This window comes from Sorex fumeus, unplaced genomic scaffold (assembly GCF_029834395.1).
Source record: "Sorex fumeus unplaced genomic scaffold, SorFum_2.1 ptg000047l, whole genome shotgun sequence".
NCBI lineage: Eukaryota > Metazoa > Chordata > Mammalia > Eulipotyphla > Soricidae > Sorex > Sorex fumeus.
In genome coordinates, this window is record NW_026606104.1 from 41,862,326 (window position 1) to 41,922,602 (window position 60,277).

The 60,277-nt window shown below is 51.8% G+C and overlaps 1 protein-coding gene across 1 annotated transcript; it reads left to right on the plus strand.

Annotated features, from left to right (window-relative positions):
• The first annotated feature begins 4,043 nt into the window (after nt 1-4,043).
• LDLRAP1 (low density lipoprotein receptor adaptor protein 1) lies at nt 4,044-29,311 on the plus strand. Its single transcript, XM_056123281.1, has 9 exons — nt 4,044-4,210; nt 13,677-13,819; nt 14,155-14,267; nt 16,501-16,615; nt 22,156-22,228; nt 22,572-22,658; nt 23,461-23,591; nt 25,088-25,122; nt 27,275-29,311. Exons 1-9 carry the CDS (start codon nt 4,123-4,125, stop codon nt 27,417-27,419), a joined length of 930 nt encoding a protein of 309 aa, XP_055979256.1. The 5' UTR covers nt 4,044-4,122; the 3' UTR covers nt 27,420-29,311.
• Nucleotides 29,312-60,277: the final 30,966 nt, after the last annotated feature.

Below are 60,277 nucleotides of genomic sequence, written 5' to 3' on the forward strand. Positions count from 1 at the left end.
CCAGCTGGACCCCACCAGCTGCCTGTCACTAGTCAGGCTGGGTGACAGCTCTCCTTCAGGCTCCAGAATATTCTCCTTACTGCCTCAGGCCCAACTGATTCAAGGTGTTAAGTGCTGGAGACTCTGTACTGAGATTTCACCTACTTATCACCACAGAGCTTTGCAAGGGGAACAGCCTAATACAGCGAAAAGCTGGAGGGAGAGAAGAGAGGAAGAAAAGTTAACAGAGGCCACATCCAACTTCATCTAAATCCCTTGCTCTGCATTCAGTATTGAAAATAAACCAGAAAAACTTACTGCCCTTGAAGGCAACACAAGTTCAATGGGATGGTTTAGAGCAGACACAAGCAGAGTAATACTACCATACTGAAAGCGTGGGCTTGTTGGATCCTGGAAGAAAAGGCTAACTGGTGGGTTGGAGTCAGTGATTGTTTCCTGGAGGAGAAAACTTTCTTTTAATTAAAAGCACTTGTTTTTTGAGGGGGCCAACCCGGCAGTGCTTTAGGCTTACTCTTGACTCTGCATTCAGGAATCACTACTGGCAGTGCTTGGGGGACCATCTGGGAAGCTGGGGATCAAACCCGGGTCAACTGCATGCAGGGAAAATGCTCTGCCTGCTGTACTATCCCTAAAGTTGCCTCCTCTGGCCCTTCCACCTCATGATACTTAATCCTTGTTGTCTCTGTGGAATAGGTATTTTGGTTGCATTTTAGATACATCACAACAATCACAACCATCCTGTTATTTGTCGATTGCCTCGAGCAGGCCCCAGTAACGTCTCCTTCATCCTAGCCCTGAGATTTTAAAAAGTGCCATATTCAAGGCTCTTTCAGAGTTAGGAGAATGAGACCCTTCATTGTTACTGGTATTTGGCATATTGGGTACACCACGGGGAGTTTGCCAGACTCTGCCGTGTGGGCAGGTTACATTCGGTAGCTTGCCAGGTTGTCCAAAGTAGGAATGAGATGATAAGATGTCACGCGGCTGCGAATGCCGCACTTCCGGGAGCTGGGTTTTATAGTCTCTGAGTCTTGGCCGTTGATGGGATTACATGGCACCAGGAGGCCAGTTGGTGGGTGTGACCCCTGCCTACTGGAATTTGGAGGATCTGGATGGAAGATGCTCAGCCCCGATCTGAGTAGGCTTGGAGATCTCGGCCCCGGGACCCGCGTGGCTTTGGTCCTCTTCCGGTACCTTCATGTGTGTGGAGAGTGGTCTCAGCATGGTGGTGGCTAGTTCTGGAGGTCTTCGGCTGCAGGAGCCCTGTTCAGGGCGGGGAGGAAAACTCAACCTGCTCCCCTCCAAGGGGCCCCGGCGAGGACAGCCAGGCGCGGGGGCAGGAGACTCTGTAGATACATGAGGCATAGAAAGGTGACTGGCATTCTAGACGGGGGAGATATCTCATGGGGCTAGTATGCCTGCTTCTTGTACCAGGGGCCCAACTTTGATCCTGGCACTGTATGGTTCCCCAAAAACTACCAGGAGTGACCCCTTAGTGAACATCCATCAGGGATCAACCCCTCCCCTGAGCATGACGAAGTGTGGTCATAAAACCCAAACTCAGCAGAAACAAAACCCCCCAAATCTGACCTTCTGCTCTGGTCTCTGGGCTGGGTTTTGAAGACTTCCAAAAACCCTCAGTAATGTTTTTTTCTGGGACTCTTCCCTGTTCAACAGATTTGCTGACTGCCATGGTATCAGGTGCAGGAGCAAAGAACAGATGGAAAAAAGGCAGCTTAAAGCTGGAGAGATGGTATAGCAGTAGGGTGTTTGTCTTGCATGTTGTGTTGCCTTGCACAGTCAAGCCTTGACACCCCATGTGGTCTTCCACAAAATGCCAGGAGTCACTTCTGAGTGAAGAGCCAGGAGTAAGCCCTGAGCACAGTCAGGTGTGATCAAACAAAACATAACAAAATAAAAATAAAGCTAAGAGAGGAGGGAGCGAGAGAATGTGTGTGTGTGTGGGGGGGGGGGTTAGAGGGGGGACTCCCTTTCTAGCCGGGAGTCACACAGCTCCATATTTCTCTGAGTCAGGGACAGGACTACTGGCTTCAGAGCCTGGAACAGTCACACCAGCTGCAGTGCCCCACTGAGCTGAGGCTGGCTGTGACTGGCTGTGACTGGCTGTGGTTGGCTGTTTCTGGCCGTGGCTGGCTGTGTGTCTTCCAGGTTATCCAGCAAAGCCATTCAGTGGATACAGCTGCTGGATTTAGAACATGTGTGCTTGCTACATTGTTATTCATTGCTGTACTTAGTCTAATAGCTAAAATATGGAATCAACCAGTAACAGGATAAATGGATTATGAAGATGTGGTATATAATGGAATACTATGCAGCTGCAAGGAATGATGATATCATGCAATTTACTGCAACCCTGTTGGAGCTTGAAGATACCATTTTGAACAAAGTAAGTCAGAAGAAGAAAGACAAACAGCATGATCTCACTTATCTGGGGTATATAGAATAATTGGATGAGGACATGTAATGCAGTAAAAGAGGGATGCCTAAATCACCCTTGACCCCAGAGTTTAGGGAGGGCAGAGGAGGAAAGAAACCAAGGGGGAAAAGGGAAGTAATAGGGGGATAAGAGTCGGGGTTTCGGTTATACTGGTAATGTGGAAGAGTAGCTATATAACCAAAGCACAGACTCAGCAACACTAAAAACATGAGATCTAAACTTCAACCACTAAACTTTGTAATGTGCTTGTCAAGGTGGCAGGCTGGGATAGGGGGATTGGGGGGAGAGGGCGAGGGTTTGGAGTATGGGAACACTGGTGGGGGGGAAGTTGGCCTTGGTGGTGGGATTGGTGTTGAAATATTGTATGCCTAAAACTCAACTATCAATAACTTTGTAAATCATGGTTCTTGAAAAATAAATAAATAAAATGAACATGCATGCTTGAGAAATTCTAGAATCCACCTCCTCACAAAGGGCCTCTAGCAAGAAGAGAGAGGTCTGGGTCAAGGCCAGGCAGTACTCCAGCAGGCTGGAAGGATCACTAGAGGTAGGATCCTATCTTGTTTTACCCATAAAGATTAAGAGGTGTAAGTGTGGGTAGTCAGATAGATCAAAGACATTGCATGGCTTTCCAAGCATGGCCTGGAGCAGTCCCTGAGCACTGAGCCAAGAGTAGCTCCTGAGCACAGCTGGGTGTGGCTCCCATTGGCCTCCCCCAAAAATTGGGGTTGGAGAGATAGTATAGTGGGCAAGATGCTTGCCTTATACCGCGATAAGCCAGATATGATCCCTGGCACCGCATACAGTCCCTGAGCCCCTTCAGGAGAGACCCCTGAGCACAGGGTCAGGTGTAAGTCCTGAGCACCACTGGGTGTGCCTCCCCACAAAAGATGAAAGAGACAAAGGGGAAATATTGCCAGAAGACATACAAGTCAGATACTGTGTGTGTGTGTGTGTGTGTGTGTGTGTGGCGTGGGGGGCGTTTTGCCCCCAGACCCGGGCGAGAGTGTCTAGAGGTGGGAATGCGGGGTGGGGAGGAGATGGAGTGGGGATGGGGAGGAGTGGGGATGAGGGGGGCAGAGCACAGAGCTGTCTGAGAGAGTTCAGCATCAAGTCGTCATGCTCATTGTTCGGTGAGTAAAGTACTAAGTCATGCTAAGGCAAACTTTTAACTGTCCCAGCAACCTCCACCTCTCTTAGACAGCTTCATATCCCAGGAAAAGACGCTGGTGTCTAGCACTCAGTCTCCCCAAATCTAAAGTGATCCCTAAGTATCCTCCAGCCGGACTTTCCTCAGGTGTGGGACTGTCGCTCAGATCCGAGACGGGCCTTGGGAAAGGAAAGGGGTGTGTCTATCCTGACGCTCTGAACTAGGGGCACCCTTTGCGTGGGCAGCCTGGGGACCGCGGCGGGGAGCTGGGCGGGACCCGGAGTGGCAGGGCCGGGGCGGGACCTGCGGGCGACAGGGGCGGGGCCTGCGGGTCCGGGCGGGGCCTGCGGGCCGGGGGCGGGTCCGGGGCGGGACCAGCAGGCCGGGCCCCGCCCACCCGGACGTCGGCGCAGAACCCGCGCGGGGAGGGACGATCGCGGAGTCGGCGCGCAACCTGGCCGCGGCGGAAAGTTTTCCCTGACGGAGTTTTGGTGGCGGCGCGGCCGGAGCGGCCATGGACGCGCTCAAGTCCGCGGGGCGGGCGCTGATCCGGAGCCCCAGCCTCGCCAAGCCGAGCTGGGGGGGCGGCGGCCGGCACCGGAGTGAGTGTGTGCGCGCCCGCCGGGCCGGGCGGGCGGGGGTCGCGCCGCAGGCTCTGGGGCGGGCGGGGGAGGCGGCGGCCGACTGGTGTCCCGCCGTCCCGCTGTCCCGCGCGGCTCTGCGGTGCTGGGGGTCACCACTCGTGCCCCGTGCCGCCCAGCACAAGCTCGAGCTCGGGGTCCCCGGGGCGGGGGACTCGTAGGTCGGAGCCAAACCTGCACCCCCTCACCTTGCCCCGGGCGCGAGCGGAGGCGAGAGCCCGGCGGCGTCGGTGCCTGCCGACCGAAGCAGGGGTGGGCTCCGGGGGGCTTGGGGCCCCCTCGTCCCGGCTTCTCCGTCTGTGCCCCTCTCGGTCCGACCCAGGGGGTCGTGGTTGCGCTCCGGGCGCCCCGAGCCCGGCCAGGTGAGAGCTCAGGTTCGCCGGGGTCTAGTAGAAGTTGGGGGCGGCGTCGCAACAGGATCCCGTGCCCCCTCTTCCAGCCGGGTTCCCCGCCACCCCCCTGCCCAGGGCTGGGTCTGAAACCTGTTTTCTCCCGCACCTTCCCCCTCGGGCTGGCCCGGTCCCCGGGCGCCCCGGGCGCTGGCAGACTCGCGCCGGCTCTCCCCGGGGTGTCTGGGAGGCAGCTCCCCACCCCACCCCTCTCTCCCGGGCGCCTCTGCTCTCAGGGAAGCCGGCACCTGGCACCCTCCCCCGAGGCCTGAGAAACAATCCCGGCCCCTCCTTTGCCGCTGCGGGGAGTCTGGACTCACACCTTCCTGCTCTGCACTCCCGCACGGCGCCCCCCGCACCCCGCAACTGCCGTGCACCGGCCGCCCCGCAGCGGGCAACCACCGTGGGGAGGCACTGTCACTCACTGTCCCCACTGCGCTCCCGGGTCCCCACTGCGCTCCCGGGCCCCGCCGAGCTCCCTTGGCCTGGGAGTGCCAGCGTGTCAGGGCTCAGCCCCGCTCCAGCTCCTCCTCTCGCCGCCCCAACTCTGCAAATCCAGCTGCGGCTGCGGCTTCCTAAACGGGGTTGGCAACTGGGGCCGCGGGGCTGGCGCCTGCTGGGGGCCGCAAGGCGGGCAGAGCCCGGGCTGGGCTCCCTCGCGCATCGCCCGCACCTAGTGATTTCTAAAATAGCGGCTTTCACCCTCGGTGGGGTGTAACCAGCAAAGTGCCCTTGCGGGGAGGGATGGAGGCAGCGCTGGCAAAGGGAGCCCCTCTCCGTCTGGGGATGGCGTGGATGGTGGGAGAGTTTCTTCTGCCTGCTTAGGTCTTGAGCGGATCCTGTGTCCCGCGGTTCCTCATCTGCAGAAGAGGAATAAAAATTCCCACTTGGTAGGGGCGCTGAGGAACTTATTGGTGAACTTATTCCTGGCCCCTGATCCGACTTTTCTTCCTTCTCCCCTGGCTCCCTTTACCTAGGCCCACAGGTGGGCCTTACATACATTACTGTGGTGAAACATTTGAGGGGCTCCAAGCTTTTCTACACACCTGCAGAGAAAGGGAGAGGACATGCTCCCCAGATATCACCCCCTACCCCTGTAATGCCATACTGCATCTCTGGAGCTTTCCTGGCCCAGGATGGTCTGGGTCAAATCTCCACCTGCTCCATCCCTTTTTTCCCTTTTCTTTTTTTTTTTTCCGCCTTTTGGGTCACATCCGGCAATGCACAGGGGTTACTCCTGGCTCTGCACTCAGGAGTTACTCCTGGCGGTGCTCAGGGGACCATATGGGATGCTGGGAATCGAACCCGGGTCGGCCGCGTGCAAGGCAAACGCCCTACCCTCTGTGCTATCTCTCCAGCGCCCTGCTCCATCCTTAAGTGGACCATACATAGTAGTCCCCTCTCAGGTGTGTTTCTGTTTTGTGGCTCCAGGGATGGTATCCAGCATGCATAGCATGCTCTTCTGCTGCTGAGCCTCTTCTCCAGGTGGAGGGAGGGAGAGTCTCAGGGGTGGGGTTATGAAATGAAATGGTGTTTCTGGAATTGGAATTTATAGAGCTCAATAAATGGGGAGTGTTGTTTTTGTCACTTTTAGGTTTGACACACAGTTTTTACTTCCGTTAACTCATTTGCTCCTCTGAGGTGACAACAGGCATTATTATCAGATCCATTTTAGACTTTAACGAGCTTGGGGAATTGGAGTCACTGGCCCCAACACAGAGCTTTCCAGCAGCAGCCCAGAGGTGCCTCTGGCCGTAGGAAGGTCTGGGAGGCAGGCTCCACCTCAGGGTGGTAGCTTCTGAAGATGACAGTGATCACAAGGTCCAGGGAGATTCCTGTGGCCGAGGTGTTTTCTGACCCGGGTCCTAGCCCTCAAGGTCTGAGTCCTAGTGTTTAGTTTCAGGCAGAGTGAAGCAGTGGAGTTAAGATTAGCTGTGAAAGGCCAGAGTTATAGTACAGTGGGACAGGTGTTTGCCTTGCACGTGGCCAACCCAGGTTCAATCCCTGGCATCCCATATGGTCCCCTGCACCAGGAGTGATTCCTGAGTGCAGAGCCAGGAGTAAACCCTGAGTATGGTTGGGTGTGAACCAAAAAGCCAAAAAAAAAAAAAAAAAGATTAGATATGTCACTGTATACTTCTCAAGAGCCCCAGCTGGGATTAACAAGATTATGATTTTATTCCGGAGGTCCTGAATCCCAGAGAAGGGATGCAGCTTGCTCTCGGTCACACAGCAAAGCTAGCACTCCAGGCAGCTATGCAGTGACTCTCTCTTCTCCCCTTACGATCTAGGAGAGGCTGCTGTCCCCCTTCTCTGAGAGAACTGCACCCATTTTAGCTCAATCCCCAGCCATGGGTTTTCCTGTCTTTCAGCTGCCTGAAATGATGGCTCACCGGGGCGCTCTGTTCTTTCCAGAGCTCCTGGGGTCCCTCTGGCTCTTAGCCACTCTGTGGGTTGTGCCAGCTAGTCTGAGAACTCAGAAACATGAGCAGTGGGTCCCTCTAGGTAGTTCCTGGTGGTTGGTGGGGATGTGATAACTCACAGTTTATTTTTATTTTTTTGTTTTGGGGCCACATCCAGCAGTACTCAGGGACTGCTCCTGGCTCTGTGCTCTGGGATCACTCCTGGTAGGCTTGGTGGATAAGATGTGGTGCCAGGGATTGAGCCTGGGTTGGCCACATGCAAGGCAAATACCCCACCCAAATACGATCACTCTAGCCCCGAATTCGCAATTATTTGTGAATGATGTTACAAGCCTCAAACCATAATAATGATTTTTTAAAAACTTTTTTCAAACATAGGACAAAGATTTTAATAAATGTATTTTTGACTTTTGAGGTCACACCCGACGATGCTCTGGGGTTACTTTAGGCTTTGCACTCAGGAATTATTCCTGGCGGTGCTCAGGGGACCATATGGGATGTTGGGGATCGAACCTGAGTTGGCCACATGCAAGGCAAACGCACTACCCGCTGTATTATTGCTCCAAACCCTCATAATAGTAATTGAGTATGGAGTATGTGCTGACTTTGTGCCCCCCGCCAACAGCCGGGTGGGTCTCCTTTGTTAGTGCTCATCATGTGGGGAGGGAGGCCGCAGCAGGATCAGGGCATAAATAAGTAGTCTCATGTGGCGATAGTGGTGACCTCGTGAAGAGAGATACAGTGGGCTGAGGAAATGATGGGGACAGTTTCCTTACATAGAGTGTTGTCTTTGTTTGAATTCTTCTACGAGCAGATGCTGAGACATGGGTCTGAGTGCCAGTCATGTATTGGGGAAAAGATCCCAGGAAATATTAAGAGAAGTGAGAAAGATCCCCTAAAGTAGACACCAAATACTGCTCAGTGTGGGTGACTGGAACTCTTGTCTGCGGGAACTCTGGAGGAATGTGCTCTTTAGAGTTACACCCTTAAAGGGGCTGGAGAGGAAGTACAGGGTGTTTAGAGCACTGACCCCGGTTTGGTCCCCTGTACCACATACAGTTCCCTGAGCAGCACCAAGAGTGGTCTGCACCGCCTGGAGGAGCCCCTGAGCTCAGGTGGTTGTGGGCCCCCCACCAAGGCTATTCCCTCTAGGGCACTTTCCCTGAGTGGTGGGTACTTGGAATGGGAGCTCTTAATGTCCCAGGTCCCGTGGACATAGGCATCTCTTGCAGGGGGAGAGTAGATTTCATCCCAAAGAGAAAAAAGGTGGGGATAATATCCTGATAGTGAGTGAGGGTCTGTCCAAGAAGGTGAGCGGGACACTGAATACCAGGCGGGAGGAATTGGGCCCGACCTTCCAGCCGTAAGGAGGCTTAACCGGGTGCAGAGGGGGAGGTGTATGGTATGTGGAGGTCGGGTGACCCGCTGCCCTCTCTAGTGATTGAGGCACTCCTCTCAGACACGCTGGTCTCCTGGGCCATCATGTGCCGGGTCCCTGCCTTGGTGGACTGTTGTGTGTTTTTTTTTTTTTTTTGGCATTTTGGGCCACACCCAGCGATGCTCAGGGGTTACTCCTGGCTCATGCACTCAGGAATTACTCCTGGCAGTGCTCGGGGAACCATATGAGATGCTGGGAATCAAACCCAGGTTGGCCACATGCAAGGCAAACGCCCTACCTGTTGTGCTATTGCTCCAGCTCCATGGACTGTGGGTTTTGGGTACCAGTACTGTCAAGTCTGAGCTGGGATCAGATTCCTGAGCATCTTCCACAGACTAGTTCCAGTCTGAACTTCTTCATCTCTGAGTAGAACTATTCACATCTCCCTGACTTTTCTTAATCTTCTATCTCATCACTGTCTTGTAAAGGCGTAAAGGAGTCCATTTACATCAAAGCTCTTCCTTGCACTTGGCTCTTGGCAACACTACTAGTTTCCATTTCAGCAGCATTTGGTATATACCAGGCTTGGTTCTGAAACCACCTCCTCTGTCAACTCTATCAGCCTTGCGGCAACTTGGTGGGGTGGCCCCTGGGTTTGCCTGTAGCTTTGAAGATTCCAGTCTTCCCAGGTCTCCCAGGGCAGCAGAAGGGGTACCCTGCCCAGTGCTGACTCCTGGTCAAGGGGCCTTGGAAAGAGCACATGTTCAGAGCCAAGAGTTGGGCTGGACATATGGTTTGTCCCCAGCTAACTCTGACAGCAAGTCATCTGTAAAATTGCAGAGTGAAAATAGCACAGTCATTATCCACCACAAAGCCAAAAATAACCAGGACCGGAACTAGTCTGTGGATTCAGGCCTGTATTTGCCCAGGGACCTCTGGGAGCTGTTCCTGAAGCCCTGACCTCCTCCTGGGAGCCTCCAGCCCATCGAGGTGTCGGATGAAGGGCAGGCATGAAAATGAACCCTACCAATCTGTCCTTAAGGGCCTCAAGGTACTGTTCTATACAGTAAGGGTGGGGGCACTCGCCCGAGAGACCAACGATATGTAGTAGTAGGAAGCGGGGCAGGTTCCCCAGCGGGAAAGGAGACTATTAGCTGGGCCTGGAAGTACAGGATGGAGGGAGAAACAAGGCAAGAGAGAGAAGTGGGCAGAGTGGTAGCAGTGGGCAGTGCCCGGGGGAGGCAGGCATGAACGGAAGTCCTTTCAAGAGGAAGATATGTGGTAGGTAGTTCCTTGGCCTGATGTGCTGTGGCTGAGGGAGGAACAGACAGAAATCCACACACGAGATACAGGTTACCCGCTCAGAGAAGACTGAGGCCCTGTGAAGAGGCGCAGTGTTTGCTGAGCATCCACCGAGGACACGGCCCTCTGCTAAGCATGTTATATTTCACTGTTTCACCGAGGGAATGAAGCAGCCCCGTGATAAGGTTCCGGGGAGGTAATTAACTTCATAATTAGGATCCCTCAATATCAGAATCTTGCTTCTAGGCTCTTGGCCTTTAACCCAAGGCTATCCAACCTTAAAGAGGGGTCCCGGAGGAGCCTGGAGGTGGAGGGTTTCAGTCAGATGAAGGGAAGGGCAGTAATTAGTGAAGGTGCAGAGTGTGAAGTACAAATCTGACGGAAGAATCTGTGCTAGAGTTTCTGGGGTGTGTGTGTGTGTGTGTGTGTGTGTGTGTGTGTGTGTGTGTGTGTGTAGGTATTGTGGGGAGGGAGTCATTGTGTGAACAGTCTGTGATGGGGTGTGTTGGGGAGGTGTGGGCAGTGCTCAGCCCCGTGCGTGATCTTGCAGAAGCCCCTTCCCTTGTAATGCTTTGGTTTCATCTGCCAGGTGAGGGGTGCGAGCACTGGGCAGTCTCGGATGAGTGGCAACACTAGACTAGCAGAGTGGTCCTCTGGGAGGCTGTAGATCCAAGCGAGGGTCAGGACAGCAAGGAGGAATGCAGAAAAATGTCAAGCATTTCGGAGGTCAAGGAGCACTGGGGAATGTTTTAACAACAAAGAGGTCATCTGTGACCTTGGCAGGCTGTGGCCCTTTGGAATGGAGGGAGCGGAAGTGGCTTTGGAGGAGGGCCAGGAAAGGGCTGACAGGCCAGAGGAAATGGGAGAGCAGAGACAAGAAAATGAGAGGAGGAAGGATGTTTGCAGCAGGGCGGTGAGAGATAATGAGGTGAGCAAGGTACCCTATGGCTTGGTATTGCTCACCTGGAGCCTCTGTAAAGCTGAGGGAAATAGACATTGCAGTTGATTAGCAACATTGCCAAGGATACAGGTGATGGGCTTGAACACAGAGTTTACATCTTTGCATCTTGAAAGTGATCGAGCAGGGCTGGAGAGATAGTGCAGTAGGGACAGTGCTTGCCTTGCATCAGCTGACCTGGGTTTGATCCCTAGTATCCCTGAGCACAGAACCAAGAGTAAGCCCTGAGCATAGCCAGGTATGGCATAAGAGAACAACAACCAAAAAAAAAAAAAAAAGGAAAGAAAGAAAAAGGAAATGAAAGCAGTAGTCAGGGTATCTCAGCCCACAAAGGGGAACTCTCTTGAATTGGGGATTAGAGAAGGAAATATTTCTAGCTCCAGGAACTTCCTTGACATTGTGCTCAAATTGCTTGTCTTATGGAAGATAGGATAGCTTCAAGGTTAGGCACTTAGATTTTAGATTTAGATAGGCAATTCATTTGACAAGTTACTTGACCTCTGAGGCTCTATTTCCTAAACTGTGAAATGGGAATGAAAGAACGCTTGCTTGCAAGGTGGCTGAGAGAGGTGAGGGGAAGAGCTTTGTTCCCATTGCCTTTGTTACTTCCTGGCCCTGCTGAACCAGGCAGTGGCCTTGGTTTCTGGGTGAGCGTGGCCCTGCCTGACAAGAACAGTGCCTTGTCACCTAGCCTGGGACTGGGACTCCTGGCGACTTCCTGGTTCTTTTTTTGTGGAGCATCAAAGGAAATTGTTGGGCTGGAGGGAGGTGGGAATCCATTTGGGGTGATGTCATTGGGGGATGGGCCTCATGTTGGGGTCAGAGTTCAAGGACAAGGGCTCACAGGCAGTGGGCGAGGGATTGGAGTGACAAATGAGGTTAGAGGCTTCGAAGGCCTGGAAGTTATCCAGTTGTCCAGGTCATTACTTTACTCAGCAGATAGCAAGTGCCAGCTGCGTGCTAGGGCTCAGCTGTCCCGACAGACCATAAGTCTCTCCTTAGCTGGGTATTCTGTCAGTCCTCGTATGACCCAGCCCATCAAACGTATTTGTGCACCTCTTCAGATGCGCAGATAGCCTCAGAGGGGAACAGGCCCTTCCTAGGATCAGATCCAGAAAGATGGGGGTGTGCCAGACCCCGTGTCTGCCCAGGAGATGGCGAGGCTTCAGGCTCTAGAACAGGAGCTCGGAGTGCCGGTTTGGATACTGATTCTGAACCCTGGAATCAGCACTGCCCAGCCGTAGGGAGTTCCCCGTAGCCCCAGCGAGGGAGGCTCCAGCAGGCAGCAGGAGGGACCGAAAAGGTTGGAAGGAAGCTGCCACTGGCTACTTCTCTGCTGGCCCCTGGAAGCTGATCCCTGTCTCTCTCCAGGGTGTGTGTGTGAGGCTGATGGTCAGTGTGTGTTCAGCTGCAGAGTGGGTCCAGTCACAGCACTGCTTGAACTGTGGCCTCTGAGAGGGAACACTAAGTGACAGGCAAAGGGTCCTTAGAGGCAGGAGCACGGGTGTCACTTGCCCTGGTGACAAGGCTTGGAGGGCCTCCTGGGGATCCTCCTTCCTGTTCTGGTCTCCTTGCTTCCCAGCTGAGCCATCTGCCACTCCTGGGCTAGTGCTCAGTGGAGGAGTCCTGAGGATGGTTAGAACTGCCACTGTAGACTACCACTCCTCCCTCCTGTCCCTGCCCGATGCCAGGCTTTGTTTCTAGCTCTCCCTCCCTTTCCTTACCCTGGGAGCATCCTGCCCACCCTCACTTCTCCAGCCTTCCTGTCCTGGTCAGGATCAGTTTCCTAAGGACCTTCTCAGGGGCTGTGCTCTGAGCTAATCGCTGCAGCCCAAGCTTCAGTGGTCTCGGAGAGGAGAGTCGAGCCCGACCCTGGCACAGGCAGGTGGTGGGCAGCAGAGCTGGTACTGGGTTCACTGGGCCTGCAGACACAGTGGGGGCAGCGGCACTGTCTGAATTTTTTGGTTTGTTTTGTTTTGCTTTGGGGTCACACCCAGTGGTGCTTAGGAATCACTCCTGGTGGGGCTCAGTGACCACAAAGGGTGCCAGGGATCCGGTTAGCCAAGTGCAAGGCAGCGCCCTAACCCCGTCCCATCTCTCCAGCCCCCAAAGATCTGGATTCTGACCATAGAATCCTTTTTACCTTTGATACCTTTGGTACTTTCATCTTTTTGAGCCTGTTTCCTAATTGGTTTTGTGTGTTGTTTGGGAAACCCGTGTGATGTTGTGATGTTGAGGACCTGTGCCTACCTCAGGACTCGGGGTTGCTCCTAGAGGTACCTGGGGAACTGAGCAGTGCTGAAGATGGAACCCAAGCCTCCCAAGTGCGAAGCATGCGCTCAGCTTCTTAATCTGTCCTCAGTTTCCTGATCTATAAAGTGGGATAGTAATATCCACTCACAAGATTGCATTTGCCTCAGCAGGTGTTAGTATTAAAGAGTCTGAGCTTTGGGTTTGAGAATGTGGGCTCAAACCTCAGCCCTTTTCCTTTTTTTTTTTTTTTTTTTTTTTGCTTTTTTGGTCACACTCAGTGGTGCTCAGAGGTTACTCCTGGCTCTGGAGTAACCTGGAGACCATATGGGATGCCAGGGATCAAACCCAGGTCAGCCGTGTGCAAGGCAAATGCCCTCCCTGCTGTACTATCACTTCAGCCCCTGTCTCTGTGGACTTGGTGGTGTGGTCTTGCCTGTAAAATTTATTAAGTGTCTTTGTAATTGGATACAAGAATCTGCCTCTTAGGTTTTCGTGAGAGTTGAGAATATTCTCCAGAACTTCTTACTACAGAGTTGAGAATATTCTCTGGAACTTCTTACCATCCTACCACAGTGCTGGTATATACTGGTAAAAGAACTGTTTTATTACAAGGAAACTAAAAGTGGCCGTTGGAGACCCTATTATCCCTTGCTGGGTCTTCCTTGCTTGGGACTGGGTTGGTGGCCTCTGCAGTGGTTTGAGGGCCTGTCCTGCTTCTGCACAGAGCTGCCCGAAAACTGGACTGACACCCGGGAGACCCTTCTCGAGGGGATGGTCTTCAGCCTCAAGTACCTGGGCATGACGTTGGTGGAGCAACCCAAGGGCGAGGAGCTGTCAGCCGCTGCCGTCAAGAGGATCGTGGCCACGGTGAGCCCAGCTGGGACCCGGGGCGCGGACCCCTTTGGTAAGGCCAGCCCCTCTCCTGGTGCTGCTTGCCCTCTGCCTATCACCCTGATTGGGCTTGTCTGAGCAGTCTCTGCTGCTGAGCCCCTTACGCCTTGCTTAGGACGCAGTTTGTCCCCTGGGTCCTGTGGAGCTGCCTCTCCACCATGAGGGTGCCCCCCAGGACGTATTGTCTTTTCTGGTGCTCCTGTTATGTAAACGAGGCTGACATCTCACCTCAGGTGGGCCTGGAGTCTGGAGCACCCAGGAGGGGTGGGTCCCAAGCGGGACTGACTCCTCTGACCCATGTCTATCCCCAGGCCAAGGCCAGCGGGAAGAAGCTGCAGAAGGTGACTCTCAAGGTGTCACCACGGGGGATCATTCTGACAGACAGCATCACCGACCAGCTCATCGAAAACGTGTCCATTTACAGGTAAGGGCAACATCACCCACATGCACTCTGCCACAGGGCAGCCCTTGGACTGACCCGCCTGAATCTCAGCTTGACCGCTCTATCTGGGGCCGCCCGTTGCTCCTCTGTCGCAAGCACAGCGCCAGGCTCCCAGAGGGGCTCTTGGTTGAATGGCTGTTGCTGCGGCCCTGCAGGGTTGTTCTCTTTGACTTCTGCTCTGGAACTGGACCCGCTAGCCAGGAACCAGGGAAGCCACAGACCGGGAGGTCAGAGGGGGCCTCTATCTGGAGGGCAGCCCTGGCTGTTCACTGGGAAGCTGGCCCTACCCCTGGCAGCCTCAGGCAGTTCCCATCCGTCTCACTCTTGTCACTGGTAGGGTGTCAGAGCCAGAACACAGAGCATAGTCCGTTTTTATAAAGGGGGAAGCTGAGGCTTGGAGGGGCATTTCCTAAGGCCTCACAGTTAGGTCGGTGCTGGCTGAGCTGGGACAGTGACACTGAGTCTGGGTTCTGTCCAGCAGTCTCCCATCTCCAGATGTCCTCTACCCTCTTGTTTGGCCTTCTTTATTTTATTTTATTTATTTAGTTTTTGCTTTTTGAGTCATACCCTGCGATGCACAGGTGTTACTCCTGGCTCTGCACTCAGGAGTTACTCCTGGCAGTGCTCAGAGGACCATATGGGATGCTGGGGATCGAACCTGGGTTGGCCACGTGCAAGGCAAACAGCCCTACCCGCTGTGCTATCTCTCCAGCTCCCATTGTTTGGCCTTCTTTAACCGAGATTTTGATTCCTCATCCCACAGACCCTGGCAGAATAATTTCTTGAAAAAAATTGTTCTGCCAGGGTCTGTGGGATGAGGAATCAGACAGTCACACCCAGCTGCTGCCCTCATGGAGCTTCCTGGTGAGGTGGGAATGAAGGGGGAAATTGGAGGTAGAGGATAAAGATTTCCCTGGAAGACAGAGACAGATGGGCCTGCCCAGGGAAATCAAGGAAGACCTTCTGTGGGGGACAGAAGGCCAGGTGCCCTGGAGTGGAAAAGAGGCAACAGGAAATCTAGCACCTTTCTTTTTTCTTTCTTAGGGTTTTGTTCCCTTTCTTCGTTGGGGCTCCCACCTGACAGTGCTCAGTACTTACCCCTTACGCTGTGTCAGCGTTGTTATGTATGTTCAGGGAACCACATGCAGAGGATCGAACTCAAGTCTGCAGCCTATCCTGTCTCCAGCCCTCTTCCCGGGTCTGACCCTTAAGTCCATGCCTGTGATTGAAGCTCGCCCACACAGGACCACTGATGAGCTTCTGCCTGCCTCTGGCTTGCCAGCGCCTTTCTAATGGACTGTCCCAGGATGACTGGGAAGCATGTGACGGGATTAGATGGGGATGTCAGTGTTCCATAAAAGAGGGAGTTACTCCATCTTCTGGACCCACTGGGGCTCCTGGAATGGTTGGTGATCTCCACACATCATTTCCTTCTTCCAGCTGCTCACCCTGGGCTCTGTGCCAGGAAAACTTGGTAGCACTCGTGTTCTCATCACCCGAGGAGAGAAGGACCTGGAACATCTGATCTCTGGGGAGGGGCATGATCAGAGAGCAGGTGGAGGTGGGGGAGGGTGGGAGAAGGGCATCGGTAGGGTGGGCAGGGTCCTGCTCCCCCTCCTAGCTGGTCACTATATACCCTTCAGAGGCATTGGTTATTGCGTTGGGGTTTTGTTTTATTTTGATTTTGGGGCTATACCCAGCAGTGCTCAGGGATTACTCCTGGCTCTATCCTCAGGAATCACTCCTGACAGATGCCAGGGATTGAACCTGTGCCAGTCATATGCAAGGCAAAAACCCTATCTCATTGTCCTATGGCTCTGGCCCTGGTTACTGCATTTGGTATCTGCAATTAAGTCCAGGTCTCAGTTCTGCTTGGTGGCCCAAGACCATTTGCCTCAGATTTCTCATCCAAAAAGTGGGGATTGTAATAGAACCTATCTCAATGGATGGTTTAGGATTAAATGAGGCAGGATGTGGAAAGCTTTGGGAACATTGCATGGGAGGCCAAGAGAATAGAGCTACTACTATTTGGGGTATGGCATGCTCTCCCTCCAGGCTTTCCCTTTTACCTTCCTCACCTGGCCTATGTCTCCTCCTGGATGGGCCTCTCTCTGCAGGCTCTACTGGCGGGCTGGGAGACAGCTTCTGGGGCATTGGGGAAGTGGCCTTTGGGGCACCCTGGGTGTGGTCAGTCATACTTCCCTCTGCCTTTCAGGATCTCCTACTGCACAGCAGACAAGGCTCACGACAAAGTGTTTGCATACATCGCCCAGAGCCAGCACAACGAAAATCTCGAGTGCCACGCCTTCCTCTGTACCAAGCGGAAGATGGTTAGTGGGGAAAGGTCGGGCTTGGCAGGATCTAGGCTTCCCAGGCAGCCCTGCTGTTGGGGCAGGTGGGGAGCAAGGCTAACAGGTGACTGTCGCTTTAAATGTATGAAATTCTGGGCCAGAATGGACCTCAGCCACTTGGGGGGGGGGGGGGGGGAGAGAAGTATGAAATCCTGGGACACTCTGCATTCCACATGGGTTGCTAGGGACTGAGAATGCTGCCTATAGTTGCAGACGGGGAGGGACCACCTGCCGGAGTAGCTGTTTGCTGGCCGCCTGCCCTATGACCGGTCATGTTCTCAGGGAGAGGCCTGGGCCCCTGCGACTCCAGAATGTGATGTGTTGGATTTGAGTTTGGGTGGGGTCATCTGCCTTGGGGCGCATGGAAATTAATCCTTGGAGATTTGTGATCAGAGTGGCTGATGGGAAAGTCCAGGGCAAGAGAGGCCAGAGCACAGAAGGACGTGCCCACTGTTTAGTGCCTTCTATGTACTTGTCTTGGTGAGGTCGGGGGCCAGTTTTCCCGAGCTCAGTGCCCAGTCTCCAGCCCTGTGGTCCTTAAAGCCAAGGAGATCGAGATCCTGTTTCCTCTCCCTGTCATCCAAGGAGAAGCCTTCAAGCAGCCCTCAAGCTTCCTAACCTTTGGGCACAATTCCTGTTGCTGCTCGAAGGATTACCACACGCTTAGTGGAGCTGAGCAGCAGATTGATTCTCTTGTGTTTTTGGAAGTCGGAATCATAAGTGGTTTGTCAGGGTTGTGTTCCCCCCGGGGGCTCTTGGGCTGGGAGAAGATGCCTTTCCTGGCCTCTTCTGCTTTTAGAGTCCACCTACACTCTTTAGCTTGTGGCCCCCTTTTCTGATGTCATTGTCAGCACTGCAGTGCTTCATCATCACATTGCAGTACCTCATCTCCCTGTGTATCCCTCCTTCTTAACCCTGTGATTTGAACTACTACCCGCCATGAAATCCTTTACTTCATTTGTTTCTGATTTGGGCTATAGGTGGTGGTGCTCTTGGCTGCTCTGTGCTCAGGGCTTACTCTTGGCTCTGTGCTCAGGGATCACTCCTGGTGGGGCACGGAACCATATCAGGTGCCAGGGATTGAAACTGGGTCTGCCACATGCAAGGCAAGCGCACTTCCTGCTGTACTGTCACTCTGGCCCGTTAAATCCTTTTACTTAATCACAGCTGCAAAGTCTTTTTTGCCATGTAGTTCACAGATTCTAGGGGTTAGGATTTGGACCCCTTTGCGGGGGCCATGAATCTGTCCATGCCAAGTCTCACGGAAGGCCGGGCTGCTGTTCTTGGTGACTGCATAGAAAGCCCGACCCTTGTCTGGGCTGCCTGCTCAGCAGAGTGAGGTGGTAACCTCCAGGCTCTGTCTGAAAGCCCCACTTCCTTTCCTGTGCTGTGGTGTTTCTTTCCCGTAGCACCAGAGCCTCCAGCCACTCACCCGGGTCGCTGGGTCGCCGGCATGTCTCTGGGCCCTGAGCTGTGGTGGCTTTTATCACACAGCCTTGTTCCCACAGAAACTTGCTTTGTCTCTTAGGAGGCCACATAGGCATAAAAATATAAGCTCATTATGTCCCCATTGTTCATCTCTTCCTCCCCACCGGGCAGGGGCAGCTGGCCCACAGCCATTGCTGTGGAGTTATGGACCCTGGCTGGGAGGGGCCCGGGATGCAGAGGTTTCCTCTGGATGGCGAGGCCCAGGTTAAAGAACAGGTGCTGGCCCGGTGGCTCCGGGGAGGCCTGTGTGGGGCCAGAGACTGCCCCTAGACTGAGAGGTCAGATCCTGAGGCCAAGAGCCAGGCCTGCTTGAGGCTGAGAGCACAATCTCGACCAGGCCAAGGGAAGGCTGCTGGACCTTGCCGCCCAGGGCCTTTGCTTAACCTCCTTTGCAGCTGTCACGGAACTGTCTTTCCTTCTTCCCTTTTCCCACCCAGCTTCTTGCAGCAGCGTGCCCAGAAGAGGTGCTTCAGAGAGACAGCAGTATCAGTAGATTGGGCAGTATCAGTAGATTGCCCATGCCAGGCTGATAGATGCTCTTGTGACCCCCATGCCCATGTGAGCTGGCCAAGTTGGACAGCTTGAAGTTCTCTGACATCGTGGAAGTTTCATAGGTGACAGGCAGGAGGTGAAAGGAGTGCTTAGGTTCTGCAGCCACCTGCTGGCAGATGCCTCACTGACGTTCACTGTGCCTCTCTCTCCCAGGCCCCAGACCGGGCTGGGCTCAGATGAGGGGATTGCCGTAGAGATAAAAAATGGTGGCAGTGGGCCAGAGATAGTAAGGTACTTGCCTTGCATGGCGCTGACCCTGTTTTGATCCCCAGCACTGTGGCACTGCATGGTTCCCCCCCCGAATCTCTGGGCCCTGGAGATGTCAAGCGCTGCTGGAGTGGCCCAGATACTCCCTGTCTTTGCAGGGCCCATGAAGCGCTGCCTTCTCAGCCCTCAAATGGAACTGCTGGGCCATGGCTGAGAATTACCAGGAAGGCCCCCAGGCCCCCAGGTCTCCTGAATCCTGTTGGGGAGAACCCAAAACTAAAAAGAAAAAATGAAAGAGAAAGAAATCAACATTTGTAGAGTCACGAAGGTGTGAAATTAAGTGGTGCACTTGGTGGCTGAGTACTCGCGTCACTGGAACCTGGGTCGGTGGAGCCGACCTACAGCCAACCTTACATTTGCAGGATTTTTATTTGTTTGGGGGCAACACCTACAATATGGTGCTCCAGGGCTACTCCAAGTGCTGAGGGGGAAGGGGCTTCCCTTCCAGTTGTGACCAGGGATCATGTAGTGCCAGGAATGGAACCCGGGCTTCCTGCAGGCAGAGCAGGCATTCCTGCCTGCTGGACTCTATCTGTGACCCAGCCTTGAATTTGTATATTGATAAAACGTCATTCTTCTTGGCTGCTGGCTCACTATCATATCCACACCCGGTCTTTGTTGGACCTTCTGTTCAGGGAGCCTATGATCTCCCCAGGGTGGGGCGGGTAGATGGGGGTGAGAGAGGAAGAGTGGAAGGGATTCCTTTCTGGCAGCCAAATTCAGGCAGTGGGACCCTCAGGGCTCCCTCCCAGTTGGTCATGGCCAGGTAAGCTGCTCACCAGGCCACGGAGTGTTGCTCAGTGGTTGAGCACATGCCAGAATGTACAAGGCCCTGGGTTTGATTCCTGGCACCAAAACCCCCTATCAGACTAAAATAAGCTTCTCCACAAAGAAGCGTTTCCATGTCCCCAAGTGAGAGGCCTCCGGAAACCCTTCAGCCTACGGGCTCTGAATTGAAGGTGGAGCTGCTGCTTGGCATGGAACTTGGTGAATGATAGTAAACATTCTAACTGTACCCGGCAGGGCGGAGGCAGAACCCTTGTCTCTCACTTGTCCTCTGCATTCCTCTGGTGATCCTTTCATAAACCAAGGATTTATGCTTCGGGGCCAGGGGGCACACAGGGCCCCACTCAGTGCTAGTAGTGACCGAGGTCTGGGGTTCTGTTGGCCTGACCCAGCTAGGCAGGTGCTGCAGGGGGACCTGTCTGAGGAGTTAAGAGTTCAGTTACGGGAAACAAAACCAAGGATGGGACAAACAGGGCATAGTCGAACCTGGCAGGGGAGTGGGAGTAAGAGACTCCCATCCAGGCACTGGAGAGAGGCCTGGAGGTAGGTCTCCAGCCCTCAGGATTAAGTCATGTCAGCTTCAGCCTACAGGTCTGAGCAGTGCAGCTCAGTCAGGCTGCCTGGAATCCGGCTGAGCCCAGCCCTCTCGTCCCCGCCCAGTCTGGGCTTGCAGCCACCTGCACACACCCGCATCTTGGGTTATATTTGGTTTAACTTGCAGCTCGAGACTTCAGGGCAAAAGGGCGGGAATGTATGCAAATGACCGAGTAAATTTATGCAGAAAACAGTATCAGACTTGTGCCCCCAGATTTCCTAGAGGCAAAAATAATGGTGCTTCCATCTCACTGCCACATTGGGTGACCAGTTCTTGCTTGGGTATATAGTGATCTGACTCCGGCTGGTAATTAGGCCATATTTTTAGTTCATGGGCAATTCTCAATGGTAACTGGGTCTATTAAACTTGATTCAGATGTGACAGCTTAAATTGTAAACAGCTGTGAGGAGTTTCATACTTAATTACCATATTTAAGTTTTGCCATAAAGCACCGTACTTCCATCAAAAATGTAAATGATGGAGACATTCAAATGAGATTTTATACTTCGTGAAGTTTAATTGGCATGGATCAGTCAGCTTGTTTAGAGATTTTAAATTTAAAAAAGAGAAGGAAAAAATAAAAGAGCTTTAAAGGCAGTAGCCCCAGATTCATTTCTCAATTAAATCGTGTTGTCTGGTGAGGGGAAGGAAGGGGGCCCCCGGCTGCTCAGGCCTGAACTTGCACACTTGAGTCTGGGCTTTCTTCCTCAGCTGAGCTTTCGGAAGGAAGCTGGACGTTCCTTCCAGCTACAGTTTCAAGCTCTGGGACTTCCTCCTCCCAGATGCTGAGCTGCTTAACCTTGAGCTGGAATAAGAGCAAGGAAAAGGCTGCGCTGAATCGGGGGTGGAGGGGTGGGGGGGGTGAGAGGCTCAGGAGGAGACCGGCTCATTGGCTGATGTGGTTCGTGCAGCCTCATGGGCCCCTCTGCTCTGGGAATCAGGGTCCTTACACGCCGTCACACTCATCCCTGCCTTTAGGAAGTGCCCCAATAGGGTGACAGGCTGGTGACATCATCTGCATGGTGGCAGAAAGAGGCAACCCGGTGCAGGTGATAGGAGTGCGGTGATAGCATTTGACTTGTGTCTGAGGGAGTAGGAGAGAGTTCTTCAGAGTGAAGGATCCACCAAGTGTGGCCCCTCCTCACAGGTGGGTCAGGACACTGAAAACACTGAATGCCCTTTGCTCCCTGCCACAGAGGCAGTCTGGGTAGCGGGAGGCCATGGTCCCCCCCCCTTTTTTGGGGGCGAGGGGGGAACACACCTGGCGATGCTCAGGGCTTACTCCTGGCTCTGCACTCTCGACTTGCTGGACCATACAGGGTGTTGGGGATCGAACCCGGGTCAGACGCGTGTAGGGCAACACTGTACCTATGGAACTAACTCTCTGACCCCACACTCATGTTTTCCTTGATCCTGCTCGGAAATACATTCACCTCCTACTCCCGTCCTAGGGCCTGGTTTTTGCGCTCCTCTAACCGGCCTCATGGTAACCAGAGTGCTGGCCGGCCCAAACGAGCCTGCTGTAGTGTGGCACACTCGGGCGGTGGCTGGGCTGACCGCCCTGTTGTCTGGTTCCAAGAGCTTGGTTACCTGAGGGGAGGGCTTCTCTGAGAACAATTCGGAATGAGAGAAGGCCACTGGGATGGCAAAAGGTGGGGGTAGTGAGCCACTGCAGAGGGGAGGCTGCAGAGAAGGGGAGCATTCCTGGGCTGCAGCTGGTGAAGAGGGAGCCCTTTCTGTCCTCTTTTGGCCCGGGTGAGTCTCCAGTTCAGACCTGCTGCTGCCTGCCTCACTCTGCACCGTCTTTCCACTTCTACTTCCTGTTTTGCAGGCCCAGGCCGTCACCCTCACAGTCGCCCAGGCCTTCAAGGTTGCCTTTGAGATTTGGCAAGTGTCCAGGGAAGGTCAGTCTTGTTAGTGGGTATGGTGCTGGGATGGGGCATATAGGGGGTCCTGGCAGGGCCGTGTTGGGTGGGAGGGATGGCAGAGGAGCCTGCCATGGATTTTCTCCCATCACCTACTGGGTTTGTGACTTTGGACAGGTCACATCACCTCTGATGACATGGGAGCACCTGTCCCCCGCCCCAGTGTGCCTGTGAAGCTTAAATGAGAGCAGCACTTTCTGTCCTTCCTGCTGGTGGCCTAGTCTCGCCCCCTAAGACTGGTCACAGGCTCCCCTCTGCCCTTCGATTGTTGGCGACCATGCTGGGGTCGTGGTCTCTAATGAGCTATGTCTTGGTTCTGCAGAGAAGGAGAAGAAGGAGAAAGCCAGCCAGGAAGCTGGGGACGTCCTGGGTGGTGGCCGCTATGACAGCACTCCCTCACTGAAGAGCCGTGAGTCTCTGGGTGGCGGGAGGGCCAAACTCCCCTGCATGACCTCTCGGGGCCCCCACTCCTCCCTGGACCTCAAGCATGCTCAGTTTGAAGTTTCTTCTTTATATTCTGTGCCAGGGAGCAAATCCAGACCCTCACACATTCAAGGCATGCACTCCACCATTTTGCCTGGCCCCCTTGTGTGTGTGTGTGTGTGTGTGTGTGTGTGTGTGTGTGTGTGTGTGTTTTGTTGTCAAGTAAATAATACAAATTTTTGTGATAGAATGTGTCAAAATGTTGACAAAGGGAAAATGTGACACATTTTAGTGCACATTCTTCTGGATAGAAACTTGCTCAAATGGGGGGCTGGAGCAATAGCACAGCCGGTAGGGCATTTGCCTTGCAGGTGGCTGACCTGGGTTCGATTTCCAGCATCCCATATGGTCCCTTGAGCACCACCAGGAGTAATTCCTGAGTGCAGAGCCAGGAGTAACCCCTGAGCATGACCCAAAAAGGAAAAAAAAAAAAAAGAAATTTTTGCACAATTGTCCCTGTTCTTCTTTCTATATGTACTTTACATTCGGTTGTGTGATCCACTTAAAGCAACCCTGGTTATGAATATAGAAGTTCCCCTCGGAACCATGGGGACAGGGGGCAAGTTCTCACTGCTTTGGGAGGTGGCAGTCTTGGGATGCTTGGGGATGGATCTGGGAGTGGGCCGAGCCCCAGGAGGCAGTCAGGATTAGGGCAGCCTGGAGGGCCCAGGATGGGGCTAGGCAGTCTGACTCCTCTGCCCCTGCTCCAACCGATTGGGCCTTCATAGTGGTCGCCACTGGGAACCTGCTAGACCTAGAGGAGACAACCAAGGCCCCACTGTCCACAGTCAGCGCTAATACCACGAACGTGGATGAGACACCGCGGCCTCCGAACTTGAACAACAGCACTGTGATCTGGGTGAGTGAGCGTTGGGTCTGGGGACCCTCCCGGTCTAGTGTGCTGTGGCCAGGGTGAAGACTAAGGCTGTTCTGGGTCCTGGCCCTGCTACAGAGGACTTGAAGGCCACTGGGAAGTCCAGCCCAGCAGCACCCAGGCCCAGGGCAGGAGGAGGACAATGTCCCTTTTGAACCCTGGGGCTGCCCCCAGCAGCCCTGGCACCCAGCACAGCTGTCTCCTTACAATGCCCAGCCTCTCGGCCTGAGCATGCACGGCTCTGCCCACCACAGGATCGATCGAAAGACTCTCTTGTTCTCGGAGTGGGCAGAGTTTGCCCTTGACACCCTTCCCCCTCAGCCATCTCAGCGAGGAGCCTGAGATGTGTGTGGGCAGTGGGCAGTTGGTCCCTGCGTCACCCCATGACTTCGCGTAAGCCCCCTGACCTCCCTGCATCTTAGCCTTTTTAATCTTTACAATGAGAAAGATGACCTCTGCTTGCAGAACTTCACCGAGGCACCAGGGTTTTTGTTTGTGTTTTTGGGCTACACCTGGCTGTGCTCAGGGCTTACTCCTGGCTCTGTACACAGGCCGCACTACTGGCTGGGGCTCACGGGCCCATATGGGGTGCCCGGGATTAAACCTGGGTCAACCACGTGCCAGGCAAATGCCCTACCTGCTGTACTATCACTCTGGACCCCCAGAACCGAAATTTTAAAATTACTTTTAAAATTATTTTTACTTTAAAAAATCAAAAATAATTTCAGACTTTAAGAAAGTTCCAAAATTGTTCCTGTCCAGATTCCCTGGCTGTGTCCTCCCTCTCACACTGACCAAAGGCTCTGACATGATGGGGAGCTCTCAAGTAACCTGAGACTTGACTCACTTTCCTCCACGAGTCCTTCTAATGGACTTTCTCTGGCCCAGGAGCCGTTGCAGAATCACATGTCATTTTGTCATGCATTTTTAATTTGTAAGAATTTAGATTGTTGAGGGACTTGAAAAAATGGTACAGCTCCTCTCCCTACTGGGGCACCAGAGGCTGGGTGCCCCGAAACATGTAACACCTGCCATCATCTCTTGGACACTGAAGAGGAGAACTTGCCCATTCTCCCATCTTAGCTGTGGCTTCCCGCCAGTAGTTTTGTCTCTCATAAGCTTGGAATTTTGGCTCAGTTTTGGGAGTGAATGAAAGTAAGAAAACCTCTACCCCCATCCTTTCCTCTAGGGATTCAAAGACACTGAAATCATCCCCTCATTTTCCAGATGGAAACACTGAGTCTTAGGCACCGTGACGTCCCTGTGTCCATGGTGGGCTGGGAGCTGAGAGCTCATCTCCAGAGGCCTGGGGTGGTTCCCTTTGTCTTGTCCCGCATCCCAGGTTTGGTTCCAGGGCTCGAGATGCATGCGCCTCTTTGCCAGATTCCCAGACTTGTGTCATATACTCGGTGCTGGGACATCCCCCCCTTGGAGAATGGGTTTCCCCATTGAGGGTTCATGTGTCTTTTGTTTTCCCCAAGGAGCTGGACGACGGCCTGGATGAAGCATTTTCAAGGTAACATGGGCCGGGCAGCTTCTGCTGGGGGAGGAGGCACGGGTGGGCTGGGCTCCCGGGGCCCTTTGTCGCGTCTGAGAACACAAATCGAGACCTTCTTCAGAGCGGAAATCTCAACGCAGACTCCTCCAGGGATGGGGAGCTGGTTCCTGGTGTTGGCCAGTTCTGCCAGAAAGTTCTTGGTGTTGAGTCAGAAACCGTTGGAGCGGCTGCAGTGCCAGCCTGAGCACCGCTCACACGCTTGGTGGATTTGCACTTCACACATGTCTGGTCTCCAACAGATAGCTTTTTGGCAGGCTCTGTTCCTTCCAGAGGTTTTACATTTATGAAAAGTGGCAGGGAGAAAGTAATGCTTAAATTAAGCCCGTGAAGTATTACTTAGAGGTGGAATGTCAGGGCCAGTGCGGAGATACTTCGGTCCTGCCTGAGGGTGGTGGCATTCCCCCATTTTCCCAGGGGATGGGCCCTGAGGCAGGGAGAAGGCTGATGCCAAGGAGAGGCCTGGGGGCTTCCTTTTCATGCGCTGAGGACCCTCAGCAGCCCGGGTAGCCCTCCTGCAGCAGGACTTTGGGGTTAAGGCCAGTACTTGGGTCCTTTGGGGGCAACAGTCAGGGATTAAAAAAAATTTTTTTTAATTGAATGACTGTGAGATACATAGTTACAAAGTTGTTACATGACTGGATTTCAGTCATAATGTTCCAAAGCCAGTTCCTTCATCAGTGTCCCCAGCCAGTTTCCCTTCTCCCACCCCCCTCCTCCCAGCCAGCCGCTATGGCAGGCACTTTCTCTCTCTCTCTCTCTCTCTCTCTCTCTCTCTCTCCCTCCCTCTCCCCCGCCCCTTCCCCGCCTTTGGGTGATAATATTTACCATCAGGGTTATTGAACATCTTGCCTTTCCCTCCTCCTCACCTCCTTCCCTCAGAGTTTGGTAGAAGCCCCTTGACTCGGCCCTGGGGAGTACAGATGGAGTGTGGGGTGTGGGGGCAGGGACATTGTTTTTAATTGTTTTTACCACCTTACCTGCTTCCCTGGGCCTGCTCATTACAACTTCATTGTTTGTAGAAAATCTTCCATTTCCTGTTTCTAGATTACTCAAGTATCATGTGCCCCCCCCCTTTTTTTTTAGCAAGTTTGAAATCAGCAAAATATTAAACAGGAAATCACACCGTCCTGTAACCCCACAGCCCTGACTTTTGGGCTGAATCCATGCAAAGCATATACATGCACACTTCATTTTTAAAAAATTTTTGCATTGATCAGCTGATTGTATTTACATCTGGGGATCCCGCTGCCTCATTTAATGTATCAGAAGCATTTCTGTAGGCCATACATCACTGTAGGGCCAGAGAGAGAGCGCAGGGGTTGGGGCACTTATTGCCTTGCATGTGGCCAACCCTAACTCAGTCTCTGGCCCCCGCGTACAGTGCCCTGAGCACCACCAGGGGGTGGTGCCCTGAGCACCACTCCTGAGTGCAGAGCCAGGAATAACTCCTGAGCACTGCCAGGTGTCGCTCAGAAACCGGAAACAAATGAGCAAAGGAGACTCACTGTTGACATGGTGGCCATTGGCCGCCTCAGGGGCTTCTCTAGGACATGGGGCAAAGTGTACTCAGCTTTCCCCTATTCTTTGGACACTTATGTCCCTCCTAAGTTTACTTTCTGAAAAACTTGTTGAGTCTAGTGACGGCCAAGACTGCTCATGCTTCTCGCCTTCTTCTCCTTCCCTGGGCATTGCCCAGCCTCGCTTGCGAAGTGGCAGGAGGGTTGAGGCCTGCTCCATGGGTGCCTGAGCCATTCGTGACCTTTTAGGGTTGGTGCTGCGGCGAAAGGTTTCACCTCTCCTGGCATCCTGGACTTTTATTTATTTTTTTAATTGAAACAAACTTTGTTGATCTGCCATCGGCTCTCAGTGCTGTGCTGTCGGGAGTGTAGTTCCACATGCCCATCTGTGTGCTCCTGCCCCCGTTCTGGTGTCATCAGGCTATCAAACGACCCCTTCTACACTCTCTCCCTCCCTCCTGCCCCCCCCCAGGGTCTCCTTCCTGGGCCTCGTGTCCTGGTGTTTGCCCACCAGGCATCCTCACTCTGCCCCTGGTGCTGGTCGGGCCATGTGCTGGCCCCCAGCCGTTGGCTCACTGAGCTCTGCCTTCTAGGTTGGCCCAGTCCCGGACGAACCCTCAGGTCCTGGACACGGGACTGACAGCCCAGGATATCCAAAACGCCCAGTGCCTCTCGCCTGTTGACTGGGACAAGCCTGACAGCGGTGGTGCCGAGCAAGACGACTTCTTCAGCTTCTGAGGACGCAGGACTGGGCTTGTGTCAGGGGCGCCCAGCTGTAGGACCCCCAGCCACCCTCTTCCAGTCGGTGGTGCCATCAGCCTACAGAGGAGATCTGTGGCCAGCAGACAGGGGAGAGCTGATTTGAACCCGCGCTCTCTCTGAGGACTTGCAAGGATGCCTTGAATATTATTTATTCAGAGACTCCTGCTTCAGCCCAGAAGTCAGCGCTGCGTCAGACCCGGCTCCTGCTCCGTAACTTGCGCACCCTTACAACCGGCTTCCTGCTGCCTTTCTTGAGCAACTGCTCTGCTGGGGGCGTCAGGATGTGACCAAAGCATTTCTTGTCCCTAAGGACTCAGATTTCCCGGGGGTATGTACCCCTGCTCTTTACTGAATGGGGTTGAATTATTCACTCATGGCAACTTCCCAACACAGGAGGGCACTGCGGCCTCGAGCCCACCTCTTCCTGGGGCCCCAGCTGGCCTGGGTGTGAGCCCCGGGATCTGTGGGCCCCTGACCAAAGACAGCACCAGCTGGCACTTTAGAGCGCACATGGCCGCGTGGTCTCCGGGTGCTGCTTTCAGAGTTTCCTCCCTGCCCTTCTCAGAGAAGGGCTCCAAAGTCCACGTGGAGTCGGGGGGGTCCCCTTCTGTGCTTGGAAACAGTGTGACTGGCTGTCCGGTCTGACTGTGACATGGGCGCCCCCTCAGCACAAGCCTTGTTAGGACCCTCCCCACTGGACCCCCCACTCCCCACGCAGACAGGGTTGTGCCTGCCCTTCATTTCTGTCTGTGTGTTCCTGGGTCCCACTGCCCAGACTCGTAAGACCAGACCCCTCCATTTGTGTGAGAAGGGTCTGTTGCCATTCGACAGACAAGGAGAGAGGCCCCTACCGTAGACGGGTGGGGTCAAGCGCAGAGCCCGATGCCAAAGCCGCGTCTCACGACCCCCCTCCTCTCGCGCGGCCTCTGTTGTCCTCCCAGGAACCAAAAAACCGCAGCTATTTTCTGACCAAAAATGTGTTTCATAACAGACCATCTGGTGCCTTTCTACACGGAACCTGCATGAGCCTGTGTGCTCTGCTAGCTGACTCGCTGTTGATTTCCATGAAACGGGGGGTGTTTGAGTCGGCTGGTGCCCAGGGTGAAACCAAACCGAACTAAGCCTCGTGCTGCTGCTTCTCAGCACCTCCACTCAGGGCAGGACATGCCAGCAGCAGCAGTCTGTCTGTCTCGAGCTCCCCTTCTCTCCCTGCTGCAGCTCCCAGCATCCTGAAACCCGGCCAGGCGGCCCAGACGTGCTCTGTCCTGAGGTGCTCCTTGACCTGGCTCTGCCGAGCTGAAGTCTCTGGTGACAGCTGGTGCAGGCTTTCCCAGCCCCGGAGAAACCCCCCTTTCCTAGACTCTACTTAATCTAAGCACTTGAATCAAAACATGTTCATCACAGACCAGAGACAGCACAGAGGGAGGTGTGGCCTGGCACAGCTGGACCCCAGTTCCAACCCTGGGCACCACCAGAGGTCACTCCTGAGCACCCTTGGATGTAGCCAGCCATCCTACCCCCGTGTAGTAATAGAGACACAAGTGCCTGGGGAAGGGGAGGATTTCCAGGGTCTCTGTCCAAATATGGGATTAGCTCATTTCCCTGTCTAGCTCCTGTACCCCCATGCTCCACCCCAAACCTCCTCAGCATTGGTCTCTGTATTTGTCACGAGGCAGCAAGGGTTGGGCAGACAAGGCTCCAGGAGCCCGAGAAAGACCGTGCTGTGTGTGAGTTGTACTGCGTGCGGCCTTTGCCCTGTCTGGGCAGGGTGCTCCCCTGTGAGCAAGGAGCGACATTGTGTCTGCAGGTGCGTCTTGTCCTATATTGTGCATTACTGTAAAGAAATTTCTAAAGAGGAAAATAATAAATGCTCTTTTTGAAACACAGGGCTCTTGGCTGCAGTGGCCTGCGGGTTTCGTGTGAGCAGACAGACACCCAGCAGCCCCCCACCTTTGGTGCTCAAGCAGCCTTGACCGCGGGCCGGGAGGTGGGGTATGTGGTGTACAGCCTCCTGCGGAAGCCGTGTATATATCTCTGTGTGTGTGTGTGTGTGTGTGTGTGTGTGTGTGTGTGTGTGTGTGTAGTGGTGGTGGTGGGGAGCTTCTCTCTGTAACCACACCAGCCATCCAGAGCATCTGCTTCAAAGAGGCCTCAGAGAGCCGGGCTCAGGGTTTCTTGCCTGGGGCTGTTCGAGGAAGCCCCTGAACTATGGGTGTGAGTGCGTGCCTATACATGTTGTTTTTCTTGTGGTTTCATTGTCTCCCTCAGATTCACACACGGAAAATACCATTCACTCATTAGACAGTTTATGCCAGACACTCCTCGGGCCTGGGCCACAGTCCTGGGGGCCTAGCGGCCGGGTCCACAGGACCTGGAGGTGATGATGGTTTGGGTGTAATTGGACCTGGAGTGAGAAAGTGCAATCGAGTCGTAATGATTTGGGAACCCCAAAGCCTAGCTCTGACTCTGCCACTTGGAGGCTGTGTTGCTTTGGGGCCACTTATTGTCTGTAATATTCAGATTCCCATGAGGAAAAGGATCCAAAAACTCTCACTTCCTGACATTCTGGAATTGGTGACTCAGGATCAACTCATAATGGCATAGTTGACTCAGAGGTTACGTCGGTAATGGCAGCTCCTATGGACTGAGCTTTCCCCCTGTGGCAGGGCTGTGTCTAACTCTTGCCATCCTCCTAATAGGCGTGCTGAGGGCTGTGGGCACCAGGGTCACACAGAGCCATACCCCGACAGCTCTGGGCCCCACTGCATCTATGGCGGCTCTCTTAACCGCCTCTGGAGAGCCCCACAGCCACCCCCGCACTGAGGCTGCTCTTGGCCCCAGTGGGTCTCTTCAGAATTTATCTCTCTGTGCTCTTCAAACAGCGATGTCTTAAATGTCCGGAACCCAGAGGCGGAGTCCTCTGATGTCAGCCGTTGGACAGACTCGCTGTGAATTCCGAGTGGATGGTGGATGACTAAGGAATTCTCTTCTTTTTTCTTCTCCCGTAATGTGAAAAGACACCCAACAAGTTCATCTTTTGGTTTAAATTTGGCCAATGTCTTTAGTCTCCGGATGTCTCAAATTATGAATCCTGAGCACCGCCGTCTGCTCTTTCATGCATAACGTATGAGGCGGGGAGAACAAAGTCGCCTTTCAGACTTGATGTGACCTTCAGCTTCACTGAGTAGGGTCTTCTCTCCCATGAGGAGCTTCCATCCCAATCATCTCTCTCCCAGACTCCATGAGGGTCTGGCTGATTTTGTGCCCTTGGTGTGGGCTTGGCAGGAGCATCTGTAATGTGTTTGTTTACTGGGAAGCAACCCCTTCTCTAGCGGTGATGACCCCCTGCAGGCCCCATCCCACCCTTGACATCCAGTCTCGCTGCTAACAGCCTCAAAATAGTCACAATGTGGATGAGTCCCATTTTCAAGACGGAGCAGCTGAGGGTCATGGAGTCTAGGTGAATCAACCAAAGTCTCCCGTCCGGTAGCAGCTGGGCCAGGAGAGTTGGCGCTTAGTCTGACTCCAGAGTGTGTTTATGAACCAGCATGAAGGCTAGCCCCAGCTGAGCTGCCCAGGCCCTGCTCTGCTGGCCAGCAACCCAGAACTAGCCACCTCTGTCCAGCCAGTGTTTGTCTCCATTGCAGCTGGGCCCAGACTGGGCTTGGTACTCTAGGCAGGGCTGTCTTGACAGATGGGTTGGAGCCATTCATTCCTGCCACTTCTCAGGCAGCTAGTTCTCTGGATATGCCCCACCATCTGGTCAGGGCTTCAACCCTGTCTTGTCCCAAGAGGCATTGCTGAGGTTGCAGACGCATTGGTGGCCTTGGAGGAGAAAAGCTTCCTCTAGGAGCAGGCATGCCACCTGCAGAGGGTGGGAAGCAGAGGAAATGGTGCAGGACAAGGACAGCTAAGCTGCTGCCCAGTGACTCTAGTCAGAAGACTTCACTGATCTGTATCAGAGGCAATGACACCAAGGCCCAGAGTGTCTCTTGTGACCTTCTAGGCTCACACCGCTGGCAAGACATTCCAAGACCAAGTGTGCTGGGACAGTCCTGCCTCTCTGCAGCTCCCTTTGCACACATGTCAGCGCGATGCCCTGCCTGGCTCAGGTGTTTCAGAGCTCAGAATATCAGTGCTGGGTCGTCAGGTGGGAGCCTGCACCCCCAGCCAGGATAGAGGGGGTCTGATCCCCCTTGTCATGCAGTAATTTTGACTGCACCTGCTCAGTCCCGGCGTGAGATTAACTGCCATGGTCTGTCTCACGTTCTTTGCTACGGGGGTGTGGGTCATGGTGTCCTGGAACCTCAGGGCCTGGGTGAGGCTCACTGCCAAGTCAGGTGAGGGAGGCAGGGAGGGCTGGAAGGCGAGAACACTTCCCCCAAGGAGTTGGGGAAGGCGGAGACAGCCGGCCTTTGTGACTCACTGTGTGGCCTTGGTGCCTAGTGTCACAGCTGGGACGGAGTGAGCTCACCAGGAGGACAGCTGGGCCACCTTCTGTGGGAACCCACTCAGAAAGGGAGCCCTGGGCTAGCAGTGGCACAGGCGTGTCTGCAGCACGATGGTGTTCCACAGCAAGAGAGCAAGATCCTAGGTTAGTGTCGCAAGAGCCCCCGCATCCCTTATGCCCATCTACTTTATTTAAATTAAAATTAAGAAAAGTTTTGTTTGGCTTTGGGCCCCTCTCCCCAAATGCTCAGGGGTCACACCTGGCTCTGCGCTCAGGAATTACTCCAGATGGTGCTCAGGGGACCATATGGAATGCTGGGAATTGAACCCAGGTCCACCATGTGCAAGGCAAATGTCCTACCTGCTGTACTCTCGCTCTGGCTCCCCATCACGCACCATCCACTTTGTGTACAGATGGGATGTGAAGCCCCCAGTGGCATGGGGCTTCCCCAGGCCATATGGGCAGGGGAGGAAAAACGGGGCTCTCCCCAAAAGCGAAAGCTTATTCCGTGCCCACTGGGTGGAGGACATGTGCTTGAGGTCTGCAGGGCTGTGGGGAAGTGGAAATCATTACGACGAGAAGAGCTGAAGAGAGGGCCTCAGTGAATTCTCAAGCATGTAATGGGCCTCAGCTCATCATCTGTCTCTTCATTTCTCCCTCCTCAAGGGCCCCAAGGTCTCATCTGTGTCAATTGCTGGCGCCAGTCCCTACAAGAGCACAGCGCAGGAATCGCAAGCGGCCGCGGAGCCAGCTGTTTCTGGGTTTGGATTGCAGACTGACCCCTGGCTAGAAAGATGTGTAATGACTCAATAGTCTAAGCCTCAGTTTACTAATCAGTGAAATAGGTTGGTGACAGTGCTGTCCAGACCAGGTGTTATGAGCAGTAAAGGGGCTAAGGGGTGAGTTACTACTTGTTGGGTGCTGAGAACACCCTCCACGTGGCTGGTCACTTTGGTTTCATTATCGCAGTGAGAGCTGCTCTATTGGGGAGTGGGCACTGGGAGGTGAGGACCCTTTCACTGAAGGGATAAGGTGTGCATGCCTGGCCCTTGGATATTAAAATCCAGTCACACGCTGGGCCAGTGTATTTCTCTGTGCGTGTGTGGGGCACCTACTGGTCTCTAGGGGGCAGCAGTGGGAAATAACTTTCATTTTACGCCTATAACTTTCATTTTACGCCGGAGGACGAAGAACCTCCGGCTCCGGGCACATCTCTTTGATTCCACTATTCTTCCTGCATTAACATATGCCTCAGAGACCTGGGCCCTACGCAAACAAGATGAGAACGCTATTCAGGTCTCCCAAAGAAGAATAGAAAGAGCTATGCTTGGAATATCACGTTTCACTCAAATGAGAGAAAGAATCCGGAGTTCTGACATCCGTCGACGATCAAGGATCAGGGACGCTGTCTCATTTGCCAAGGTGTCGAAAATCAGATGGGCTGGTCATGTAATGAGATTTAAAGACGACCGCTGGACTAGAGCTGTTACTGACTGGATTCCACGGGATGTCAAAAGACCGCGTGACCGCCCACCTACCAGATGGTCAGATCTTCGTCAAGATCATGAACGATCGGTTTGAGGCCCTTCATGTTCCCGGAGCGAACAGATGCCATTGGGCTACACTAGCACGCGACAGGGACAAATGGAGACGTTACTGGCGCCCGCTTGAGCAAATCGACAACTAACGGGAAGTTAAGTGATTAAGTGATTACACCTATTGCTCCCTCCTTGCTCCCATTCCACAGAGCTTAGCTCTGCTTTTTACAGGGAAACAAAACAGGTGGGCCCTGGGACCGAGTGTAGTTGCTATGCACTCCTGGGAACTTGAGTTGAGGGGATTCCTCTCGGGGGCTGTGTGTGTAGGGCATGGGGGAGGGAAGGGTATCTCTAAATGCTTTCAGCCCTTGGTCCCTGCAAAGGAGAGCTTTTAAGCCCAAAGGTGCCCTCAGCCCCCCTCAGCCCCCAGTGACCAGGTTGGACTAGGGCTCTCACCACCTGGCTAGGAAGACGGGCTTTTGGCAACCCAGCAACCCGACCATCGTTCCCTGAGTGGGAGCCTGATTCCTAACCCTGGGCCTCAGGCAAACCCAGGGCCTCAGCAGGATGGGAAGAGCATAGCGGTCGGGGGGGCCAGGATTCAAACCCACTTCTCAGTAACCTGACTATATGACTTGTTTCTTCAGCAGCAGAGTGAGGACCCACCTCACACTGTGATAATGGATGTTGATACTGGTGTGGATCATCAGTGGCTCGCTCTTGAACATGATTTAACACAGATTATAGTGCTGGTATTGGTGTGTAAAGTGAACACTTACACTATATGGCAGGCCCTATGCCCAGGACTTTATATCTGCCATCTCTTCACAATAGCTCTGTGACGTGGGTATTATTCCTACTTAACAGGGGAGTAAACAGAGACCCAGAGGAGTGAAGTTCCTTATCCAAAGACAGAGCCTGCTTCCAAAGCAGCAGCATGAGACAGTGGATATGAAGCAAAAGGAATATAAAGCAAAGCAATTTCTCTTTAAAAAATTTTTTTTTGTTATGCCACATTTGGTGGTGCTCAGGAGCATTGCGTAGGGATCACTCCTGACAGTGCTCAGGGGACCATTCAGTACCAGGGGTCAAGCCTAGAGCTTCCTACAATCCATGCCCCTGTTCCAGCTATTTGAACTCACTCCTTGGCCTAGGATCAATCTCTTGACTTCAAGAAAAGCTCTGACTCTCTTTCCTCATCATTTTTTTTTAGAGTTTGGGTACCCTAACTGTGCTTGGAATCCTGTGGTGCTGGGAAGTGAACTTAGGCTTTCCCACATGCTAGATAGGAGCTCAGCTAGGGAAGCAACATCTCTGACCTTTTTCTCATTTTCTGCTTAAAATAGGGGAGTAGAGATATGATAGATTTGGAAAACCTGAGTTCAGACCCCGACCCTGCCGCTTATATCAGTGTGTGACTTGGACAGCGGATCCTCAAATAACATCTCATTCTAATGTTGAGCTCGGGTCGGCCATGTTGGCCGCGTGTAAGGCAAACGCCCTACCCGCTGTGCTATCGGGCTGGAGCGATAGCACAGCGGGTAGGGCGTCTGCCTTGCACGCAGCCAACATGGCCGACCCGAGTTCGATTCCTCCGCCCCTCTCGGAGAGCCCGGCAAGCTACCGAGAGTATTCGATATGCCAGACACAGTAACAACAAAGTCTCCAATGGAGACGTTACTGGGCCCGCTCGAGCAAATCGATGATCAACGGGAGGGCCTTTACTTTACTTTACTTTACTAATGTTGAGAGGAAAGTCCCAGCCCACCTCGCATCTAACAGCCTTCCTTGCACTCTGGGCACAGAGAGTACCACTCACTTCCCTTCCCTGGGCCTCCATAGTCCATCACTTCATCTGTCAGTGGGTCGTGTATTTCTGACCAGCCTGTGAGCCTGGCAGCCTGTTACGAGGCAACTTGTGTCAACCTCTGGAGAGATGTGGGAGTCCTAACCCTCCAACTTCCAGTTGTGCTCTTCTTTGGAAACAGGGATTCTGCAGAGGTGATGGGTTAGGAGCAGGTCAGGAGGGAGCGCCCAGGTCTAGCAGGACTGGTGTCCTTGTAAAGGGCCGCTGGGGGACAGACTGCACAAGAGGAGCAGGTACACGTGGGTCACTCAGGGCTGGGAGAAGAGGCAGGAGAGGCTCAGAGGGAGTGGATGGCACCAGCAGATTTTGGCTTCAGAACTGTGAGGAGAAATGAGTGCTGCTGTCCCAAGTTCCCGGCCGATGGGGCTTCCCAATAGTGACCCCAGAAAGCAGGCATAACACCGTAGTGCCACCACTGTTTTCTAGAAATACCCCCCGCTCTCCAACCCCATTGACCTTGTGAAGAGAAAGCCTGAGACTCAAGCAGATATGTCATTAGTCCTGTCACCTAGCAAGTGAATGTAGGGCCAGGCCTGCACTCAAGGTCAGCGCAGATCTGCCCGGGAGCAGTGTGTGGGTGCCACAGGTACATGGTGGCCTGCAATGGCCCAGGCTCAGATTTTAGGCTTTTTTGTGTGTGTGTGTGGGGTAGGTGGGGTAGTGGGGGTGGGTTGGGGGGGGTATTCCAGGTTCTGTGCTCAAGGACCACTCTCATTGGTGCTGCTGGGGACCATGCAATGCTAGGGAGGGAAACAGGGTCGACCACATACAAGGTAAACACCTTAACCCCTGTACTTCCTCTCCAGCCCCCAGTTTATTTTGTTTTTTTTGGTGAGTTTTTTTAAATTGTTTTTTTCTCTTTTGGTTTCAGAGCCACACCCAACCCAACTGTGCTCTCTCGGTTCCTCCTGCAGGCTCCTGGCCTGACCCGCCTCTTGGCACTGGAGGGGTTCCTGGGTCCTAGCCCTGGCCACAAGCACTTGCAGGATGTGGCATTTTTGGTCACTGGTCTCAAGTCAAAGTCCAGATTCAAGCATTGAGTCTACGGGGGAACTGGATGTATGTCCCTCACCCCTAGCCAAGCAAATATCTCTATGAAACGGTGCATGAATGGGGCTCTGCCTGCTTTCTGGGCGGTGGTGAGTGTCCAATGAGGCCAGCAATGGAAGAAAGGGGTCATAAAAAGGGGTGCTGGCAGTGTGAGTGGGGAGAGAAAGTCCCTTCTGGGGTCGTTGGAAAACAGCCTCGGTGATGCTGACCAGTCTGAACTAACCTTGGATGGAAGGTGGGTGGAGAGGTTAGGGCAGGTTCTGGAAGCTCGTAACTCCTCCCCTTCCGCTCCTTTCCCCTGAGCCATCCCAGCCTCCAGGGTTGCTGGGGGTGGGGAGGGGAGATGGATCTGAATAATTCATGGTAATCATTTATAGAGCACTTGTGCCTTCTGTTTATTGGAATTGAATTTTCACCACCACTCTGCAGAGTAGGTGCCACTGGTCTTACTACCGATGAGGACACTGAGGATGAGAGAGGGAGGGGGTGACCGCAGGCAACACACCCTACACAACAGTACTGTCTTTCTCTTTTTTTTTTTTTCTTGTTTTGGGGCTGGTGGTACCCAGGGCTTACTCCTGGCTCTGTGCTCAGGGATCACTCCTGGTGGGGATTAGGGATCATATGAGGTGCCAGGGTTGAAAGCTTCTCTTCATCTTCCTTCCCAGAGGGCAGAGAGCCTAGAGGCCAGCAGCCCCAGTCCCCGCTCTGTGGCCGAGGCACTGTGGTTCCATCCAGCTGAGCCGAGCGTTAGTGCAGAAGAGGATTGGTTGGTGGGTGGTCTCAGAGCAGGCAAGGCTCTGCCTTGAGCACAGAGCCCCAGCGATGCTTACTTAGGGGGCTCAGCTGTGTCCAGTTCTGGCCCAGTGATGTCCTGGGAGCCTGGTGTTTAGTGCCGGCCCTGCTGACTCACCTCTCGCAGCAGAGGCCCTGAGCCAACTCACCTCCGCTGCCCAGGAAAGATCAGGAGAGCGAATGTCTTGAATGCTGCTTTATCACAGTAAGTTTGTCGATTCAGCTCATTACATTTAATTAGAATTATTTAATTAGAATCTTAATAAAAGAGCAAAGCAGGAAGGAGGCTGAGGAGCAGAGGTAAGGAAATCTATGCTGTGTGTATGAAGTAGACCTGGTGGCAGGGGCAGGGTGGAGGGAGTGCCTGGAAGGTTGGGGAACAGGGTCTGAACCCCGGGTCCCAGGGACTGGTAATAGGGAGAAGGCATTGTACTGGGAATGGTTCTTATCTTTCCAATAATATTTGAAGTGTCTCACTTGGCACTGCTTAGGGGCTACTCCCTGAACAGTGCTCAGGGATGACTTCTGGTTCTGGGGTTTTTTGCTTGTTTGGGGGGGGGACACCTGGTGTTGTTATTCAGGGCTTATTCTTAGCTCTGTGCTCAGAGACCTTATTTGATGCCAGAGATGGATCCCGATCAGCCACATGCAAGGCAGGTACCCACCCATTGTACTATCACTGTGGCCCCCCTTCAGAAATATCCTTGGGGGACCAAGCATTGGTGGGAGCTGGATCTCCAACATGCAAAGGAAGTGTTCAGCCCTGAGCCATCTCTGCATCCGTCCCCTTCCCATTCTTTACCGAGGGGCCCCTGTGTCCTGGACTGGGCCAAGAGGAGCAGGACTCTTCCTGTTGTCAGGAGAAGCAGACAGGAAGTCAGTCACAAGGCAAGTGCCTTGTCACAGTGCCAGATGGTGTTTTGGCGGCCTGGGGTGAGAGACTTCCAGGAACAGAGCTGAGTGCAGTGAGACTGAACAGGGGCTGCTGAGACAAGGAGGGGAGGTAGGTGGGGGACCCTGGCAATGGGGAGAATAAAACCAGTGGTGGCCTGGAAAGGAATATCTTGTGCTACCCCAGCCCCAGGCCTAAGACTCAAGACAAGGCAGCATGGCGGGGGTGCTCGCTCCTCTTTTATTTTGCTTTTGGGCACATCTGACAGTGCTCAAGGGTCACTTGCAGTGTCGCTGGGGGTGTTATTTGGTTTTAGGGGACAAATTCAGGCTCCCTGCTTGCAAAGCGTGTGCTGAGTCCTTTGAACCATCCCCTCAGCCTCTCTCTCCTCTCCAGAGAAGCCTGCATTCTCTCAAGCGCATTTCTTTCCCCTCCCTTTCACAAGATTTCTTCTCTATTTGTTTTCTCTGAATATATATATATATATATATATATTTCCCTGCAAGGTAAAGACAGAACCTGAATAGAGGAGGAGTTGGGACTGGCCGTTTTCACCAGTCCTGATCTCCCTCGTCTACCTCCGCACACATGAGGGACAAGGCTTCCGGCCAGAAGTGTGAGGTGGCAGTGTGAGGTCCTGGGGGCAGGTGGGGTGGCGCTTCACAGCAAGGACCTGGAGTCTGGTGGCTGATTGTCCCTCCGCTGCCTGTCCCTCCCCATCTTTTCTCCTAGGCACAGACAGGAAGAAGCAGACGTCATGTTTTTCGCCTCTTAGCACCAAGTCATGCTGACCAGATATACCACTTTACCAAAATAAATCCCATAGGGCGGGAGAGATAGTACAGGCATTCAGGTGCTTACTTTGCATGCAGCCAAACCCAGTGTGATCCCTGGCACTGCATCTGATCCCCTGAGCACCAGCAGGAGTGACCTGAGCACAGAGCCAGGGGTAGCCACTGAACTCTGGCCATTGTGGTGCCCCCTAAAAATTTGAGCAAAAAAAGTTTTGAAAGGCCTGGTTTGTGGCATTTGCTGATCTCTATAATGTAAATACCCCTCTAGGGCCCCTTTCAAGCCTCAAGCACAACCACAGTGCTGGACTAACTTAGGGCGCTTAGGGCCACCAAACCCACGGGCCACAGGGGAGCTGAGAGAGGGCAGCCCTCACCCCCTCTGGTTGTGCTGGCAGCCACTGGGACCTCTGCAGGAGACACCCCGCAGTCTCACTTGTGTTATCCGCATTACCTGCTACCAAATGTACCTCATGCTGCTGGGCTCAGGGCAGAAGAGAAGAAAACCCAGGGCCACGTGGAGGAGCTGTGGGCATGAACGCAGCCAGTGAGGACTCTGTAAAGGTGCTGTGAGTTGGCAGTACAAAGGCTCAGCCTTAATCCTGCTGCAGGGGAAGATCAGAGAGTTTCCAGCGAGTTCCTAGGCCCCTGTCTATGCCTTGAGCCAAGAATGGACCGATTGGAGCTTGTCATCCTTTCTTTCCATCCCCAGTGTCCCGACGCCGCCAAGCCTTTCCTAGACATCTTTGTGCCGTTCATGTGTTCTGTGGCCGGGTGACTCAGGCCTTCAGAGCTTTGTCTTCAATGGCAGTCTTTCCCAGATGGCTCTGGGCCATCATTTAATTAATTAATTAGATTTAATTAGTGATTTCACTCCTCTAACCCGCAGGCTGCTAGATCCCCATCCCTGGATACTCTGGAGTCTTGCTTCCCTTCAACTATATCAGATCATTCTTTCCCCCAATACCCCGAGGGTGTGTCTGAAACCCACTCCCTCAGACCAATTTCTAAAGCAGTCAAGTTTCTGGACTGAAGACAATAGAAACCCATGCTCACTATGCTCACTAAATTAAGCAGAAAAGAAATGTACTGGAAGGACACCAAGGAGCTCACAGAATCCATTGGAAAACAAGGCTCAGAGAGAGAGCAGATGGAAGGAGGCTGGCAGCTCGGGGCCCAGACCCAAGGGGCCCCTGAGGGGAACATCTGTTTCTGGGGCTGCTACGGGGCCACCAGCATGAGGCAAGGGGAGCCCTGGGAATGGGCATTTCTGTCCTCATGTCTCACTGATCAGGCAAGGCTCTACTTTTGCCTTCCTCAGAACAGAGATGCTCCCTCTAAGTGAGCCCCCCCACCCCCAAACAATAAAGGGGTTTTAATGGTAGGCAAACAAATAAATGCACAAAAACCCAACACGAAACCAGAACAAACAATAGCACTCTTCCCCCTGACTGGGCCCATGCCTGCACTGTATCCACTGAACCATCATAATCCTCTTCCATCAACCTCGTTTCTAGCTGGCAACATAAACCCTGAGGGTCACCAATAACCCCAGACTTCAGGGCTTGAGGAGGAGGATAGACTCCAGGGTTGCTAGACGGGGGCTTCAAACTGGGTTTTTCCTCAGCTTAAATTGTTTTTTATTTTTAATTTTATATTATTATTATTTTGCTTTTTGGGTCACACCCGGCAATGCACAGGAGTTACTCCTGGCTCTGCACTCAGGAATTACTCCTGGCAGTGCTCGGGGACCGTATGGGATGCTGATAATCGAACCCTGGTTGGCCTCGTGCAAGGCAAATGCTCTACCCGCTGTGCTATCGCTCCAGCCCCCCATCCTCAGCTTAAACCCAGCTTGTCTTTAGGCCTCTCAGAGCTGGGCAGAGCCTGTCCAGTCTGAACTCTTCCTGGTACTAGACGGGCCCACTGTTAGCCGGGACTAAAGAGGGAATTTGTGGGGGACTTTGGGGGACTGGTGTACACAGCTGAGCCAGAGAGCTGCCCAGTGAGAGTTCACCTCTCAGGAGTATGGTTTTTGTTTGTTTGGTTGGTTTTTTTTGGACACACCCAGTGATGCTCAGGGGTTACTCCTGACTCTGCAGACGCTGTGTCAGGAATATGTTTCCTGTCAGGCTTGAGAGCAGGGGCAGCAGGCAGGACTCCCGGCCAGCAGCCTGAGGCGGGGCCTCCTCTGTGCAAACTAAGATGCTGCTGCCCGTTCTGAGAAACGGGTGTGCCCCTTTCCCCACAACTTAAAACTAAAGAGAAAGAGAAAAAGTCACTGATGAGGGGATCCTGATTCTGAGGCTGTTCCCATCTTTAGGTTAAAGATTCTGAAGGATGTTTGCTTGTTTTATTTTGGGCTCATACCTGGTGGTGCTCAGGGCTCAGGCATCACTCCTGGGGTTAGAGCGATAGTACAGTGGGTAGGCGCTTGCCTTGCACTTAGCTGACCTGGGTTTAAGCCTTGGCATCCTGTATGGATCCTCAAGCACTGTCAGGCATTCCTGAGTGCAGAGCCAGAAATAATCCATGAGCATTTCCAGTGTGTTCCCAAAAACAAACCAAAGAAAGAAAGAAAGAAAGAAAGAAAGAAAGAAAGAAAGAAAGAAAGAAAGAAAGGATGGCTCCTGGCAGGGCTCAAGAGACCATACGGGGTGGTGCCAGGGATGGCACACAGATCAGCTGTGAGCAAGGCAAGTGCCCCAACCTCGACAATATTTCCACCAAAAAAGAAAGTCCTGGGTGCAGGGTTGGGGCTCCTACCTTAGACTGGGGTATCTAGCAGCTATCTTTTTCCTCAGACTAGCAGCACCTGGAGATGGTATCAGTCAAGGATTTGCGGACTGGAGGAGGGGTCTGGTAGAGCATGAGGGAGAAATGGGGACCCGCGAGGGGCAGAGCTGCTGAGTTTAGCCCAGGAAACAGTCCAGCCAGGCTCCATCCCAGGAGTCCTGCCTCTCAGCCCTTTGGAACCAGAGGGATGGGGTGAGGTGTGAGATGAGGCATGCAGCTCTCAGAGCCAGGCAGTCCCGTGGGATCCCGGCTGTGTGCTAGGCTGCCATCCCCACCCCTTGGAAGCACTTTCTGTTGTTGTCGTCCTGATGTTGGAGCTCTTGGCCATGCCTCTGGGCAATTGCCTCGCCCCACAGATGTGCACAGATGTGCACAGCAGGAGGGGGGGTTCTCAGCAGGATTCAGTGCTGCCCGGGGCCGGCCTGGGCCACAGAACAGGGAGCTGGTTGCTTGTTTTGTACACCCTGACCTGATTGTGTGGCTCTGAGCAGGGTCAGGACCTCTCTGGGCCTCAGTTTCCTCTCTGGTTACTAGGGAAGGCTCTTCAACTTTCATCAGACACTGAGAACCAATAACATTTCCCTCTTGGTATGGAACCCCAGGGAGTCAGACCTGAGTGCCTACTGGCTTGCAAGGGGCTTCTGTGTGCCCTTGGGGAGCACTTCTGCGGCTTTTCCATTGAGATCTCCTTGGACGACAAAGATCTTTTTAAAAATAGTATTAATTCATTAACTTTTTTCATTTTGTAGGGAGGAGTTTGGGGCCACATCCATTGATGCTCAGGGTTTAATTCTGGTTCTGAGCTCAGGTGGTGCTCGGTACAATGCCGTGCCAGGATCAAACCAGGGTTAGCCACAAGCAAGACAAGTGCATTTACCCTCATACTAACCAGTCCCGTTATTTTTCTTTCTTTCATTTCTAAAATTATAGGTAATATGGTTACTATAGTGTTCACATTTATGGTTTGGATGTTCAGTTGCCACATCACCCATTGTCCTTATGTCACTCCTCGTCTGACTCTTCCTGCTCCCCACCCTCCCCAACTGCTGGGTTATCTGACTTTTGTAATCCAAGGTCGAGGGTTTGCATCATTTGCAACTGTCTATTTCCTTGTTTAATTCTCTGTATACCACAGATAAGTGAGATCAGCCAGTATTTGCATCATTTGCAACTGTCTATTCCCTCGTTTAATTCTCTGTAAGCCACAGATGAGTGAGATCAGCCATTATTTGTCCTTCTTCCTCTAATTTATTTCTCTTAACTCAATACCCTTCAGATCTAGTCACGTTGCAGCAAACTGCAAGATTTCTTTGTTTGGGGGTCACCGCAGATCTGGCTCTGAGCGCCGGGACCACTCTTGGTGGGAATTGGGAAATCATATAGAATACTGGGGATTAAACTTGCCTAGGCAGCATAATGCAAGGCAAGCACCCACCCACTGTGCTATCTTTCCAGCCCCCAAATGTATTGTTGTTATAGCTGCATAGTCCTCAGACAGTGGTCCTAATTGGAATGAGCTGTATTCTTCGCCCACCATTGGACCTTTATGCAGTGGCAAATCCTAGGTGTTGTGGGCACAGTTATTCATTATGAAGCCATCTGTTTAAAATCCTAATCCCAGAGGCAACTCAGAACTTTCCTTCCTTTGTGTCCAGGTAGCAGGCCTGTGGTACTTGAAGAGTGTGTGTGTGTGTGTGTGTGTGTGTGTGTGTGTGTGTGTGTGTGCACGCGTGTATGTGATGAGACCTTGGGGAGAGCACACTGGTTCTTCCTTTCTCTCCCTACTCTGGTATCTCAGAATATTTGGGGTCCATAAACTTGTTCTTGGATACTCCCCCCCTCCATTTTGTTTTTCAAGTTTAATTGTTTTGAAGTGTGGTAAAATAGATGTAACATAAAAGCTGTCATTTGGACCAGTTTTGGCACGCAGCTCACAGCTCAGTGCATAAATACCCTCGCATTGTGTAACTGCCTTCATCGCCAGAAATTTTTTTCTTCTTCTTTTTTTTTTTTTTTCACTTTTTCTTGGCATGGGGGAGGTTATACCTTGCCGTGTTCATGGTTTGCTCCTAGCAGGGTTCCATGGTCCATACTGCATGCTGGGGGATCAAACCCGGGTTGACTGCTGTAGGGCGATTGTCTTACCCCCATACTGTCTCTCCAGTCCCAGCCCAGAGCTTTTTCATCACCCCAAATGAAATCTATTTTAAAACAACTGTTGTAGATGTGATTTGCATAGCATACTACCATGGAAAGTATGCATATTAATGTTTTTCAGGATATTCACTGCTTTGCACCCATAATTCCAATCAGTTCTGGAACATACTTTATCTGATCCAAAGGAACTCCTTATCTATCGGGAACCATCCTTAATCCATCCTCTACCACTTTGTACCCTGCATGTTAGCAAATCACAGTTTACTTTCTGTCTCCCTGGCTTTGCCTTGTCTAGACAGTTCAGAGAGGTGGAGTCCTGCAAGGTGTGACCCTGTGTGCCTGGCTGTCTTTATTTCGCATAACGTGTTCGGAATCTACCCCTGAGGTCAGTCCTCTCATCCTCCTGCTCTTCTGAAAGCCAGGGATTTCCATGCAGGAGCTGAGGGAACCAGGGCCCAACAGGAAGCACTTCTTGCTTATACTCAGCCGAGTTCCTTCGGGGATTCTTGCCAGGCGATTCGTCCCACCAGCTTCAAGACCCTCAACATGGCAGGGCTCTGAGTGGCGACTCTCTGCTTGGCAACTGGATGTGTGTTTTAGGGGCCCTGGCCCCCCACCCCACCCCCACGCCCTGCTGCAGCTGGTCTGGGCTTCCTGATGCTTGTGTCTCGGGAGCCTTTCCAGATGCGGCCAAGGACGGCAACAGCTCAGCTCTTCCTGACTTGGTCGTCAGGCAGAACCTCCCCCAGCCAGTCCCTTCCCTGACTCTGTTCTCTGTGACAAGGGTGCATTTTCTCCCGACCAAAATGCACAGGGCCAGCCATTCCCAGAGCTGAGGGAGAAGTTGGCCTTGCTCCCAACATGGGTGTTCCTATTTCCCAGTCATAATGACTTCTCTCTTGAGAGAACCCCCAAAGAGTCTGTGGAGGCATCGCCTCACCTCCCAGAGGGCCCCCCGCAACCCGCCCCCTGCTCCACTCTCCAGGCCCTGCAGCAGAGGGTGGGACTCAGAGAGGAAGGTGTTGAGCCCTGGATTGTGGGGTGCTCGATGATTCTGCACCTCGGTTGTTGATTCTGGAGCTAATGGAGAAGTTCCTGTGTGGACTCTTGCCCTCCTGACACGTGTTGCTCAGGGGAAGGAATTTGGTGCCTCTAGGTATAACCTGAGGAAGGGACTGTCACAGGGTCACCAGGCCTCGGGCTGAGAGAGGAACAGACCACAGGGTCCTGAAACAGGACAGAAAGAATCACCTGGGGTACAGAGGGGCTTGGGGGTCAGTGAGTCAGAGAGGAGTGATGAGGGGCTGAGCGGGTTGTCCCACTTTTCTAATCAGTGGAGGTTTGTGCCTGCCTCAGCGATCCCAGAAGGCCTAGATGCCCAGATTTTGGAAGACAGGTGGAATGGGAGTTCTGATGATAAGCTGGCTGCCGGGTGTTCAGGGGGAGACAGTGCACAGCCTCAGTGCACACCCTCCACCCATCTCTCGGCCTGCCTGGGAGCTGTCTCTGATTTCCCAGGGGCCTCATCCCATCTGCGCCGACCGCTGTCTGCTGATACCCACTTGCCACTGTGTCCCCAAGGGCCTTGTGTCTGGTCCCTGCTTCCCACACACCTGCATCTCTATATGTATGCGTGAGTTCAAGAGCTTATGCATGGTGGGTGCAAGTGTGTATGTGTGTGGAGTGTGTGTGCACATGTGTGTACATGTATGTGTGTGGGGAGGATGCATGTATGTGCAGATGGGCAGGTGCATGCATGTTTGTGTGTGCGTGTGTGTGTGTATGGGCAGGTGTGTGTGCTGGTGCATGCATGTGTGTGTGTGTTTGTAAGTGTGGAGGGCAGGTGTGTGTATGTGTGTGCTTGGGCAGGTGTGTGTATTTGCTGGTGTGTGTATATGTGTGGGTGGGAACTGATGTGTGTGTGTGTATTTGGGCAGGTATGTGTGTGCTGGTACTTGCGTGCGTGCGTGTGTGTGTGTGTGTGTGTGTGTGTGTGTGTGTGTATACCAAAGGAGGGATATGTTATGAGACTTGGAGCACAGCTTTCAGCAGGGGTGGAGCGTGGCTGGAGTGAGGGTGGGGTGTCTGTCCTGCCTTCACCCTGGGTGCCCTGTGTTCGGCCTGCTGGGCTAGAAACCAGGACCCAGAGGGCCTCCAGGGAGTGTCTGGTACAGATTCGCATCTGAAACCCTGTCCAGGGCTCAAACCTAACTCTGGTTCTGGCTCCTAGAGACCCAAAGCTGCTGCTAGATGGAGTTTTGCTGCCCCCACCCCCAGTTTTATTCTGAACCTTGATAATCATCCTGGCTGAGCCTTCATTCTGGCCCCGAATAGACTCTGACTAAGGCTCTGAGCCTGGCCTTGTTCTAAAACTGAGCCTTGATTTTTGGTCCAGACTGTTCTTGCAGACCGTTTCCTGGTGCTGGTTCTGGCTGAGCCCTTCCTGTAAATTCTACCCCTCACCCCCAACTAAAACTTGAGTCAGGCCTGAAATTCAGTCCTGTCCCAGGCTGCATTCCAGTCCTGACCCCAGGCCTCTGTTGAACCTTGGCTGTGGCCACAGTCTGAACTCCCATTTGTAAATAACAAATCAAGTCTTAACCTGAAACCTAAATCCAGCTGGGGCCCAGTATCCCCTCCAAGGGAGGAATGTGTGCTGAAAGAAGAGGAGAGGGTGTCTGGGAGGGCGGGGTTGTGGAAGCCACACAGAGCTCCCAGTGGGGAAGTGGAGAATGAAAGACTGGTCCAGGAGAGGAAAGACTCTCAAAGACCAGCATGTACATCGAGGTATTTATGACTCAAGGGTGGAGCAGCTGTCTTGTATACACGAGGCGCTGGGTTTGATCCCTAGCTCCCCATAGTAACCTTGATCATCGCCAGGAGTGACCTCACAGACAGAGCTGGGAGTCGCCACTGAGTGCTGCTGGGTATTAGCCCCCCCAAAGAACAAATTAAAAAAATGAATTGGGAGTAGGACTTAGAGAGATACATAACCCATGGGTGGGTTGTATCTGGGTTCCATCATTTACTGTTCAGGGCTTACTCGTGGCTCTGTGCTCTGGGATCACTCCTGGAAGGACTTGAGGACCCATATGGGGTGCCAGGGGTTAAACCTAGTTCAACCTGCTGTACTATCTCGCCAGCACTCATGGATCGCTGTTCTTCCCTCACCTGTCTTCCTAAGGTAAGCTCTGCCTTCCTCTTGAAAGTTTCCTGAGGCTCCTCAGGGTGGGTGGGAATGTCTGGGTGGAAGACTCGGAGTCGCAGGGCTATGATGCCCTCAAGTCTTTCATCCTTGTCTAGTCACAGAGCTCTGACTGCTGGGAGGTGATGGGAGACCAGCCCCCACCAGCCGACTCAGGAAACTCTGAAGGTGGTGCTGGTTCTGGTGCCACAGTGTCTGCTGGCACTGCCATCGACTGTTTGGGACACTTTCTTTCCTCACTCAGCTTTCTGCTCCTGCCATACCCAGGGTAGGCAGAGGATCTCTGCCCTCCCTAGGAACACCCACATATTGCCCTTTATTTTGGACTCTGCCTCCAGAGACCCCCACTGCCGAGGCCTATAGTCCCAGTTTCAGGTTACCTCTGGCACCCCATGAATACCTGGTAGCCCGTACTCACGGGGGTATCATTGCTTGTTTTCTGTATGTTTTCCTTAGAATTGTCACAGACCATACTACAAGGTATAGCCATCATTGGGCTAGATGCAGAGATGGACTGAAGTGATACTACAGTAAGTAAGGTACTTGTCTTGCATGTGGAAGACTCAAGTTCAATCCCTGACACAACATATGGTTTCTCAGGCCCCATCAGGAGTGACCCCTGAGCACAGAGCCAAGATTAAGCCCTGAGTTTGTTTTGTTGTGTCCATCCGCTCCCCTCCCCCAACAAACAAAAACACCTCACTGGGTTAGATGCAGAGCAGGAGCTGAGTGTCCACAAGTCCCCACCCCCAAAGTTGGGCCATCTACCCCCAAAGTTGGACCAAAGTTCCTGCAGAGAGAAGCCTGTCTTGGGAGCCAGTTGAACATGCATCAGCCTGCAGGAGGATAGATCCACCCCACACTGTTGGCCTAAGAGGGAGGAGGAAACATGAAATTTCTCGAAGTAACAAAAACTACATCAAGGGATGTCTGGGAGTCAGCTACCCGAAGGAGTGTGTTTGCCAAGACTCAGGGCCTGAGACTCCTGAAGAGTCTTGGAGAGTCTCTGCACACAAGAACGCTGATTTCCGCTGAAGTGGCTGTGGGCTGCTCTCTGCAGACGGGGTTGGTCTAGCCAAGCCACTCTTAGTCCCCAAACGTGGGGATAAAATGAGCCTCCCGGGCACTCAGACTTGGCTCACATAAAAATGTGTGTTTTGGGAAGGTAGGTGCTGAGTGAGTCTTGGTCCCTGCTCTGTTAACTGTGTGTGTACTGTGTATAAACACTTCCAAGGGCTAGTGTACATGCTTTGCATGTTGGGGGCTAGAGAGATAGTCCAGGGGTAAGGTGCTTGCCTTGTACACAGCTGAACCTGGTATGATCCCTCGTGTCACATGATCTCCAGAGCCCTGCTGTGAGTGACCCCAGAGCAATTCACTGGGAGTAGCCCTGATTTGGGTATATCCTAAACATATAAACAAACAAATGAATAGAGAAAAATGGCAAATGGCTAGACCTGAACTATGAGGGATGAAAAGCAATTTACAAAGATGAAGCATTATGCAAGGCAAGGGATAATTGGGGAGAAGTGCTTCTTCTAGAAGCTATTTCTTAAGAAGGGCCAAGAAAAGAGTCTATTAATAGACCTGATTAATAAACATCCACCAAGGTAAATGTTAACAGGAAGTACCTCCGCAGACGCCAGCTCCTCTGAGCCGCCCAGGGCAGACTAACACCAGGCAAGGGAGGCATCCTCCCTTCTGTTTGCTCAGAGCATATCTGAGTTTGGGGGGAGCCTCCTTGATGAACCCAGAGTGGAGGGCACAGACCAGACTTGAGACTTCCTAGAAGCTTCCCCCTTCTCTGGCTGCAGGGCCTCCTTCCTCTCTGCTTCTTAAACCTAGCAGCTTGTGCCCACTGGCCCTCTGCTCTCCTGTCTTCAACTTTCAAAGTAAATGTCATCTGTCCAGAGAGGCTTTTTTTTTTTAATTCTTTTTGGTTCACACCCGGCAATGCAGAGGGGTTATTCCTGGCTCTGCACTCAGGAATTACCCCTGGTGGTGCTCAGGGGACCATATGGGATGCTGGGATTCGAACCCGGGTTGGCAGCATGCAAGGCAAACACCTTATCCAGTGTGTTATCGCTCCAGCCCCAGAGAGGCCTTTTTTGATTTCAACCTAAAACAGCAGCCATGGCCCCCTTGCTGTCTAATTTTTTAAAATTATTGTTGTTATTGTTATTGCTGTTGTTAATTTGTGTCACACTCAGTGGTGCTCAAGACTTACTTCTTGCTCTGTGCTCAGAGATTATCCCTAGTGGGGCTTGGGGGACTAAGCAAGGCAAGAACCCTACCCACTCTACTCACTCTGTTGCTTGGCTCATCACTTTCTAACTTTTTAAAAATTGATGAATTAGCTAATTTAGTAGGACCACACCCAGTGGGCAGTTGGACCCAGTGGTGGTCGGAATGTGGGAGGGACACATAGAGGCATATTGTGCCAGGGATTGAACTTGGGGCCCGTTACATGCAGGTTTGTGCTCTGCCTCTTTGAGTCATAGCCCCCACTCCCACTTCTTAACTTTTTAATTCTCTTTGAATTTGCCTTATGTTTGGGTTGGGGGTGGGGATTTGTCAGGGTTGGTTGGGCCAGACTTGGTGATGCTCAGGGGTTACTGCTGGCCCTGTGTGCTCAGGAATCACTCCTGAAGGTGCTCAAGGACCATAGGAGGTGCTGGGGATTGAATCCAGGTTGTGTGTAAAGCAAGTGCCTTAACCCCTGTACTATCTCTCCAGTCTCCCTCCATTTGAATTTTTGAAAACACCTGTATACTTGCAATATGTATGTATTTAAATGTTTATTTTCTTTATTAATTTTATTTAGTTCTTTGGGCCACACCTGGTGGTGCTCAGGGTTCACTCCTGGCAGGCTCAGTGGACCATTTGGGGTGCCAGGGATCAAACCTGGGTTGACTGCATGCAAGAAAAACATCTACCTGTTGTACTATCACTCCAGCCCCTGTTTATTTAGTTTTAAATATTTTTGGTTTTTTGGGCCACACCTGGCAGTGCTCAGGGATTTCTCCTGGCTCTACACTCAGAGATCACTCCTGGTGGGCTTGGAGGAACATATGGGATGCCATGGAGCAAACCTGGGTCAGCCTCAGGCAAGGCAAGCATCTTGCCCACTGTATTATCATTCTGACCCCTGTTTATTTATTTTTGGCACTCTCTAGAAATATGGGGACTTAGTTCTATTCCCTGCTCTCTTAGTCCTGACACTGAATAGACCCTCCACAAGTAGGTAAGTGAGTGTTGTATGAACAGGACAGAATTTCTGTCTGCAACAGCATCCCTTCTCCTAGGCCAGAGACAGCTCACTGGGCAGCTTCTTCACCATGGCCTCGCGCTTTGATGTAGGCTGACAGGTGCTGGGCAGTGATGAAGAAACATCTAACCCTGCTGGGAGAGTGCTGGGGGGTGATGAGGACATACCTGACCCCACTGGCAGGGTCAGGGGAGGCTCCCTGGAGGAGGTCACATCAAGCCCAAGACTGGAGGGCTGAGTAGAAATGGACAAAATAAGAGAAAGTAGGAGAGAACTCAGGGCCAAGGAATGTAGAAAGGCCCGAGAGCAAGAAACAGCCTGCAGAGTTGCTGGAATGAAAAAGAATTTCATCTGAACAGAGTGGGGAGAGGGGGAGAAGGTGCAGGAGAGATGGTGCTGGAGGGACAGACTGGGGTCACCAGAGAACTTGAACTGACCAGAAGGCTGCAAGTGATGGAGGGGACTGTATTTCTGTGCTCTAGAGTTTCCTTTCTTTCTTTTCTTTCTTTCTTTCTTTCTTTCTTTCTTTCTTTCTTTCTTTCTTTCTTCCTTCCTTCCTTCCTTCTTTCTTTTCTTCCTTCTTGCTTGTTGGGTCACACCCATTGATGCACAGGGGTTACTCCTGGCTCATGCACTCAGAATTACTCCTGGTGATGCTTGGGGGACCACATGGGATGCTGGGAATCAAACCCGGGTTGGCTGCGCGCAAGGCAAACACTCTACCCTCTATGCTATCGCTTCAGCCCTCTTTCTTTCTTTCTTTCTTTCTTTCTTTCTTTCTTCTTTCTTCCTTTTTTCTTTTTACTTTTTTTTGTTTTGATTTCTGGATCACATGGAGTGGCATTCGGGGGGCTCCAGGGCACTGTGTGATTCTGCAGGTTGAACCTGACTCCCTCACATGCTCAAGCCCATTGATTTGTCTCTCCAGCCCTGCATGCCTGTGTTTGCTAAACATTCACAGTTCTGAGTTTTGCCACATTCAACATCTCTTGTACCAGTGTTAAAATTCTGTTCACTTAATATTTTACATGTAATTGACTCACTTAACTTAAATACCGGCTGGAGTGATAGCACGGGCTGGAGCGATAGCACAGCAGGTAGGCTGTTTGCCTTGCATGCGGCCGACCCGGGTTCGATTCCTCCATCACTCTCAGAGAGTCTGGCAAGCTACTGAGAGTATCCCGCCTGCACGGCAGAGCCTGGCAAGCTCCCCATGGTGTATTCGATATGCCGAAAACAAACAAACACTGTCACTGTCCTTCCGTTGTTCATCAATTTGCTCGGGCGGGCCCAGTAACGTCTCCATCATGAGACTTGTTACTGTGCTTGGCATATTGAATACATCACAGGTAGCTTGCTAGGCTTTGCCATGCGTGCAAGATACTCTTGGTAGATTGCCGGGCTCCCCGAGAGGGGCGGAGGAATTGAACCCGGCTCGGCCCAGCTGGCTGCGTGCAAGGCAAACACCCTACCGCTGTGCCAAAAACAATAACAACAAATCTCACAATGGAGACATTATTGGTACCTGCTTGAGCAAATTGATGAACAACTGGAGGACAGTGCTACAGTGCAACTTAAATACATTCATTTAAAAGGGAAGCTCTTTCTAACACTATTTTAATCTGTCATATACACAAAGTAATAGGAAAGCTAAATCTGGTAAAAGTAAAACAATGTTCTATTCCATCATCTGCCTAAGGCTCTTATCCCAAAGGTTACTTTCTTTTTGTTACAAAAAAAAAAATTAACAAGTGTCCTGGGGAGTGTTAAAGATAAGGTAATACCAAATGGAACTTTCCCCTTTGACATAATCACAAGAAAAACTAAAAGAGAATTCAAAGGAAATCTCTTTCTTCTATGATTCAGTGTTATTTCAAGCTGTGTCTGGATTTCTACATGACCAGTTTTACAAGTTCCATATTGAGAAAATTGCCGTAAATGTTTCAGGTGTCTGACGAAATAAGAGTACTTTGTGAAATGGGAAAGGGAGTTGAAGGTCAAAAGACTGAACAAGTTGGGGCCAGAGAGACAGTACAGGGGTTAAGGTGCATGCTTTACCCTCTGTGAGTACAGGGGCTAAGGTGCATGTTACTGGCAGGGGTTCAATACCTCATGGTCCCTTGAGCATCTTTGGCGGGTACAGGCCTGGTGGCACCCAGCAGGCCAGGTTGGCCCAGGTTATCCCCAGCATCACAGGGCTGGAGCATCCTGCAACCTTAAACCCTTGCATGGAACCACCCACCAACCGGGAGGGGCCTGAAGCCTCCTGAGCAGTGCTTGGGAGCAGCATCCCCAAATACCCCAATCCCCAACCCTAACCGTGACCTTAACCAATAAAACTGATCCCCCACTCTTCATCATCTAGCCACCGAGACACCACTTGCCTGCTCACTCATTTGCTTTTTCGTGCTGCATGTCCATCCACAAATTTATTATTCACATACAAACCTGCCTCACATACAATCTACCTGTGTATCCATATACCTGCCAGATATGTGAACTCACCCCCTCCACCGAACTACTTACCTGAACATCCCCCTTCCATTCTCCTGTCTACCTCCTGTCCATTTATCATCAGGGACATTCTTTATCCATTCTCCCATCCATCTACACAACCATTGCTGCACTTATCCATCCATTCCACATCTTTACAATCTTTTTTATTTTATTTTATTCTTTTGCTTTTTGGGTTACACCCGGTGATGCACAGGGGTTACTCCTGGCTCATGCACTAAAGCATTACTCCTGGCAGTGCTCAGGGAGCCATATGGGATGCTGGGAACCGAACCCGGGTCTGCCACATGCAAGGCAAATGCCCTACCCACTGTACTATTGCTCCAGCCCCACACATATTACAATCTTAGTATCTTACCCCTAGTGCTCCATTGTTTTCTAAATAGACACTGGAATCACAATATTTTTAGCTGAGTTCTGATCTGAGATACCTCTCGGGTGGTCCTGAGTGGAATCTCTGAAAATCATCTTATTCTTGCTGATCTTAACCTCTTCCCTCATATATATCTTTCTTCCAATAAGTCTTATTTCCCCTCTCAGTCTTAGATTGTCACTACAGGGCTCAAAGCTTTTAGTTTTTAAGTGGGGAAGCCTAGATCCAGATGGTCCCAAATATGAGACCCTTCTCTTTTCCAGTCCCCATACTCTTCTCATAAAATTCTAAAATAGCACCCACTGCATCCGTAGACATCATCTCATTGAGTGGTTTTCTTGGACCGGAGAGCGAGTATGGGGGTGAAGGCCTTGCATCCCACAGATCCAGGTTTGATCCCCAGCACCACTTATGGTCTCTCAGACATTGACAGGATTCACCCCAGAGCACAGAGCCAGGAATTGCCTCTGAGCACCAATGGACGTGGCCCAACTTCCCCTCTTCCCCAAAAGAAGACAGTTGTAGTGGGGTGAGAGTGTAAGTGATTTAGTCTCTGATTCCCTATATTGTTATTCAACTAGAGGACAGTGAAAACTTTCTTTGCGTTGTTGTTGTTGTTTGGTTATTCCTGGAAGTGTTCTGGGGCTGCTTTTGGCTCTTGTGCTTAGGGGATCAAGTGGTTCTGGAAATCAAACCCAAGCAAGAGTGCACTTGGCCTACTGAGCCATCTCTCCCTTCCCTGTTAACTTTCTTTGGAACAAATAGTTTTATTGCTAAGGGGAAAAACTGTTTTAAACATTTATTCTCATTCTATGCCTCATTTCTTGAATAAGGAAGCAGTTTCAGAGAGGGAAAGATTCTTGCTCAAGGTCACACAGCAGGAAAGTGGCAAAGCAGGTTTCTTGATTTCTTCCATCCATCCATCCATCCATCCATCCATCCATCCATCCATCCATAGTAGGCTTGGAGCTGTCATGGCCACAAAAGGAAGTTATTCTTCTATCCCAGGAATTCCGAGGTTTAGCTTAAGGAGGGCCTATGATCTCAATTGCTCCTTCCTTGTAGTCTGAGGAAAAGTGACCCTTTTCTCTTAATCAAATATAATCATCTGGATTTTTCCCTGGGCTCTAGCAGATATAGGGGTCAGGCAGGGGCATCAGTAATACTCACGTATCCTGTTGATAATGCTCCCCTCTATGTATCGGCTGTCTCTGCCTTATAGAATTTTGCCGCTAAAGTTGGATCGGGGCCTGACTGATTTGCTTCATGGGGTTGCGGGTTTTGCCTTTGCATTGGATGTACCTCGACAGATAGTGTGAATTGCTCTGTGTATGGGGACAGTGGTGTCAGGGCCCAGCAACTCCTCTTGCTCAGCTGTATTTCAATGTCAGCCTATTGATGGTCTCTGGGACCTGGGGCCAAGCTCCACAGTCCTCAACCTTTTCTGGAGATCTGCCACCAGGATTTCATGCTCCTCCTGGAACTTTCTGGTCTCATCAGCATTTGCTGATATGTCATCTTTGTTTGAGTAAGTGAAGGGCAGCTTAATATCCTGCCCCTACATTGGTGGTGAGAGATGTGCACTGGTGGGGGGGATGGGTTCTGGATCATTGTATGACTGAAACCCAATTATGAACAGCTTTGTAATGGTCTATCTCACGAATATTCAATTAAAAATTTTTAAAAAAAGATTAAAAAGAAAGTAATGTGGAGTTCATGCCCAATTCAATCAGCTTAATTAATGGCTGAATAAATAGCAGCACTCTTACCTTAAAAAAAGAAAATCCTGCCCCTGTGAATTGGCATTTGCAGAACTTAATGCAGTTGTTCAGAGGAGGTTCTGGAATCAGGCTACCTGGGTTCAAATTCCATCTGCACTGCTTACTAGTTGCTTGTTCTTGGGAAAATGACTTATGCTTTCTGAGTCTCAAACTCCTAATTTGTAAAATGGAGCTGTAAAGCAATAGGACAATCTAAGGGGTTCTTAGTACTGGGGTCTGAAGGAAGAAAAGGCAGGGAAGAGAATTGGAGACAGAAGAGAAAGTCATACAAAGATGTTGTGGCATAGTCCCTGAATACCACCAGGAGCAACTCCTAAGCACAGAGCTCTGAGTGACTTTGTTCCTCTTCCCTGCCAATATCACTGGATGTGGCCTCAAACCTACCCATATTCCCCAAAATTCAGAAATGGAACTTATTTCTCAACTCGAAGTGAAGAGCTGAAATCCCTGTTTATTTACCTTTCCTATATATATATATATATATATATATATATATGTATATATTTGGGGTCACACCTGGCAACGCTCCTGGGGTTACTCCTGGGGCAACGCTCCAGGGGTTACTCCTGGCTCTGCACTCATCATCAGTTAGTCATGGATTACTCATGGTTGTGTTCAGAGGACCATATGGGATGCCAGGGACTGAACTCAGGTTGGCCACATGCAAGGCAAATACCCTACCCTCTGTACTATCTCTTCAGCCCCAAACCTTGATATATATATATATATATATATATATATATATATATATATCTTTTTGGGTCACAACCAGCAATGCTTAGGGGTTACTCCTGGCTCTGCACTTGGGAATTACTCCTGGCAGTGCTTGGGAGATTATATGGGATGCTGGGAATTGAACCCAGGTCAGCTGTGTGCAGGGCAGACACTCTACCTGCTGTGCTATCACTCCAGCCTTCCCAAACCAATTTATTTTTATGTATAAACATGATGCACACACTGAGACACATTAAAGTCACATATCCATTGACTCACCTAGTTACCATTTGTTTTTAATAGCAAGGGCTCCTAGAGTCTATTCTCAGCTCATTTCTATTCTGCAGTATGTTACTTTCTATAGTCATCCTGATCTTTAGAAATTGTTCATCTGAAATAACTGCAACTTTATGCTTTTGACCAATATCTCCATTTACGCCATCCCCTCAGACTCTGGTAAATAGCATTTTACCTCCTATATCTAAAAATTCAACTTTTTTTTGGAGTGGGAGTGGCCATACTCTCTTGTATTCAGGGCTTACTCCCTCCTCTGTGTTTAGGAATCACTCCTGATGGTGATTGGGAGACTATATGTGGTTTCGGGGATCAAATTGGGGTTGGCTGCACTTACTCTTCATTCCTAAACATGTGTGTGTGGTATTGGGTATCCAACTCAGGGCCTCATACAGATTCAATTTTTTTTAAAGATTGCACATATGAAGTGATACAGTACTTTTCTTCCATGGTAGTTTAATGATTGATTGGGTTTTGATTCCCCATTGGATCTTAATGCTGTAGAATTCCAGAGATAGGGCTGCACACCTCTATTTATGTGTGTACATCTACCCCCAAAGTTCCAGAGCCATTTCATTACCAAAAAAGGACCTCTACCCAATTCTCCCACACTCTTCGTCTTGTAACTCTCGTAATTTTCTAAGAGTCTAGAAGTCAGTTTTTTCCCCCCTTCCCCAGCCAGTTTTCTTGCTTTTGTTACTTCTGCTCCAGGCAAGAATGAAACTAATAATTGTATTTCACTTCTTTACTCATTTCAATTCTCATAATCATTTCAAGTTCCACCTATTTTGTCCCATTAGGCCCAATTTTGTCTCTTTCAATGGCAGAGTAGTATTCCATTGAATGTATGTAATACAGTTTCTTTATCCAGTCATCCATCACTGAACATGTAGGTTGGTTCCAGGTGTGGGCTTTCGGGAGGGATGCTGCTACGAACAAAGGAGCACAGCAAAAGAAAATAAAAACCACAAATGTATTTTTGAACTAGTATTTTTCTATCTTTTAGATAAACGCCTAGGAAGGTAACACTGGATCATGCAGTACGTCTATTTAATTTTATTAATAAATAAATAAATAAAATTTATTTTGGGGGGTCTTGGGGCCACACCTGGGGTGCATAGGAGCTATTCCCAATCTGTGCTTGAATTGAACCCACCTAGGTGTCCTACATGCAAAGCATGTGTCAGCCCATGGAGCTATCTCTCAGACCCCTCCACTTATATTTTTAAAGGATTCTGCATTATTTAAGTGCTCATTCTGGAAATACACTCTGTCAGAATCCAGCAGGCTTGCTGAGAGAATTCCAAACCAAACGGAGAGGCCGCAGGTGGCCATCTTTGTGCTGCGGCTGACATCCAGTATCAGCTACCAGCATGCAAGTTGGCACCTGGGAGGCCCTGTCAGTCACATCTATGGAGGATCCAGCCCCTCAAGGATGTAGTGCGGCCCATCAATCTGAGAATCATAAGATGTATGATTGTGTAAGGTTACTCTTGGGGTAACCAAATTGCTGACCAATCCAGCCAGAGCGAGTAGGAGCAAGCTTGAGGAAGTACAAGTCAGCAGGAGTTTACTGCCTGGAGCTTGGTAACCACAATTAGAAGCATGTGATTATCTTGAAAGTGGTGGAAAAGTCAGCCAAGGTTTTAGGTAGAAGGAATACCTGTCTTTGTTTGTTGTTTGTGTTGTTTGGCCACTCCCAGAAGTGCATGAAAGTCACTCCCTGCAGTATTTGAGGGACCTTCCATGCGTGCTAGGGCTGCAGCCCAGGTACTGCACGCAAAGCACATGTTCCAGTCCTTTGAGCTGTTTGCCTGGCCCCAGATGAGCATTTCTTGGGTGGTGAAAGATAATTACTCTTACCTTCCGGCTAAGTCATCCTGACCAGTTGTGGGAACAGATTGGAGGGACCCAGAAAGAGTGATGCGGCTAGAGGTCAGTGCTGCTGTGTTGAAGTTGGCAGGGCAGGGAGGAGAGAGGAGTAAGGGAGCTAAGTGGATGGGTCAGAGGTACTTAGTAGATACAATCAGAGTACTCGGTGATGGTTGGGACCTACGGGAAATTGGAATGGGCTCTACCTGGCCAGTTGCTGCTACTCTCTAATCACCGTGTCTCTCGGCTCCACTGGGTCACACAGTACAACCTGATATAGTGTGTTTACTCCAGATCCCCCTCCAACCTGCTGTGCTACTTTGGGCAAGTCACCCAGTCTCTGAACTTCAGTTTTCCTCTTTAATCCTGTGGTGGCAAAAAGAACGATCGTAGTAATTCCATTAGTCTATTGAACGATGCCTGCACACAAGTGGCATTTAATATAGATTTGTTGAACGAATGAATTTAGTGGACTGGAAATGGGAAGGGAAAAAAACCACGTTTTTCTCTTTTTTTTTTCTTTTTTTGTAGGAGTACTGCTATTTATTCAGCCACTGATTAGCTGATTGAATTGTGCATGAACTCCACCTTACTTTTTTTTTCTTTTTCCATTTTTTATAATTTTATTTATTGAATCACCGTGAGAGCAGTTACAAAGCTTTTGGGTCTAAGTCTCAGTCATACAATGAAACACCCGTACCTTCACCAGTGCCCATTCTCTACCACCAAAAATCCCAGTATACCCCCATCCCACACCCTCCCCCTGCCTGTGGGGCAGATGATTTCTACATTACTCTCTCTCTACTTTGATCACATTCACTATTTCGACACCAGACCCACCATTATTTAAGATTTTACCCCAACACTCAGATCTGCTGAAAAGGCAACAATAGACAATTTGTGTTCTATTGCTGGTTATGAATAACATATGATGTCGTGTGGCTGCAGTAGGGCCATGTGCTTTTGAAGTTCTGAAATTTTAACACTTAAATCTGGAGGGATTTCTGCCAAAAGCCACTGGGTTTAGAGATCTGCTCCTGAGTCTCTGGGATCATGGCCGTTGAGCAGCTTGATGAGGAGCCAAAGAGGCCATTCATGGGCGATGACTTGGGGTCTCATTGGGGTGGGGAAGACAGGCCCAGCTCCACCTCCCCCTCATCCCGTGAGACCAACAAGTTTTGTCACTGCGGGCCCAAGCCTGACTGTCCAATGGCCTCTGGAGGATGACAGCCACCAAGTCGCCAAGAGGGAGCAGGCAGAGGGACAGCACCCATTCCCCCCTAGGGTGGCCCAGTGACAGTAACCTACTGAGGTGTCCGGACACATTTCCTACAAAAGCCGCTGGGTTTTGAGATCTGTTTCTGAGTCTCTGGGATCAAGGCTGTTGAGCAGCTTGATGAGGAGCCAGAGAGGCCGTTTGTGGGCGATGACTTGGGGTCTCGTTAGGGTGGGGAGGACAGGCCCGGCTCCACCTCCCCCCCCCCATTCCCGTGAGACCCAACAAGTTTCGTCACTGCGGGCCCAAGCCTGACTGTCCAATGACCTCTGGAGGATGACAGCCAGCAAGTCGCCAAGAGGGAGCAGGTGGAGGGACAGCACCCATTCCCCCCTGGGGTGGCCTGGCGACAGTAACCTACTGCGGGGTCCGGACACATTTCTGACAAAAGCCACTGGGTTTCGAGATCTGTTTCTGAGTCTCTGGGATCAAGGCCGTTGAGCAGCTTGATGAGGAGCCAGAGAGGCCATTTGTGGGCGATGACTTGGGGTCTCGTTAGGGTGGGGAGGACAGGTCCGGCTCCACCTCCCCCCCATCCCGTGAGACCAACAAGTTTTGTCACTGCGGGCCCAAGCCTGATTGTCCAATGGCCTCTGGAGGATGACAGCCACCAAGTCGCCAAGAGGGAGCAGGCAGAGGGACAGCACCCATTCCCCCCTAGGGTGGCCCGGCGACAGTAATGTACTGTGGAGTCCGGATGCATTTCTGCCAAACGCCACTGGGTTTTGAGATTTGTTTCTGAGTCTCTGGGATCATGGCCGTTAAGCAGCTTGATGAGGAGCCAGAGAGGCCATTCGTGGGCGATGACTTGGGGTCTCGTTGGGGTGGGGAGGACAAGCCCGGCTCCACCCTCATCCCGTGAGGCCCTGTGTGTCTCGTCACTGGGGGCCCAAATGTGACTATCCAGTGGCCTCAGACGGATGGCGGCCACTGGGCCGCCAGGGGGAGTAGGCCAAGGCACGAAACCTATTCCCACCTGGGTTGGCCCAGCACCGGTAGCCTACTGCAGAGACCAGACGCATTTCTACCTAAAGCCATTGGGTTCTGAGAATCGTTTCTGAGTCTCTGGGATCATGTCCATTAAGCAGTTCAATCAGGAACCAAAGAGGCCTTGCCTCCAATTATATAGCTGAGCCGGAGGTGGTTTGTGGGTGTGTTTCCCACATACCTAACTTTTGGCTGTTTACTTTCTTGGTAAACT

Bases quoted from the DNA above. Each gene is read 5' to 3' on its own strand.
- LDLRAP1 (XM_056123281.1), top strand. From the start codon at position 4,123: ATGGACGCGCTCAAGTCCGCGGGGCGGGCGCTGATCCGGAGCCCCAGC. The intron at 22,229-22,571 runs GTCAGTCTTGTT...TTGGTTCTGCAG, and splicing joins TTGGCAAGTGTCCAGGGAAG to AGAAGGAGAAGAAGGAGAAA. The intron at 23,592-25,087 runs GTGAGTGAGCGT...GTTTTCCCCAAG, and splicing joins ACAACAGCACTGTGATCTGG to GAGCTGGACGACGGCCTGGA.